The sequence below is a fragment of the Vulpes lagopus genome, chromosome 3 (assembly GCF_018345385.1).
Source record: "Vulpes lagopus strain Blue_001 chromosome 3, ASM1834538v1, whole genome shotgun sequence".
Classification (NCBI taxonomy): Eukaryota; Metazoa; Chordata; class Mammalia; order Carnivora; family Canidae; genus Vulpes; species Vulpes lagopus.
The window spans coordinates 103504169-103565533 of NC_054826.1; the positions used below are offsets into that span (position 1 = coordinate 103504169).

At 52.5% G+C, this 61365-nt stretch overlaps 1 protein-coding gene and 1 long non-coding RNA gene across 9 annotated transcripts; one reads left to right on the forward strand and one right to left on the reverse strand.

Moving 5' to 3' along the window:
• Nucleotides 1-2288: 2288 nt before the first annotated feature.
• IQCE (IQ motif containing E) lies at nt 2289-47525 on the forward strand. 8 transcript variants are annotated; one of them, XM_041749448.1, is made up of 24 exons: nt 2289-2431; nt 2558-2768; nt 8117-8164; nt 9521-9566; nt 12784-12912; nt 13448-13582; nt 14889-14959; nt 19130-19243; nt 19374-19424; nt 22311-22381; nt 23384-23456; nt 23688-23737; nt 25041-25204; nt 26566-26621; nt 27792-27991; nt 30198-30302; nt 31501-31591; nt 35658-35828; nt 39841-39864; nt 41945-42055; nt 42565-42689; nt 43595-43695; nt 44664-44777; nt 45555-47525. In XM_041749448.1, exons 5-24 carry the CDS (start codon nt 12849-12851, stop codon nt 45692-45694), a joined length of 2031 nt encoding a protein of 676 aa, XP_041605382.1. In that variant the 5' UTR covers nt 2289-2431; nt 2558-2768; nt 8117-8164; nt 9521-9566; nt 12784-12848; the 3' UTR covers nt 45695-47525. The 8 variants fall into 8 exon arrangements, with proteins under 8 accessions (XP_041605382.1, XP_041605383.1, XP_041605377.1 ...); XM_041749449.1 differs by having other exon boundaries at nt 2654-2768; XM_041749445.1 differs by lacking the exon at nt 2558-2768 and adding an exon at nt 4850-4910 and having other exon boundaries at nt 2303-2431.
• A 3683-nt stretch (nt 47526-51208) lies between these two features.
• Nucleotides 51209-55080, reverse strand: LOC121486411. Its single transcript, XR_005986628.1, has 3 exons — nt 54894-55080; nt 54244-54441; nt 51209-51651 (listed from the first exon to the last, which is right to left on the reverse strand). It is a non-coding gene; the product is annotated as an uncharacterized LOC121486411 (long non-coding RNA).
• Nucleotides 55081-61365: the final 6285 nt, after the last annotated feature.

Below are 61365 nucleotides of genomic sequence, written 5' to 3' on the forward strand. Positions count from 1 at the left end.
GGATACTAGATTATGCAGGTCCACCATTTCTCACCTGAAACTTTTTTTTTTTAAAGATTTTATTTATTTATTCATTAGAGACACAGAGAGATGCAGAGACACAGGCAGAGAGAGAAGCAGGCTCCGTGCAAGGAGCCCGATGCGGGACTCCATCCCGGATCCTGGGATCACAGGCTGAGCCGAAGGCAGATGCTCAACCTCTGAGCCATCCAGGTGTTCCTCACCTGAAACTTTTGAGGACATTTGGTTCAGGAACGTGTGAGCGGTTACGTGGTACACATACACTGTAATGTGAGGTTACATTCCTGCCAGGCTGTGATGGGCACACCATAATCAAATGCATTAAAAGTTCTGTGGTGAAACACATTAATATACAAGCCGAACGTGTGGACGCTATAAATAGCTTCAGCTCAGACTTTTGTTGACAAATGAGGTCAGGACAGCTTTTGCCAATACGTTTTGAAAGGCTTTTAGATGTTTTTAGGATTCAGAACAGCAGAGGGGATTCCTGGGTGGCTCAGCGGTTTGGCGCCTGCCTTTGGCCCAGGGCATGATCTTGGAGTCCTGGGATCAAGTCCCACGTCAGGTTCCCTGCATGGAGCCTGCTTCTGTCTCTGCCTCTCTCTCTCTCTCTCTCTCTCTCTGTGTGTCTCTCATGAATAAATAAATAAAATCTTAAAAAAAGGAAGAAAAAGTCATTAAAAAAAAAAAAGAACAGCAGAGGAAAAAGCTGTGGACACGGAGTGCCTGGGTGGCTCAGACAGTGAAGCGTCTGCCTTCATGTTGTGATCTCTGGGTTGTGATGGAGCCCCACATCTCAGCTCCCTGCTCAGTGGGGAGTCTGCTTTCCCTCTCCCTCTGCCCCTCCCTGCTTGTGCTTGCTCTCTCAATAATAATTTTTTTTAATCTAAAAAAAAAAAAAAAAAGTGGCCCTGTACTGTCCTGACAACTAAATGAGCGAAAGTAAGAGAAACAACACAAGCAGAAGAGCAAAGGGACTGCAGGAGCAAAAGGCACACCGGCATAGGTCGTTTAGGTGGTACAAGCTCTTGTCTACCTCGTGGGCAGTATCCCCAGGAAATAAATGGCAGTTGTTAAAATAAGCAGCTCAGTTTCTCCTACTGGTGGGGAGACGCCTGTGTGCCAGAACTAGGGCAGTAATAACCTGCCAGGCATTTCTGCTGCGCCGCACTGCGGCGGTGTGAGGAGTCAGTCATCCACCCCATCAAAGGACACTTAGGGGATCCCTGGGGGGCGCAGCGGTTTGGCGCCTGCCTTTGGCCCAGGGCGCGATCCTGGAGACCCGGGATCGAATCCCACGTTGGGCTCCCGGTGCATGGAGCCTGCTTCTCCCTCTGCCTCTCTCTCTCTCTCTGTGTGACTATCATGAATAAATAAAAATTGAAAAAAAATTAAAAAAAAAAAAAAAGGACACGTGTCGCATCGCACTCATTCTGGGGCGGACCACCAACTGTACTAAGCACCTTACAGCTATTGCCTCACTTGGTCCTCACGGCAACACTTTCCCCCACTAGATATTTGAGGAAACAGCGCCACAGGGAAGTCACATGACTCCCCGGACTCCAAATATTAATGGAGCACCTGCCTGGGCCAGACCCCGTTCCCAGGGATGAGGGGACGGCTGTGAATTAAACAAAGCCCCTGCCCCAAGAGCTTGCATTCCAGACACGCAACGCGTTAGCAGATAATGTCAGTGGCTGGAAAAAGAAAGCAGGGTGAGGGGACAGAGCAAGTGCCCTTGCACACCTGTGCCAAGGTGCAAGGGCAAATCATATTTGCTATTCATGATTTAAACAAACTCTGCAGCCCGATGCTCCTAACGATCTTCATGATGCACACCGAGTGCGTGCAAAGTCGTCACTTTTTATTGCCCTGGGCTGCATCAGAACCCCAGAGCCTGGGATAGAAAAGGAGGAGAGCTCTCGGAATGCCAGGTGTCCGGAGCGAGCAGCCTGGGACCCTGCACACCCCCTCATCCCTCTCAGCGTCAACCGAGCACGCACTTGCATCCCGTTGGGGTGACTGCCGCCCAGGCTTGTCGCAGAGCCTCGGCGAGAGAAGGCGGGGGGCGCCCTCTGGGAACCGTCGCGCTCCACCCCGCGGCTCCCGCACCGCTGCGCTCGCCGCCCCGCCCCTCCCAGCGCGCGGCGCGTCGGCCCGCGGCTTTCTCTGCGCACGCGCACGGTCGGCCCGGCTCGCCGGCGCCGGCCACATCCGGGGCCCCGCCGGCGGCGCGGTTACCATGGCAGCGGGGGCGCGGCCGGCGCGCGGGCTGGCAGGCCCGGAGGCTGCGGGCGGCCGGGGGGCCCGCGGAGCCGCGCAGCGGGACAGCCGCGCCCGCAGCGCCCCGGGCCGGCCGGGCAGCGCCGCCGCCATGTCGCAGGGCACCGCGGAGCCGGCCTCGGAGACGGTAAGCGCGGGCGGGCCTCCCCGTTCCCTCCGGCTCCCGGGCCCGCGGGGCCGGGCGCGGGCCGGAGGAAGGGGCGCACGGCTGGCGGCCGCCGGCTCACAGCCGCCCTTATTGTTACCGCACAAGAGCGGCCCTCGGGTCCCCGCCCGCGGGCGGCCGGCCGGGCGTCCCGCCCCGCACCCAGCCTCCAGCCGCCCCTCGACCCCGCCCGCCCTTGCACAGGCCGCCGCTTCCAGGAAGCCCTCCCGGACGCCGCGTCCTCGCCGCTCGGCGCCTGCGAGGCCCCGGCCTGTGCCGAGCCTGCGACCGCGGCCCGCGGGGCTACGGAGCTCACTGCGTAAGTGCCCGCCCCTCCCCGTGCCTCGGGGCGGGGGGGTGGGGGGCGCAGCGGCCGGGGCGCCCAGCCCGAGCCCTCCAGATGTGCGAGGCGTGGAGGTGGGGGGAAGGAAGCCCCAGCGCCGCCCTCCCCTCCGGGACCTGCGTCCGGCCCAGCGCCGGCGGAGGCTTCCCGGAGAAGGTGCCCCCAAGTTCCCTCCCTAGGGTGAGGGCAGGCGTGCTGACAGCTCGCGCCTTTGCCAAGTGTTGGGGGGGCGCCTGCCCTCCGCTGGAGGTGTCACGATGGGTGAATGAGTGGCACTGCGGTGCAGGTGCGGGGAGAACGAGGCCTGCAACCGCACTCAGGTGGCCCGAGCAGAACAGGGAACAGGCCCCTGGGGCCGCGGTGGGTTGCAGAGGGCTGCTTCAGGCCGGGTGCTGGAGCAGGTGCCCAGGACTCCCTGGATGCCCCTGCCCAAGGAGACCTGAGAGCGTGGGAGGTGGGACGGTGGGGACTGTTCCAGGGCCTGAGAGAGCTTGCTGCCCCCTGCCCCTCCAGAAGGAGAGCAGGGCCTGACCACAGGGAGCCTCGCAGGCCATGCAGGGAGTTTGCACCTTATTGTGGGCACCGTGAGAAGCCTCTGGAGGGCTCCAGGCAGAGACATTTTGGCCCCGTTGCTCCTTCTCAGAGGGCCGAGCCCCGCAGGGCTGCACAGAGCTTACCCAGTACCGGAGCATCCCTCAAGGCACCGAGTCCTGGCCCATCTCCAGCGCACCTACCTGGGCGCACTCCTTGCTCCTTCATCTTTAGAAAGTGACTTCCCAGGTCGTGATTACGAAAGCCATGACTGCTAGAGAAAACGTAGACAGCTTACCCATGATCTAACCACCTGTGCCAGACCACCTCAATATCGGGTGGACTTCCTCCCAGTCTTTCTTCAGTGCATCTCTTCCCACGTAGATTTTCTAAAAATTGAGATCATGTTTAAATTGTGTCGTGACCTTTACCATTTAATTTGTTGTTGACGTTTTCCCACAGCCACGTGTTTTCAAGAGCGTGATTTAAAGTCTAACCTGTGGCTACTCCTACTTTACCTGTTTCTCAGCTTTCCCTCTCTTGTTTTCACTTTTATGTGACTATACACATTCTTACACCCGCAAGCATTTGTTAAGCCCCCTATACATGGGAGTCTGAGGCACAAAACCAGTTATGCTCTGGTGCCTTGGTCTCAAGGAGTCCAGTCGTGGAGAAGCTGGCACAAAAGTTTCTTGGCGCTTAGGAGACTCTCAGCCCTCGGTCCAGGCTGACCTGTGGCTTTCTGCTGATCTCGGATCAGTCTGAGATTAGACAAAAACCTCTTGAGAGCAGGCACTGCTCTGTCTGTCCGTTCCCTAAGTGGAATGGAGCTGCCTCCAGGCTGGCCGGTGAAGTTCACAGAGCATGTGCAGTGTGCCGGGGGCTCACTGTGCAGGCTATAAGCAGCCCCGCTGACCACGGTACAGAGCCACAGGGGTGACATGGAGCCTGAGTGGGACCACCTGTGATGTAAGAGCCAGTGCTGGTAAAAGGGCTTGAACATATTTATGATGGCTGTTAGTCTATTACCTGAGCCTCTTCAAAAGACTCTATTTCTGCTTTTCTCCCTTATTCCACTCATGCTTTCCTGCTTCTGTGTATCATAGTTTCTCATCGAAAGCTAGACATTTAGGGGCAGCCCCGGTGGCTCAGCGGTTTAGCGCCGCCTGCAGCCCAGGGTGTGATCCTGGAGACCCAGGATCGAGTCCCACGTCGGGCTCCCTGCATGGAGCCTGCTTCTCCCTCTGCCTGTGTCTCTGCCTCTCTCTCTGTCTCTCTCACGAATAAATAAATAAAATCTTTAAAAAAATAAAAATAAAACTTAAAAAAAAAAGAAAGCTAGACATTTAGATAGAATGTTATAGCAACTTGGTATTGATCCCTCCTCCCCATGGGAGCAATGGGGTTTGCTTGGTGGTTCGTCTGTTTGCTGAGTGATTTGGCTGGACTCACTCTGCAGTTGGTCTTCCCACACCTGTGCGGCCTCTGATTCCCTGCTCACATTCTTTCTTGTTTGCATCTTTTAGCCTAACTACCTAGGGGTCACCCCTGGGTCAGCAGAAGCCACTTTCTGGTCAAAGGTTATGGGTAAGCTCCTTGGCCAGTCAAAACTTTGCTCTTTATCACTGTGTGTACATGTGTGCATGCATTTGCATGTGTATGCATGCATGTGTGCACATGTGTACCTGTGCTTTGTTACATGCATGTGCATGTGTGGTGTGTGTGTGTGCATGTGTGTTTGTGCACATGTGCATCTGTGGCATGTGTGTGTGCATCTGAGGTATGTGGCCTGGGGGCTGCTGCCACAGGATGGGGACTTACGGTTTTGCCCACCTGCAACCAGGGCCTAGCAGCTTGGACTGCTCCCCTCCTATGTCGCCTAAGAGGGCAGCCTTAGATGAGCACGTGCCCCCCGAGACTTCCAAGGATGTGTGATTTTACCTCTAAGCCTGGCTTCCTGGGAGCTGCTCTTGGGTCAGAGCTTCTTGTTCAACTAGTATTTAGTTTAGGGTCATGCTGAGGCCCCAAGTGCTGGTGGGCTTGTGCCCCTTTGTTGATCTAGGTGCGTGTGGGGGGTGTTTCCATGTCCACCTTGAGCCTGCTGCTGATTGGTGCAGTCCAGTGCTTGTAGGCAGCCTCCCTGAGCCTCAGGGTTGACCATGACCCTGGGAAGGCTCTCCTGGGCCTGTTGTAGTTCTGCTTGCTCTGCTGGTTAGTTTTCTGTTGGTATGATCACACCGTGAGGGGGCTTTGCAATTACTCTCCATTGTGTCACTGTGGTTTTTGACTTGGCAGTGGGATCAGGGAAGCATGAAGATGCTCCACTACCTGCCACAAATAAAGCTAGTCCCCTTGGGCACAAGTGTTGGCCTGCCTCTCCCCTGGGAAAGGACCTTTGTGCTACTGCACAGAACTGGCAGTGGGGACGGCCACATGCTTCTCCTGGAGTGACACCTCTGCTCCAGGAGGGGTGCTGTCCTTCTGGGCCTGACCTTCCCTGTGTGGAACCTCTGCCCTATAAGCAAACTGCCTTAGGGGTTTTGGGGACCCAGAATCCCTAGCCTGCCACACCTGGGGCAGAGCTTACACTCTGCTTCTGGAACACTCCCCCACCATTCCCCACCATCCTTCCTGCACCCACCTAGAGCAGGTCTCTCTGAAGTAGTTTCTATGGGATGGAGCTTGGGGGGCGAGGAGTGCCCCAGACTCTCACTCAGATTCTTCCTCAGATTTAGTAAATTTTCTTGAATGAGTCTTTCTCTATTGCTGTATGCCCTTAGGTCAATTTCCAGAAACCTCAACCGATTGTTTGTTTTATAATTTTCTTGTTTGTTGAGACAATCACCCAAGCCCCTCACCTCACCATTCTGGAAGACGTCTTCCTCTCTGTCACCATGTACTGAGTCCCTAGAGGCCCCTGCATCTCCTTCTGGACATGCCATATCTTCTGCCCCAGGGTTGAATTACTAGTGTATGTATACTTCCAGTGCTTTTAAACATCTGGTAGAGGAACGTGTCCTCCGTTGTCAAGGCAGCTGAGCTGCGGAGGGTTGGTGGCGTGGCCAACATCACAGCTGGCCCAGAGGCCTGCTGCTACTCCCGGCCTTGCAGGACCCCCCTGCCTGCCTGCCCAGTGCCCAGAGGCCCCTGTGTTCCTGGCGGGCCATGAATGGGTGCTGTCTAGTTCGCCAGCCTGCAGCAGCGCGGATCATGCTCAGGGAATCAACCATTAATGCTTTGGTTGTTTTTAACACTGTGTGTGGTCTCTCTCCTGGGGACTGAAGGGGCGGGTCTGAGGAGGCTCTGTGGTTCCAGATCTGACTGGTGGGGCGCAGGTGGTGACCCGTGGTGGGGGACAGGCTGGGGAGAAGGCGTGGTGGGTGAACAGACCTGTTGCAGAGAGAGGTAACACATATAACCTCAATCCCTCGTTGAGCCTTCAGGTCATTACACAGTTTTTAAGGTTTTATTCAGAACAAGTCATAATGATGAGTCTCCACAAGAGAAACTTTTTTTGGCTTCTCTATGTAGTTTTCCTGGGGGTTCACACGTGCGGTTGGCAGGTGTGTCCTTTGTGATGCCAGGGCACCAGGACATGGTTGCTGCTGTGGCTCCTCTGGTCTTGAACAGGATCTGCACATCAAATCCTCTGCCTTCCCTTCCTTAATGTTGCACATCATATTAATCCACTTTGCTCAAAGAAAACTCTATAATGGGCATGTGCTATTTACACCTGAAAACATCACCCGTTTAATGACATCGAAAATCTAAGTGGCTGATAAAAGGTTTTGTTTATTGGAGCACACTACCTTCCCCCTGGTCCCACGTCAAGTCCCGCTGCACCATTAGTCCAGACTGTGTCTCAGAGAGGCTGTGTAGCAACACCTGATCCATGTTCCGCCGCGGTCCTGTTTCCAGGGGTCCTTCAAGCTGCTAGCAGAATTATTGCTCAAAGTGCTGATGCTCAGCCTTGGATCATCTCTGTGCTTTTCAGAAGGCATCAGAGCCCCACTAGGATAGTAAGTGGGTTCCACCACACCACAGATGGCTCACTGAGACGTACTCACCCCAGCAGCTAGACACAGTGTCATTGGTTCACAAGAGGGGCGTGCAGTCCTCTCAGCAGCAGCTTCAATCAGCAACACAACAGTCTGAAGGATTTAAATTTTGTTCCTCCTTTCTCTCTCTCTCTCTTTTTTTAGGATTTAAACTTGGGTGAGTTAACATGGAAACACTCTTCTCTTGGGAAATGACATCCTAGTACTGAAATTAGGTGGTACAGATTTTATTTCCTAACTTACTGAAATTAGGTGGTACCGAAATATACCCCCAACCCCCAGGCCAGGGCAGGAAGCTTTATTAGTCCAAATAATAATGCATGTATTAATGAATGAATGTGTTTTTTAAAATGACTTTGACTTGCTCTTATAGGATCCAGTTACAGATTCCTCATGTTTTGATGTGAGGGTGATGCGAGCACATTTAAACAGTGCAGAAAACGAAATCCTTTTATCCTGAACTGTTTCTTTGTCAACAGTACCCAGCAGTTCCCTGAAAATGGTGTCTCTGGACCAACAGACACAGAGCAGCCCCTCAGGCAGGGTTTCTGTGCTGTGTCCCCCACCCATTCCTTCTGCTGGATGGAGCCATCTGGCCACCACCTGTTTTGTGTGTCCTGAATTTCTTGAGTCTCTGCCTCCATAGCTGTGGATGAGCTCTTTCTACCTTGTGTATATGACTGTAGGGAGCCAAGCAGTGCCCTAAAATTTCAATGTTTGCATCTCTTCTTCTAGGGAGATGACAGTCTATCTGCAATTACCTTTGACTCTGACTTTGAGACGGTGAGTGTGATTGAGGGGCAGCCACATATCCTAGCACCAGCTAGGCTATTTTGCCCCTTTTTCTTGTAACTCAAACACGTGCACCAGGTCATACCCCACAAATGTTGTGTTTGGAGCTGGAATACAAACTCCAAATGCTACTCAGCTCTTAGTTGGATGTAAACAACTGTGGTTATCATTTTAAAACTTGTATCCAGATGTTAGTCCTGAGCAGAGTATATTTGAGGCAGATTATAAACTCCTATTCTGCATCTGGTTTTGGCCTACAACCTGCACCACCCCCCTCCAGATCCCCAGTCAGGAGAGGGCTCCGGGTGAGAAAGAGACCCTTTGGCAGCCACAGCCCTGGCACTGCATGATGTCCTGGCCAGATGGCCCCTGGAGTCCCCAGGATGCAGGGAGCTAGGCTGAAGCGTCTCCAGGCAAACTAGCCCCCATCCTGGTCTCCCTGGGTTCTTCTGGGAGGCTGTGCTGGATAGAAAAGCCCACCAGCCTGGGAAAGAAGAGCACAAGGAGCATGTGTCCAAAAGGCAGGGTCACAGACAAACATCTGCACAGAGTTCTGAGGGCATGTGGCCCCAGCAGATCCCCATTCCACAAGAGCCTCATAGGCTCCTTGTCTGTCGTGAGGAACCTCTGCAGAGTTAGGGATGTTCCCTCCACACCACTGAGAATAGGAGCACAACATGTCCCCTGGAGAAGTAGGGATCCAGCCCGTCCACTGGGTAAAATTCAGAATGTAGAGTTCATTGTTTCTACCAGAAGGGAAGCAAAGGGGATCCTCTGTCTAGTGGGAAGCAGTTGAGGAAAACAAGGCGCCAAAGGTGTGTCATTTCCCAGGCGCGCAAGTAGTGGGTAGGAGAACCAAGTTGGTGCCCAGTTCTGCACTTGGCATCAGGGTTGGCCCGGGAGATGGTGAACCAACAGATCTGTCCTCTGCTGGACCTTCCCTCCCCAGGAGGATTCGCAGGTGCCTTATTCATAAGGCTTTCTTCTTGTTGAATCTGCCCTCATGGACAGTCACACCCTGGCGCTCCAGGCGCTGATATGAGGACAGTGGGGTGGTCCAGATACACCATTTGTGTGGTATCTCCTGTCTGCACTTAGGTGGTGTCACCAGAGCTCCTGGGGACCTGGCCCAGCTAGAGTGCTGTACTCATTACGTTTCCTGGGGTCGCCCTGCTTTGCAATGGGTTTCTTTCTTGGCCCAGACTATGCTAACATCTCTGCTGGGTGAATCTCGCTGCCCTTGCACCTGCCCTGACCCATCCTGATCACACCTGTGCTTCACACCTGAGGCTGCTGGGCTGCTCCAGAAGGCTGGGCATGCTTTACCTCATTTCTTCTTTCTTTCAGAAAGCAAAAAGGAAAAGTTTCCACAAACCTCCACCCACATCACCGAGTAAGTATGACCAGGCCCCTCATCCCTCAAATTTCTTTAGTTTAACCCAGAAAATGATTTTCAGAAACTGTCCTTCCCTGGCATCTTGGGAGAAAGATCATGAATATCTTCTTCAAACACTTAGGGTCATTGAGAAAAGACACTCCACTGCTTGGCTCTGTTTTGTGTTAGGGTGTTTGGAGCTGGCATTCTTGGGGTCCCTGCCTTCCCCCGTGGCCCCAGTGGTCCCCGTGGGAGGAGGCCTGATGAGGGGCTGAGGCTCCTGAGTGGTTGCTGTCCCTGGGGCCTCTGGCAGACGCAGTGCTTCTGGCCTCTTGTGCTCTTTCCTTTCTTTTGTGCTCTGCTGTGGCCAGAGGGCCTTGTGCCCTGGGGTTTGGCTCTAGAGTCAGAGCTGTTGTCAGCACACTGTGTTGAGCAGGTGTAGTGGCTTTCTTGTGGGCTCTCCCTGGCTGCGTTTGCTGGCAGGTTCTGTGTTCCCCATCCTCAGCAGGGGTGGCAGATCTGTCCGGGAGACACTGTCCTTGGCCGTGGGCAAGCAGGTGGCTGCCTGTCGGGGAACCAGGTTGTGGGGATGGGTCCTCCACCCAGGCGGCTGAGTGCCTTCTGAATAACAGGCATTTACTTCTTATGGTCCTGGAGGCCAGAGGCCCAAGACTAGGATCCCAGCATGGTTGGGTTCTAGTGAGGCCTCTTTTGGGCTGTAGACAGCCACTACCATTGTATCTCACACAGAGGAAGGGGTGAGGGAGCTCTGTGGGGTCCCTTCTATAGGGGCACCAATCCCATCACAAGGGTCTCATCTCATGACCCAACCATCTCCTGGAGGCCTTACCCCCTAATGTGATCACATTAGGGCTTTAGGTTTCAGAGTAAGGCTTATGGGAGGCACAGGCATTTAGTCCGAGGTCCATGGAATTAGTTCAGATGGCCAGCCCGGCCTCTCTCATTTTCAACTGTCTGACATTGCTCTAGAGCACAGTGAACCAATCACATGTGAATCTTATGCTTAGGAATGTTTTTATGACAAAGTTTAAATCCTGGATTGCCTTCCTTTTGCGACTCAAAAACCTGAGGCTGTCCCTGACTTTATTATATATATATGTTTTTTACATACATGTACATTTCAAACAGACGGTGTCATGTATGTGACACACTCAGAGAAATTAGCCCAAGAAAAACATAATTGGAACGATAAATTCCAACAAAGGAGAGAAGCATGTTTTATGTTACAAAGTAATATAAGCATTAGAAAGAAACTATCAGCTTGAATTTTTGATGTGGTCCTCTCCTTCCATGGAGGAAATTGACAGTGGATATGAAGTAGAAGTGTGGTATTTGTGTTTTAACCCTTCTTGTTTTATTTCACTTTTTTTTAAAGATTTTTAAAAAAAATTTATTCATGAGAGACACACAGAGAGAGAGAGAGAGAGAGAGAGAGAGAGAGAGAGGCAGAGACACAGGCAGAGGGAGAAGCAGGCTCCATGCAGGGAGCCTGATGTGAGACTTGATCCTGGGACTCCAGGATCACACCCTGGGCTGAAGGCGGTGCTAAACTGCTGAGCTACCCGGGCTGCCCCCTTCTGGTTTTAGAACCATTTTGTTTGAAGTCCTTTTTGGCTACAAGGTACCTAAGGTAAATGTCACAGCATCTTTCATGATTCTTACTGAAAGTCAGTGTTTCGAGTGTTTAAAATCGTAAAAATCAAATTGTTTTTAACTTGATTTCTGCAAATGTCAGAATTGCATTTCATGTAATACACAATGGTCAGAACCCCCAAATCACAACTCGAGAGGACTACTGAACCTCAGCGGCCCCACTTCTTCTCGCGCTTTCTCCTGGCAGCCTAGCAGGGCCTCTCATCCAGCACCAGTGCCGATTATCAGTGTCCTGTCCCCCTGCTCTGACGCCTCTTTCCCTGGGCCGGCGTGGCCTCACACTGGTTGGCCTGGTCTCCCTTCACGGCCTTCGGAACGCCCCTTCAGCAGGTGCACTTCTGTCTGGATTCCCCGGGCTATGACAGCAGCAACTGCGTGTCCTGTTCCCTTAGCTTGTTACTTCTCTGTAATGCCTAAGCCAGTTTCGCATGTTTGTAGCTTCCAAGGCGTGGGGGTTTGGTGCTTGCAGCCCTTCTCGCCAGCGTACTTCCCGCTTTGGTCTACGCGTATACATGTTCCTGAGGAATTCTTACTATTTGTCGATGAATCGCATACATTTAGGAGGGAAATGTTACTTGGGGAGCTGTTTTCCTAACCACTAATTTATTTTATAAGTGAGCACTTAAATGAACAAATTTGGAAGGCCTTCATCTTCCGGTGAGTGAAAATGCATCCAAGTCTAATGTATCTTTATTCTCCTGTTCTAAATCATAATGGAAAATTTCTCATAAATTTTGAAGCCATGAAAAAAACATGGAAGTTTTTTAAAAACTTAAAAAATGTTAACTTTTCAGGACCTGCTATAGACAGACATTTCTTTGCTAATTATAAACATGTTCTATGACGAACTAAGTTTTTCCATAAATTTGTCATATCTTCCAGAATTAAAGAGGTGAAATCCCAGATTAAAAAAAGAATTTTAAAACATTTACCTTGTTTTGATAAAACTAAAAATGCCGTAGAAAGGTCATTTTTTCTCATTTCTTCTAGATTTTTTATTTTTATTTTTTTAAGATTTTATTTTATTTATTCTTGAGACACACAAAGAGAGAGGCAGAGACATAGGCAGAGGGGGAAGTAGGCTCCCTGTAAGGAATCTGATGTGGGACTCAATCCCAGGACCTTGGGATCATGACCTGGACCAGGTCAAGGCAGACACTCTATCACTGAGCCACCCAGGCACCCCTCTTCTAGATTTTTTAATACATTAAGTTCTTGATATTATTGCTTATGTCACAAAATGGACCATTTTTTACAACGTTAAGTACAATAGACACAAAATTGTATGTTCATTATATCACAACTATGTAAAACTATACATGCATCTGAAAACGCCAAATATTGGTAAAATTAAGGATTTGTGTTTTTAGACAAATTTCCCATTATGTTGTCTTTATAATGGAATTTAAAAAGAAATATAAGTATATGTACATATATCATAGCTGTGTTTTTGACTTTTGTCAGAATGTTCTGGTGAGTATGCTGTTTTGCCTCTATGAAGCACATATGTTGAGGGGGCATTGATATCTTGCACTTCTGAAACCATATATTGGCTTTCCAGAGTCACCTTATCACTCTAAGCCACGAAAAGTGGCATCCTGGAGATCTCTGAGGACAGCAGCCAGCATGCCTCTTGGTAACAGAATGTCCTTAACCCCACAGAAGCTGTGGCTGGGAAGCTCAAAGCAAGGTATGTGGTTGCTCCGACAGAAACTTTTCCTGCTCCAGAGGAGAGTTTTAGGACTTGCAGGTGGTAATTTAGGATAGAGTTTCTGATATGACATATTTGAATGACATTGTTTTTAATCCTCTCAAAGACGTTGCATTAAGTGTGGTTTCTGATGGTTTGCGTGTGTGACACTGTATCCCTTTGAGTCTTAGGATGTCTCAGCAGTGCTGGCCGTGGCCTATTGGAACCAGCTCCTACTGGCTTGCAAGAGCCAATTGTTCAGTTTCTAGGAATTTTGTGAGGTGGTCGATGTCACACTGGCAGCTTGAAATTGGATGTGGTGGGAATATTTATACCATGGAAATAGGCAGATGCTATAAAACTGGGCTTTGTCTTTTGAGAGCTGCTGATTAAACATCTATCAGCCTACCAAGATTGTCAGTATCTGCTGGTTGACTTAAACTTTCCTCAACCCACGAAGATTGATTATTAGGGGCAAAACCTCCTGTTTCATTTATCTGTCCTGTCCTATTAAATCCATGCACATTCAAACCAGGAAGTCTGACCCAACCCCTGAAGTCAGACCTGACCTTGGAGCATGCATGGACCAACCCCCCGAGCAGCACTCCCGACTATCTGACAGAAGCTTTAAGAATGAAGAGGTCAAATCTCAGGCGTTCCGCCAGCAACGGTGAGCACGCTAATGGTGACGAGGCCACAAGGAGGGAAAGCCCGAGATTTGTGCTTTGACATAGTGAGATTTGGGGCTTCCTGTACTGGCTCCATCCCTATGAGATCATGGAGAGAGGACAGGGACCCTACAAGTCCACTCTGCTTTCCTAGAAAGTAGTTTCCCTAATGTGGACAGTGGTATCTTCCCGGGCTCCAATTGGGCCTGCCTCCCTAAGCTTAGAGTCTTATTGAAATCTATTGGGGGCAGCCCAGGTGGCTCAGCAGTTTAGTGTCACCTTCAGCCCAGGGCCTGATCCTGGAGACCTGGGATCGAGTCCCACATCGGGCTCCCTACGTGGAGCCTGCTTCTCCTTCTGCCTGTGTCTCTGCCTCTCTCTGTGTGTGTCTCTCATGAATAAATAAATAAAATCTTAAGGAAATCTATTGGATAGGGATGCCTGGGTGGCTCAGCAGTTGGGCAGCTACCTTTGGCTCAGACCATGATCCTGAGATCCGGGATCGAGTCCTGCATTGGGCTTCTGCTAAGAGCCTGCTTCTTCCTCTACCTGTGTCTATCTGTCTGTCTGTCTCTCTCTCTCTCTCTCTCTGTCTCTCATGAATAAATAAATACATCTAAAAAAAAAGGAAATCTATTGGATAAACAATATTAGAAATAACAATTGCAAATAATAAAAAGCCCAAATCTCACCAGAAAGGTTGGGTCTGTTGTCCTGTCTCTGCCTTTCTGTCTCGCCTTTATCCACGTTTCCTACCTGGCTCTCACTGCTCTCCTTGGAGACTTGTGCAGGGAGCATGGTGAGCCCATGTCACCTTGCCCCCTGAGTTGATCCCCTCCCTGCATTTGCTGGCTCTATGTTCTACTTTAGGCTTGAATGTTCTAGAGTCTTAATACATTAAGTATCCTACTGAAACCAGAGTATGCTTCATTCATTACACTTCATTCACTGGACATTGGAAGGGGTATTGTTCATTGCCTTTTTACTTGGTTTGCTATTTAAAAACTTGAACTTACCACTTCTTTTGACCCCTTCTTTCCTTTTCCTGCATGCGAGCCCTGTGTTCACACCTTTCCATTTCCTCCTGCTTTATCTTTCTGGATCACTCTCAGTTTTAGTCTCCTTACTTTTGTGGGGAGTATGGCGGTCAGGCTAAAAGCGTTGAAGTATTTTTACTCTTTTTTTTTTTTAAGCCTCCTTTTTTAAAAAAGGTAATTTTGTCAACTTCCAGGTTTTCCTTCAGGTACAGCCAAGAATTCTATCTACTGTTCAGATGATCTTATCCAACATTTGCTTGTCCCCCTCCAGGTCACGTTCCTGGAACCCTCATCTACAAAGAGAAGGAAGACATGTATGACGAGATCATTGAACTGAAGAAGGTAGTGTTTCTGTCTATCCCTTGCTGGTTTTCGACAGCAAGAGCCTTCTGCAAGGGCAGCGGGGAAGGTCAGGGTCAGTGCTGAAATGTCTGCCCGGGATGAACATGAGCTTTGAAGGGACACCCGAGTTCAAACCCCGGCCCCGTGTCATGAAAGCTGGGTGTCCCACCTAGCACCACTGTAGAAGAGGCCTCCCCAAGTATGTAGATTCCATCTGTGCTCTGCTCTCGCAGCCTGGCAGGGAGGCAGGGGAAACACAGACTTGACCTCACAGTCCCTCTACACAGAGATTTGGCATCGGTAAGGTCACTGGTGTCATTATTATCAGTAGCCTCCCATGTGTGTGACTGTTTCACATTTACCGGATGTTCCACATGCCCTCACTCAGTGGGTCTCTACAGGAGTCTGGGAGGGAGTGCATGGCTCTTAGCCAGTGCTGACCTTGAGACTCAGACAAGGTAGTCTGTCCAAGGTCGACCAGTAGCAGAATGAAGACTTCTACCAAGGCCATCTGCCTCCCAGGGCCAGGGCTGCTTTTACTTTCCCATGCTATCTCCCATCCTTAAAGTATAAATTGCACTGATAAATCACCGTCATCCTCGTCACCATCACCACCAGTGCCACACTGTTCTTTAGTGCTCATCCGCATTCCTGTGCCCCTGGAGAAGAGGCCAGGGTTCACTCCCTTACATAGCATTAATCTCTTTCAAGCCCTACCATCTCCGCCAGCTGAGCTGCATCCAGGGGCAGGATCCTCTGGGCACCCGAGGTTAAGCGGGGTGTGGGCAGCTAGCACGCCCAGGGCACAGCCGTGGAGAGGAGTCTGTGAGCCATCCTACCTGAGGAGCATGTGGTCTAGGCCGCTGTGGACAAGACGCAGCCCTTCTGTCTCGGTCCAAACAAGATGCTCAGATCTCAGATAGAACCAAGATACTCCTCACCCATGGGAGCTGCCTGGCGGTTAAAGTGCTATTCCATGCACCCGAAATCCCTTGTCCTTCGAAACTGTAAGCACATGTTGGACAACTGCTTCTCAGGCATACTGTGGGGAGAACCCTCATTTTGAACTCCGAATAATCACTGCAGCAACACTCGTGAATCTCCTTGGGGCTAGAATTGGGTCTCTGGGTAAAATTATACTGACTTTATTCAAACTTAACATTATGGGCTTCTGGAAAAAAAATCAGCCTAAGCTCCTAAATGCAGAGAGAAGAGAACGTCACTTCCATGACTGTTGCTCTGGGATCAGTTTTCTGTGGCAAGTGATGCCTCCCAATTCCTGTTGAAAAATGGCAATCATAAAGGGGCAGTCTTACAGGGTCACTGTGAGAGTTTAGCAAGGTACCCATGTGCGTGCCACCACTCCACACCTGGTACTCAGCTGGAATGTAGACCGCCCAGGCAGTGGCAGAGATGTCATGGAGAGTCCTCTGCACCCAGCACCAGTCTCCCCTACCCGCCAGCTTAGTATCAAAACCAGGACACAGACATGGGCACAGTGTGAGTGTTGGATTCCATGCCATGTTGCCACATGTGTATATTCACATACCCGCCACCACAGTCAACATACATGCTGCTCCAGACTGTCCCTTAAACTGTCCCTTTGTGGTCACACCCACCTCCCCTCCCCATTCATCACTCCTCACTCCTGGTGACCACTGACTTTTCTCCCCATCTCTATAATTTTTGCATCCTGATAATGTCCTATACATGGAATTAAAGAGCATGTGACCTCTTAAGATTGGTATTTTCTATCAGTGTCTTGCCCTGAGAGCCTTCCACAGCAGCCCATACAAGTGACTCCTTCCACTCGGCCCTGGTCCAGCTGTGTCTTTGTCTGAGTGTCTTCACACTCTCTTGCTGGGTGTGTATGCATTTAGGGTCCCTGTTGTATTTTTTTGATGTGTTAATTCCCCGAAGACCCTTTGGCCCGTGGATTATTTGGAATTGTGTTGTTAAATTTCTGAGAATTTAAAGATTTTCACGTTATTTTTGTTGCTGAAGTGAGTTTGACTCATTACGGCCACAGAACACATCCCGTGTAGTTTCATTTCTTTTGTGTGGCTCAGGGAGTGCCCCTTTGCAGCTTTGCCACGGGCCAGAGTAGAGAGCATGTACATTGCTGCCAGGCAGGGTGTCGTGTGCAGGCAGTCAAACCCTTTGGGGTGTCAGGGTGAGCTCCCCTGCACACCTGCCGGGTTTCTGTCCAGCTGCTTGCTCATCACTGAGAGAAGAGTGTTGAAGGCCCCGCTGTGCTCATAGGTTTCATTTCCCCTCCAGTTTTGTCACGTGTCTTCACACTCTCTTGCTGGGTGTGTATGCATTTAGGGTCCCTGTCTCTTCAGTGGACTGACCCTTAAAGTCACTATGTGACGTATCATCAACTTTGCCTGATGATAATATACTCACTCCGTCTCTTTCCATCCTATTACTGCCACCTTCTGTCTCGTTACGTTAAAGTCAGTTTCTTGTAGACAGCATATGCTTGGTCATGTTCTTTAATCTACTTTGCCAGTTTCTGTCTTCCAGGTGGTTTGTTTAGATCATTTATATTTAATACAATTTTTGGTATTCCGTGATATAATTCTTCCATTTTATTTTGTGTGTGTGGCCTCATTAAAGCCCTGACCCTCCCACGGGCCTCCTCTGACCACCCTTCTCCCTCAGCAAGAAAGGGGCTGGGAGCCTTGCTACAGCTCAGAGGGTGGGGGTAAGGGGTGGGGGCTGGGCTCCGCACTCAGCCCTGGCTGACAGGGGTGGGGCTATGCTCTGTTCTGCAGGATCTGTCCAAGGTGGAGCATTTGTTGTCTGTGAGTTTTCTGCCTAGGGAGGCTGCCCCTTTCCTGCTGGGGAGCAGAGGCTTTCCTGTCTGTGTCTGAGGACTCGTGTAGGCTGTTGGCATCCTCTGCACTCCACTGAGAGTGTGTAAGGCACAAGAGGGGGTTCTGTGGTCATCTCTTGGGTCCTGAGCCCCAGGCTAGTCTGCTTCTTCTCTCCCCCCTTCTGATGCTCCTTTTGTTTGTGCTACGTACTATGTCCAAGGTTTTTCACCGTACAGAGCAGGAGGAAAGAGAACAGTGAGTGTATCCCCATTTCCAAAGCAGAATTCCCACTATTTGATTTCTTCTTCCCAATGACTGTACATGAACTGACTTATTCATTAAGCCCTCACTGAGTGCCAGGAACTCTCATGCCCCAGAGCAATACTGGCCAATGGTGGGCATGCAGCCGACCTGCCAGGCCACCCTCCGTGGGTGCACTTTACGAGTCAGCTGGCCGGTTGTAGTTTTGTTCAGATGCTGTCTCTCTGCTACGCACCACAAGACTCCAGAAAGGAGAAGGGTGTTTCCAGGATGACTGGCTTATTGACATGCAGGCTGATGCTGGAAGCTGATTAAATGTACACTGGCTACTCGTATGGGCGCTGGCTGCAGCGGCTGATCACTGCTGTTGGAACCTCATGCTCTCTGTACTGTGGGGTTTCACCACCCGGGAGAGAGCTTTTTCAAGTGAGGACATGGAAAACAAAAATGAAAGATTCCTTGCCATCACTGTTTCATAAAAGGGTGAAGTCCAGAATAGAAGGAGGGAGAGATTTCCAAGTACAGGGCAGCTGTGGGATTGAACCAGCTTAGATTAGGGGAAAATTGACAGCATGGTCTTTTCTCCTCAGTTCACCACAGACTGGTAAAAACTTAGGAGCCATTGCTCTTGACCCCCTGAGCCTTAGCTGAGGACAAGGATTTTAAGTGGACATTAGTTAGCCTTTGATAAGTTTTAGTGACACCTGCTGTGACATATGTGGGCTGTCAGGTGGGTGTTGAAGGGAGTGTGATGGTAGAACTTTCAGAAGTGCTGTTGATGGTGTCGATGTGTAGAGCAGTGTTTCTCAGAGAGGGAGGGTGTGCCTTTTAGGGCAGGGGGCTCCTAGTCGCTTGGGATGGTCCTGCACCTAACGGCATCTCCCCAGTCCCCGTCCACCAAGTGCCGGGGGTGCCCACAGGACTCCTTCCTGTGACATCCAGCTCTCCGTCCCCCTGCGCCACACACAGTACCCTGACTGGGCACCAGGCCACTTTGCCAGACCTGCTCCAGCTGCTATTTCCCCTGGCATTTGTGTGCGCACATGTGTGCATGGGTGTGCGTGTGTGTGGTTATGTTTCCCTTCAGTCCCTGCACATGCAGAAAAGTGATGTGGATCTCATGAGAACAAAGCTTCGGCGCCTAGAAGAGGAAAATAGCAGGAAGGACCGGCAGATAGAACAGCTTTTGGATTCATCCCGAGTAAGTCGTGGTCCTGCAGTGGTGGCACCCGGCCATGGGCTGGGAAGGCACAGGCTCCACTCCTCAGGCTGCTGGGGGGAGAGGCCGTTCCCTCCGCCTGTGTCTTCATCTCTCCATCTGCTTACTGCAGGGCCCGGATTTTGTTCGGACTCTGACAGAGAAAAGGCCTGATACTGGCTGGGTGAGTACGATCTCCAGCAGGACGCATAACCTTCCCACTGAAATCTGAAAACAGCCCACGGTTGAGGGATGCCTTTCCTCTAACACAGTCGTGCAACAATGACAGAGATGAGGGCCCAAAGCTCCCTAAAGCCAGTCTCATGCAGCCAGAGGGCTTGCAAGAGGATGCCGCGGGCACTGTTAGGGGACGTGAGGGGGCTGAGCAGGCTCCGCACAGAGCAGGAGGTACACTGTAGGGAACGAGGTCACAGTGGAGATGTCCCCCGCCACACCCAATACACACATCGCGCTGAACTAATGACGCTAAGTGGAAACAGAAACAGCAGACACACACACGACACCTCTGCTGTGAGACTGCACAACATGTGGTGATGGTTAAGGGAGCCATTCTGCAGTGGGTGCAGTGGCAGGAACCATGATACACTTTTGTCCAAAAGTATATCATGATAAACCTGAGTCAAGGGAGCACAGTTTTATAGAAATGCAAAATTCAAAAAGAAAGTGGGAAGGGACACGGTTTTGAGATTATTGAACACAAGGAATTAAGAAACATTAGTGAGAGGATTGTTGGGTTTGGTGACACAAAATTTATAACAAAACCCTCTGAGACCACAGTGGGAACTGGCTCGATATAACGGGGAACGGGGGGATGTGAATCAGTTCAACAGAGTCCTCTACCCCGAGCACACGAAGAGTCTGTGCTGGCCTGTACAGAAGGCAAAACTCAGCCCTGCATAAATGGTTAAAGCCTGGCTCTGCTCCGAGGACAGCACAAAGGAAATGCTTTCAGAGCCTGAGAACAAATCCAAGTGTTTCCACAAGAAAATCGTTTTTAGATGAATAGTGACTCCTGGATCTTACGTGGTCGTACATAATCTCGTTGGATTTTTTGTGGTAGGGAGTCAATCTCCTTTTTTTAAAATCCAGAAACAGGTTAAGAGATTCTCCCCGCTTGGGTTCGTAGTGAATCCACAGGCCCCATGCAGGCTGGGTGACATCAGCCTTGGTCCCCGCCACTACCTCAGCTGTCAATACTTGAGTGAAGATGTTCACTTGAACCACCATGAGTAAAGCCCTCATGCCCTAAAACAGCAGAATAAACAGATGGTCAAAACCCGTGTCCGCAGGGCTGAGAAGACACAGGCATACTCGGAGCTGGATGCTGCATTTTAAGTTGGCACGACTGAGCCAAGGAATGGTCCGTGAAGTCATGCCTTCCATTTGTCCAGAACTGCTCTCTTTCGGGCTGTATCTCTGGGGAAAAAATCCAATATAAAAGGGCTTTCACATAAGGATATTTATAGCTGCCCAATCGAGAGGGGAATATTGAGGAGAAACCATTAAAATTAAAATAACACTACATTGAAATACATCTTAAGAAAAATGATTTTTAAAGATTATTAAAAATGATTTATTTTTTATTTTTTTAATTTTTAAAAAATGATTTATAAAGAATATACAACTATGTTCAGAATCATGTGATTAATTTAGGGGAGGATTTAGAATTATGTAAATAATGCATACTTGTAGAGGAAGGGCTTTTTGCATTTTTGTTCTGATGCTGTAGGGTTTTTGGTTGTTTTTTTTTCTTAGACTTTATTTTATTTAGAGAGAGAGTGCATGTGAGCAGGGGGCAGGGCAGAGGGAGTGAGAGAATCTCAAGGAGACTCTGCTGGGTGTGGAGTCTGATGTGGGGCTTGATCTCCCGACCCTGAGATCACAACCTGAGCCAAAACCAAGAGTCAGAGGCTCAACCGACTGAACCACCAGGCGCCCTGCTATGAATTTTTTTTTCAATTAAAGTTGATTACAAGTAGAAATTCTAGATCCTCAGGTATGTACCATTCCCGCTTTCACATCCGTTGCCGAATCACCCTTCAGAGTCACAGCGTCTTGTGACTAGACACTTGTGCTGGTCACCGTCTCCCCTCAAGAGACATTTGCACACATGCACAAGGAAGGCTGGATATCTACTGCAGGCTTGTTTGTATTCACAGCTTAGACATCTGTCAGTGGAGAAATGCTTGTCTACACCAAATGATCGTACTGTGCAAGAATAACCTAGATCTGTAGGCAGCACAGGGTTAGACCACCAAGACCATTTGTGCTGTGAAATGAACGACTTGCAGACTGCGTGGTGGGATGGCATTTCTGCAAACACAACAGTGCCATAATGCCAGTGGGGACACATCCGTATGACAAGGTCTAGAGAATACAGATTCAATTGGTAATGATATTTAGTTGAGAGGGATAAGGTCAAGGAACATAGTTTATAATGTTTTAATCCTTTTTGCAAGGAGATGTATTCATGTGTTACTAATATAATTTAAAATTAGCTTTTAAAAAAAGTCACTTGGCTATTCAAAAAGAAAGGAAGAGCTATTCTTCCAGGAACATAAGGGTGCCAGCTCCCAGAATGGTACGTTAGCAGAGAGAAGGAAGAAATGAGGTGGATGAGTGGTCTTTCCCCAGAGGGAAGCATGGGGCCATGGGGGGCTTTTCCAGGCCTCTACCGCTCTGCTCACTCCCAGGGGAATACTGTGGACGCAGTCACCCTGGGCAGGGTCACAGTTGTCAATCTTTGTATCTAGCACTGTGGTGGCTCCTGTCAGCCCTCAAGTGTGGAATGAGGCCAAGGGGAGGGCCCTGCACCTGCTGGCACATCTCTGGGGCCCGCCCCACCGTTGCCACCACATACTGAGCCAGGGGGACAGTTGGCCCTCTCTTTGCTGCACCTAGAGACCACAAAAGAAGCCAGCAACAAAGGGGGCAGGGTGTTTAGATGCTGCTGGGTCAACTGGCCGGGGACAGTCTTGAGTGTCCAGAGGGAGGAGGAGGTTGCGGACATGGAGGCAGTCAACTTGATTTGCTGGTGTTTGATTGGCAGGTCATTAACGGGCTAAAGCAGAGGATTCTCAAGCTAGAGCAGCAGTGCAAGGAGAAGGACAACACCATCAAGTATGGAGGCACTGGCCATGGGTGGGACGGGGGGAGGTGAGGGAGGACAGCAGCGGGGGCTCTTGAGGGTCACCACCTGACCTGGTCTCAAGTAGCAATGTCTGCTCTGTCTGCAGCTTCAGTCCCCCTACAACCCCATCCCATGTCCCTTATCCCAGCTTCCTCTTTGTACTAAAGAAATGAAAATGAGTATTAGCATCTCTCCCAAACATCACTGGGGGACAGTATCTTCCTTAATCTCTTTTCCTGTCCCCACTGCATTTAAGAAATGCTTCCTTTCCTTGGTCTTCTGTGGATTGCTTGAGTATGTGCCCATGGGTCTGTGGTCTTGATGCCAGCTGTCAGTGCTGGGACACCAGCTGCCTGCCTGGCCCCTGCCTCGTCCTGCTGCTGCTCAGGGCAGCAGGCAGCCTCACACACTCTCCCCTGGTGATGCGGTATAGAGGAGTGTCCATCCTGGCCCTGGTTCCCCTCCCTATGTTTCTTGCTGAAATTGTCACCTATAAAAATTTGAATTGTTTGCTGGTTACTCCTATGTTACAGATTCCTGAAGTCTGTAACTGTACTTTCATTTGTCTGCAAAAGCTTTTTGTCTGAAGTCTGCTGGATGCTGAGGGTGGGGGAATGGTACTGGTACTGCAGGAGGGAAGTGATGCTCCTTCCTTTTGAACTGCTCCTCCCACCACCCCCAGAGGCAGCTGTTCTCACCTATCGTGTACTTAGTAGTTACTCTGCTTCTTCCCAAACAGCCTTCTATTTAGTAAGAAATTGCTTTAGGGAATCTCTTTTGGCACCTGGAGGTGGCTGGTCCAACAGGGAGGGGTTCCTGAGGGTGTGAGGATCCTCCCATGGGCCTCAAGGGCAGTCCATGAGGCTCCCTGCCCAGTTTGCTTCTCTTGCAAAGCCGTTCTATCACTGTTGTTATGGGAGACACACTTCCCCTTGTTGGTCTGCCCTGGGGATACCAGCACTGCTGTGCTAACTCTGAACTTGGGTTTCTAGCAAACTGCAGACTGACATGAAGACCACCAACTTGGAAGAGATGAGGATTGCTATGGAGACATACTACGAGGAGGTGTGTGGCCTTCTCTGGGTGGGGCGGGTCAACTGCTGAGCTGGGCAGTCACCCCACAACGCCCTGGGGACCCTGCTCTCCCATTTCATCTTTGCTTGACTATGAATCCCAGAAACTCAGTGCTTACCTCCAGCCACTAGGCAGAAATCAAGAATCTGATTATGACTTTTTTCAGAGGAGGGCCTTCATGCTCATTTTGTATTGTAATGGACTTTAATTTGGTGTTTACAGATTCATCGTCTCCAGACTCTGCTGGCAAGCTCCGAGACTGTCGGAAAGAAGTATGATCATCTCCTTGGGAGCTGTGTTTTGTGTTTGGTCCTAAGAATAGCATAGGCATTACATGGGAAGTGCGGGCAGTACCCACACCTGCTTGGTTTGTTCATTGTTAGAGTGGACCTGTTTCCATTTGGCATGGTTACACAGGTGCCCTCGTGGTTGCCACACGCTGGCTACTAACAGCGTGCTCAACTCTCCACACGTTGCTTCCCTAATTCCTACTATGGAACACTTCCCTCATACAGTTAGAAAGCACTGTTGTTGAAAGCAGGCCTTCCTTGTCAAGAAGACATTTCATACCCAACAGTAAACACAAGTTCATTTTCCTGAAGGAGTTTATTAGGAGAGACATCAGGGTTTCCTTATCGCCAAGATTCCCTCACTGCAGATTTGGCCATGCCACTGGCCTCTGCACTGAGCTGCATATGTGTATCAGGCATTTACCTTGTGCCACGCACAGCCTTCTCTTTGCCCCCTTTGGCTTGGCAAGCTTTTTCCATAAAGGACAACTGATTCTTGCTGTTTGAGGTAGGTATGTTTTGTGCAGCGTCCACAAACAAATACAAAGCCATTCCCCTGGGGGACATACAGAGTAGGTTCCTGCGAGCCTCAGGTCACAACATCACCACCCATCCTGTTTCTGTGTGTATTTCTGCTGAAAAACCACTTATTTAGTACATACTGCTGATTCCCAACATCAAGTGGCATCACACACACGTGCTTTCTGGTGATTAGGTCCATGGGGCAGACCCGAGCATTGTGCTGAAGAGCCCGTTTTAAACCGTGAGACCACCAACGAAAGACACAGGGAAATACACACTCAATATAGTGGAGGTGCTGCTTGAGGAGCACATGGGGCCTCCACCCACCCTCCCACCAGGAACTCGCCCTGAAGCTTCCCGCCACCCTACCCATGTCCCTGAGTGACCGTGAAGCCACCCCAAGTATCAATTCAGGGGTTACAAATAAATTTTAGCAAGTAGGCAAATTTGCAGGTACAGAAACTGAACAGGCTGTATGTTAGACTTTCTGGGATAAGGGGCAAAATCAGAACCGTTAGACAAGTGTTTATGTAACAAGACAAAGTAAATTCACACAAACTTTAGTGATGCAATTTAGAATATGTTACTGTATGTTCCTTGGAGTTCAAAGTCTGTGTTTCCTATTCAATTGCAAATATCTGCGGAAATCTCTCTGAGCCAGGGCCAGACACCCACAGGCTGTTGTGTGCCCACCCCTCTTTTAAGGCATTTTATAAAGTCAGTTTAGGAGTTCAAACCTAGCTGTTGGTCTTGTTGTTCCCAGGCCTCCAGGGGAGAAGAAAATGGGCCTCAGAAGACAGAAAAAAGTGAGCAGTGCCCTCCTGAGCTTGTCCCGGAGCGTCCAGGAGCTCACGGAAGAAAACCAGAGCCTGAAGGAAGATCTGGACCGTGTGCTGAGCAACTCTCCCACCGTCTCCACCATGAAGGGTACCATCCCTGGAGCCGCCCACGGAGGGACGCTCGAGGAGAGGCCACGTCTCATGTTCTTTGAGGGAAGATGCAGGCAGAGGCTGTGGGAGAGTCCTGGCCCTCCTGCCCAGCCCCTGAGGCCTGATTTCAGTTGCCACAAATGCAGACACATCCTGCTAGGCTACACTAAAATGTATCCCAAAATCTAATGGGTACCTGCTGTGTGCCAAGCACCCATCTAGGGAGTGGAGTAGAGTGGTGAACAAAGCAGACATCCCTTGTAGGGGGCGATGTCATGCTGGGAGGGGAACAAGAAGTCAACCCATCAGCTGTGGGTCAGGTGGTAGTGTCGTGGAGCAAAATAAAGTGGAAAGTCAGCAGGGGTCGGGGCAGGGTGTGCACCTGTGAATAGGGTCTTCAGGGACAGTGACAGCTAACAGACCTGGGACAGCTGAGGGACAGCCAGGCCCATAGCCAATGCGTACAGCATGTGTCGGCAATGGCAGGGTGGAGCAATGAGACAGGAGCTGGGTCAGGTGGAGGGCAGGGTTGTGCCAGCCATGCCCAGGCCCTGGGGGTTTGGGCCTGGGGAGAAGACCAGCTACTATGCTGAGCAGACTGTAGAAAAGCAGATGGGGAGACGGCTTCTACAATGTCCTCATACAGGCTGCTGACCACTTGGAGCAGGGCAGCACCATAGGGCTGAAAGATAGCCAGGTTCCAGATACCTTTGGGAGATCAGGTGCAGCCTCTGATGCAGGAGGAGCTCGGTTCCAGGGCTTTTATCTGAGCAACTGAAAGGATGAGTGTCCTTTACTGGGGTGGAGGTGACAGGAGCAGGTCTGGGGGAAGGGAACAGGTCTAGTCTGTGCTGTGTACTAAGTATCCAAGTGGAAACAATGTATCCATGAGTTCAGGGCAGAGGCTCAGCAGGTGATCACCAGCAGAGGACTTGGGTGAGATTCAGAGCACCCACGAGTGAGTGGTGCAGAGGAGGGCCCAAGTGCAGACCCTGATATGACATGGCAGTGTTCAGAGGGTGACCGGCGAGGTGAGCCAGCAGCGCTGCTGCCAATAGCTGGTGAGACAGCTGGAAGAGCTAGGAGGGCCAGGGAAGGAAGTGCCCGCAGGAGGGAAGGGGCAAAGGATACAGCAAAGTGGACTCGTGTGACCTTGAGAAGGACCATCTTTGACCGGGGGCGCCATTGGGTTGTAAGAACCTGCCGGGTGGGGTTTCCCGGCTTTGCTTCTGGCTGTACGAGCTGTGCCAGCTTGTGGAAGGGGAAACTCACAGGCTGTTCTTGAGACAGTTGGGTTGGGCTGAAGGGGCCATCGGATGGTTGTATGAAGTACATCTTTAAAACCATTGCTTCCGTCAGGTTACATGGAGTGGAGTAAGCCCCGGCTGCTGAGACGGATCACAGAGCTGGAAAAAGTGAGTGGTGTGCCTCTTAGCCCACCTCCTGTCCTTTAGGATCAGCCTGTGCTCAAAGAGAAGCCAGACAGCTTATAAAGTGGGAACATAGACAAGTCCTCTGCTCATAGGATACTCAGAGAGGACATGTTAATGAATAGTCGCTGTCTACTGGATGGCACTCAGGGCAGACTCCTTGCAGGTCTGGATGAGACCAAGGCTTATGTCCTTCCTGTCTCTGATATTACAGGTGGTCACACAGCACATGGTTTTGGACTCTCTGTGTGTGACTAGGGATGGATGCAGGTGATCCTAGAGCCTTTTAGAAACTCAGCCTGACGTGTGCATGTGAGCTTTCTACAGGCCGGTCCCTCACCATCCTGTATATCTGAGTCATCAGAAAACTCTATGTATCCCCCAGAAAATCGGGAAGATGAATATTTCCTCAAATCTGCCATGTGAATTTGTAAATTTAGTATCATTCCTCTGGTCAGTAATCAATCAGATTCTACTGGAGTTAGTCAGAAGTGTCAGCATCTTCTGAGTAGCCTGGTAAAGTGGGAGCTGCCCCCTTATTTGGCTGAGCAGAGTAAACCTAGAGGGGAGCATTAAAAAAAGAACTTTACATATTTACACAGCAGAAAAACCTAATAAGTTTTATATATTGTGGGTATTTTGAAAATAAAGTTTGTTAGGAAAGGAAGTCAGCCAGAGGTGGCTCTGAAGTGCACGAGGGCAGTACTTTGTCTGCTGATGCAGGCTGGCATCAGGCAAGCCACAAGTCCTCAGGAGTTCTTAGTGGGCACAACTGGGTTATCACTTAAGATTAAAATCATAGAGTTTGAAAATTCTAGAAATCCTAAGGAAATACTAGAGTAAATGAGCACAAAGAAAAGAAGCTTATGAATTTCCCTTTCATAGGCCCTGTGTTCTATTTTGTTAATGGTGCCTTGCCCCCACTTGTCCCAGGCTGGGCTCTGCTGGCAGGGGTGCTCTTCACTTCCCCAATGGGCTCCCATCCCAAAAGGCTCCCGTGAGGTGGAGCTGTCCCACGATTTAAGGTCACACCCAGAGCTTGTCCCAAACCTGGGCTTGGGACGAGTTTTGCTTGGTCACTATCTCTTCCTTGGGTTTCATAACCGCAACATAAAATGAGAAAGAACATCTGAAAAATGCCTGTGTTGCCTCTAGAAAATAAGTTCAATGGAAAGCCCCAAATTACATGCTTCAGAAGTGGTCAAGGCAAACGCTGTGGTGCACTCTGCGTCCAGCTCCACTATGTCCAGGCAGCCACGAGGTGACCAACACGAGGACAGCGAGCATCTGCGGGGGACTGTGCGGAGCCTGAAAGGCGAGCGGAATGCCCTACAGATGCAGCTGCAGGAGAAAGAGTAGGTCTCGGGGCACAACTGGCACTCTGGCCCCCCGGGAGGGCTTGTGGCTAGAGACTGGCATTCTGGTGAATACAGGGGAGATGCTCAACTCCTGGTAGTAATTCCTGGGGTAGTTTTGTAGGATTCAGAGACTTACTGTATTTTTTTTTTTAAGATTTTATTTATTTCTTCATGAGAGACACAGAAGGCAGAGACATAGGCAGAGGGAGAAGCGGGCTCCTCGCAGGGACTCGATCCCTGGACCCTGGGATCATGCCTTGAGCCGAAGGCAGACGCTCAACCACTGAGCTACCCAAGAGTCCCAAACTCCTACCCTTTTTGAATGTTTATTTAGTGGCAACATTCAGAGGGGACAAAGACTAAATAATAAACATAACAAATAAATTATGTTTTTAAAGATTTTATTTATTCATGAGAGACAGAGAGAGAGGCAGAGACGTAAGCAGAGGGAGAAGCGGGCTCCCTGCAGGGAGCCCGTTGTAGGACTCCCTCCCAGAACTCTGGGATCACAACCTCAGCCGAAGGCAGAAGGCAGATGCTCAACCGCTGAACCACCCAGGCGTCCCAACTTCCTGTATCTTATTTGTGAAGTAAAAGTCACTTAGTGGTGAAAAGAAGGCCTTAACTGACCATATTACATCATTGAAAGAAGGGGAGGTATTTAAATCTCTTCATGCAGAATTCCAGAGTGATTTCCAAATTCTTTTTTTGGGAAGAATTGACTTTCGTTGACTTTTGTAAAGTAGATAAGCCAGTTAAATCTTCTTCAGTGGTTCAGAGAGCAGTTATATGTTTATGACATCCAGTCTAAATGCCAAATAAGACACAAATTCTGTGAAGGGTTCAGTGTGACCCTCAGAGTTTGAAAGGCGAAATCTCCAGATTTTGCTTGTTCACTGTTTTTTTCTCTAGTGTCTTGATCTGTAGTTTACTGAAGATGTTTCCTCTGCTGTTTACTTGTGGCTTCTCTGGTCGCAGTTCTGTCATAAGTAAGCTAAACCCATGCATCTTCTGAGATGGGGTTTATCTCTCAGAGTGGCCTAGGGAAGCCACCAGCCTCAGCATCACGTGGGTGCTGGTTAGAGATGCAAAACCTAGGTCCTGCCCACCCAGGAGCTGGTTAGATATGTAGAACCTAGGCCCTGTCCACCCAAAAGCTGGTTAGAGATGCAGAACCTAGGTGTGGCACACCTGGAAGCTGGTTGGAGATCTAGAACCTTGTCAGACCCAGATCTCCTGAATCTGACTCTGTCTGATGAGGCCCCCTGATGATTCATGTGCACATTTAAGTCTGAGAAGGACTCCCTAGCTGACTCCTCACCTACTAAGTTCTCTGCTGCCTTCTGTTTACAGCAGAGGAAAATCCCTTCACACTCCACCTGTTCTTAGTCCTCCAATCCAAGTACATCTATGTGAATTGGTAGGTTCTTTGTAAAAATTAGTATTTATCAAAAAAACTGGGCTAGTCATTTTGAAAGGTAAATAATGCTAGTCATTTTGAGAGGTAAGTAACGTCTCTGATAATCTCTTCAGCTGTCACCTGGCATGATAAGAGCTTCCACCTATTCAGCCCTTACTCTTTGAAATAGTCAAGGTTTTTCCTCTGATTCATAGAAGACTAAGGGACCTAGAAAAGTTAGGTCACATGACAGTGAGCAGTGGAGCTGAGTTCAGACTTGGAACGGTGCTCTTAGCCACATGCCACCTGTAGGACCAGGAAAGCCTATCAGGGAGCAAGCAGTTTAGTTGGAGGTCCCAGGTCACCCCCTTGTCCTCGATGGCTCAGCTCAAGTAGCAGCCCCGTGTGGTGCAGGCAGGACCCTCCTAGCACTCATCTGAGATACGGTTTACATACCAATTGTGGGACTGTTGTGATAAAGCCTCTCTCCATGAGAGCAGGGCCACAGCTCATCTGAGTCTCCTCGCCACTGTATCCTGGGTACCTAATAGCTGCACATAGCAGGTACTCAGTGAATATCTGGAGGAACAGCCCCCCAGGGTGGCAGGCCTTTCGGGTCTTCTGGCTGCGTGGTTATAAACAAGTGCCTCTATCCATTTGCCCCCACATCCATCCACTGTCATGAGGAAGGAAGTTGGGTGACGTGATGTTTTTGGAAAGCTCTTCCTGCTTTGGTGATAATTCATGTAACTGTGGTCCTTCATTTTCACGAACTCTGAAATGTTTCTGGTTCTGTATGTTCAGTTTGGAAATGAAGCAGCTGCTCCAGACAAATGCTGACCTGCAGAAGGAGCTGGAGGACATGAAGGGAGGTGAGGAGGAGAGAAGAGGAAGAGAGGAGGCTCTGAGGTGAGCATGCCAGGAGTCAGAGGCTGTCAAGAGATCCCACAATTCCAGGCATTTCCAGTCTTCCCTCCGTACAGCTTCTGGAGCATTTTCTTGCAGCCCCAGCCTGAATCCGTCACTCACTTCCTGACATCCTGCAGGAGCTCTTTGTGTCCCTTAGAGTAAAAATCCCAATTCTGGGAAAGAGCTCTTCACAATCAGGCAGTTTTTGCCTCTGTGGTGTGATGCCAGGTCCTCCACACACACCCTCCACTGCAGCCACAGCCACCAGGGGCGGCCATCCAGGGCCAGAATCCTGCTCCTTCACAATTGTTCATAGACCCCAAAGGGGAGACAGCCCCAAGCCCATCAGCTGAGGCACAGATAAGAAATTCAAGTATGTCCACATGAAGGAAGAAAAAGAAATAGGTTCTGGCACACATGATGGCGTGGATGAGCCTCCGGCACAGGGTGCCACGTGAAGGAAGTAGACAGGAAGAGTCACAGACTGGATGCGCACGGGCAGATTCTCAGGGAGGGGTGGGGGGCAGGGAAATAAGCAGGGGCTGCTCCACGCGAGGCTCCCTTGGGTGGGAGGAGTGTTCTGAATTGGTGGTGATGGTCGCACCATGTTCTATGAATTTTACCTCAATGAGAAGTGCCCCCCCAAAGTAGGCTAGAACCCTAGATGGAAATATATACCACTCAGAATAATGAGGAAGACACAGATTGCTAGAATGAATAGTACTTGTTTTCAGGAGAACTGTGACGACGTTTTGTCGGAAGGCAGGGCCGGAAGAGACCAGAAAGGGCAGGTGTGCAGGGAAGAGCTATTTTTCTATTGCCATTAAAACCTATAGCAAGGACACAAGTCCTGGTTGCTTCCACTCACATTGTGCACTGAAAACCCCAAATGCTGCTGGCCCATGCATCACTCCAGCCACCAGGATTTTTCCCACACATCAGAGGCAGTGCTGGCCCTGGGGATCCTCCGGCCCTGCCCTCCTGGGGCTGCCAGCCTGGCTGCAGACACAGGCCACAGAGCATGGTCCTGCAGTAGGGACCCCATGCTGGCCAAGGTGCAGGGAGGTGGTACTGGGGGCCTCAAATGGCTGCAGGAGAGGTACCCCCGCAGGCGGCCCTTGCAGTCACATACAGACATGGAGACATGGGCCACTGCATGATGACCAGTTAAGATGTCATCCTCTCCCTCCTACTTTAGAGAGGAAATTCAAACGCTTGTGAAGAAGTGTCAAGAACTGGAAGAGATTAGGAGAGCAGAGAGAGACAACCCCGTGGAAATGAGTCCTGAGGTATGGCTCAGCTGGGCTTCAGACTTCCTGTGCAAGTGCCGTGGGGCTCTCGGCCTGAGCGGGACATTCTGCTGGGTTGGTCCCCTGGTTCTCCTGACTCTGGCACTGACAGGCCGTTCCCCTTACCGTTCCCCTTGATCTCCACAAATTGTGTATGTTGAACCCAGGATCTGAACTGATCAATTGTCAGTTAAGTGACTTTTTTGAACAGTGTTTGAGTCTTAGATACTGAAGTTGGGTGAAGATCTTCCCCGGATTTCACCTATTCAGAAAGTCTAATTGTCCAACAAGGGGTGTCTGTTAGTGGGTGAGGAGTTTGAGAAGGCCTTCTGGGGAAGGGGCAACGCTTGGGGAGGACCTCCTGTCCCCCGTCCTGCGTGTTTAATGTAAGCTTCAGGCCATGACATGGACACAGCCTGGCCAGGAGAGTGCTCACTGTGGCAGAGCATCTTCCGAGACCCCCGTGCCTGCCACTGAGCTTTGCACATGTCCAGGTGTTGAATGAGTGTGTGGCAAATGGCAGGTTCAAGGTGAGAGGTAAGTTGCAGGCACCGCCCTCCTGTCCCTGTCCCCTCATGGAGGCAGCTACAGCTGAGCTGGTCTTTGTGGCCACAAGGGGCTGGCTCCCCTGACACCACCTTTGAGCCAGAGCAGCCCTCTGGTATCCACTGGCCCTATGCCACCTGCACTTGGACTTCTGGTGGCTGCACTGTGCCTCCTTGCTAATCCTTTTTTCCAATTGATGGATTTTTTTCAGGTGGCAGGTATAATCTATTAACACAAATAACATTGGTATTAAAATTCTGTGGTAGCAGTGTGCTCCAAGAGGACTCCACCATGTAAACGTGTGGTAGATAAAGCCAGGCTGGTGGGGAAGCGTCCACAACGAGCACACGTCAGAAATGGTAGATAACACCTGGCGGCCCCTTTACGATCCCTTTTCCATGAGCCCCCGTCTGCTTGCTACAGACATGGTAACACCCAGGGGATCCACCAGGATAGTGGGCCTTTACGGGGTACACATCATAGCCAAGAAGTTCTGTTGCTTCAGAAGGCAACTTACTGTTTTATAACAAGTGACCTGACAGAGATGGTCACCGGCCGCCGGGAAAAGAGAATGTCCCCGGGCTCTAGGGCTGCATTACCTGCTGAGGGTGAAACAGACACATTCTGATGTTTGAATCTGGGCTGGCTGGTGTCTTCTGAGGCTGGCTTCCTGAGCTGGAGTCTCCGTGGGGAGGGCTCTTACACTACATGACATGGTGTGTACTTCAAAAACAGAGAAGTGCTGACAGTCGGGAATCTGCAGAAGCTGATGGGTGCAGCTCTGGTGGCAAATGGAGATGAGCCGCAGCTTACCAGGGAGGCAAGGAAAGGCAGTCTCGTGGTGCACACGCGCTGGAGTTCCCGAAGGTTGCGTGACAGCCTTGGTGCCGGCATATCCTGCTGGCCAAGTGTGAGGGTCGGACTATGTGAGTCCTTCCTGAGCCTTTCCGGAAACTATTTTTGTGGTTCAGTAAAGTATATTTTTTGTGTTATCTGTGGGATGCATTTCTGTGCTGGTTTCTCCAAAGTGCTTTGGTTAATGTCCTGAGTCCTGTAGAGTCACGGTCCCAGTGTCCAGGAAGCCAGCCGCTCTGCATGACCGTCACCTTCCAGGGGACCCCTTGCCCCCCTGCATACCATGCCCGCTGTCTGCTCTGGGTGGATAGATGTGAGGCCAGGGCTGCTGGGGTGGGGGCATGTGGGCGGTGGAGCTATGTTTGTGTGTCTCCGGGGACCACCTCACTGGCAGGGGCCCCTTTTCTTCCTGAGCGGGTGCTCACAGAGCTCTGAGCCGACAGGGCTCCCCCATCTGTGACTTGTCCACTCTGGGTGATCCTGACCCCTCGGAGGCACCCAACAGAAGCAAACGTCAACTCTTCTGCTTGTTTTAATTCATCTGGTTCTTGGAGACCCCTCCCTCTACAGAGAGACCTGCTCAGGGTTCCTGTAGACACTCATGTGGGAAGCAAAGCAAGTTTCTCCTATTGTCTCCTCAGAGTGTTGACGCGGAGACAGAGGAGAGTCACTGTAGCGCCAGGCTCCGCCCGTGCGCTGATGTTCCCCCACGGTCAGGAAGGTGGGTCTGGTGCGGGCTCCTTGTCCCCCAGGCCTTGCGCTGACCTCCAGGAGGATCCGGCACCAAGGGCACAGGCCCACTTCTCTGCACACCTTACCACAAGAATGCCGCTTTTCCTGTGAGTCCCAGCAATTCGGGATTTCGATCCTCCACTAACTCAGTGTGAGACACAGTGGCTGCACTGGTAGGGAGCCCTGATGAACGTTCTTTTTCTCAAGGGTTGACATCCTTAATCACCATCTCTACGTCCCCTGAGAGGGGCTTCTCGAGGTTTGCCCAGTGTCAAAGTTATACTCAGGACTTACTGAGGCATCTTATTCAACCTGGAGGTTTTATGTCCCTACTATCGGCAGGAGCCTACCTTGGGCCCCAGGTTTCACACTGTTCGTGCCAAGAGTGGGCCAAGGGAATAGCCGTACCCTCTGCAAAGCCACAGGGACAAGGATGTTAGGTAGCCTGGTAGTAGTGGTGCAGACGCCATGGACGGGAGACCGACGGGTGAGCCGTGCATCTGCCAGCGGGATAGCAGGACCCTGTCCAGCCACTGCTGGTGGGGAACAGGTCTCCACTGGCTGACTCAGAAAGCCACCTGTGACCTACTGTTTGGTGGAAACAAATCTGTCTCTTCCAGAGAAGGTCACAGCAGCGATCCCCTGAGATTAGGAAAAAAAAAAAAAAACTCACACTGGAAAAAAATCCGAACAAATTACCGAAGTATGGCTTGCTTCTGTATGTGGGACCACGAGCAGTTTTATTTACCTCTAGCATAGTCTGAATTTTTTATAACAGGCATGTATATTCTTATAACAGGCTTTGGGGTTTTCCTGCTGGAAATGCATTTCCAAATGGACTTGGCTCTCCACGTTTGGACATGGGTGATGAATTGTAGGTTTAATCAGGGTGGCAGGGGGTCAGTTTCTAACAGTTGCCTCAAGGAATTTCTCTATTGAAATTTAAAATCCTTTCAGCTATTTGCCAAGAGTTTTGGAGTGAGTATTCCTTTATCTCTAGGTGACTGATGGGACTCTCTTACTCCCATTGGGACAGGCCACATAGTGACAGAGGTCATGTTGCCACAGAGGAACAGTGATGTGGGGGGCATATTGGTACCGAGGGAGAAGATAAGCCCCTCTCCGGCTGGATGTTGGGGGTCTCGGTGGGTAGTAACTGGGCGCGCCAGGAGGGCCTGGTGATAGTGACTGATCCACTAGGGGCCCCGGGGTGTGGGTGGTGGGCCTGGCTCCTTGGACCTGGGACAGTGTCAGTTTTTACCAGTTGCCATCTTCACAAAGGGGTCCTCCAGCAACATAGGCCCCCAGCGTGAGGACGATAGTCCAGGGTGTGGATTTTTATTGAGAGATGTCATTGCAGATAATAAATTTAGACTCTTTTTTTTTTTAAGATTTTATTTATTTATTCATGAGAAACACAGAGAGGAGAGAGAGAGGCAGAGACACAGGCAGAGGGAGAAGCAGGCTCCATGCAGGGAGCTTCTTTTCACCGTGAAAACTGAACTAGAAATCTATTGCCCTCAATTGCAAAGGTCTTTAGAGTAAAAGAAAGACCAAAAACAAGATGCCTGAGAAGCAGGTAAACCTTGCAATAACACACACGTGTCATTGAGCTCAGGAAGTACATTGTAGCTTCGGAAGGGCCACGTGTCAGACTTACAGGGGTGTCACCCCGTCATCCTCTCATGGGAGTACCATCACACCGGGTTTAGGGAGGTGGATGAAAACCACCTTAAAGCCATTTATTAGCTGTACCTTGTTTCTGCAGAGATTTTTTTTTTTTTGTAGTACGGCATACTGAACGTGTAGGGTACAGATTTTTCCTCCACATTAAAAAATCTAGTCTGATGAGCTCAGCCTGTATCATGCCAGCATCCTGCCACCTCACCCATCCTCCCTGCCCGGCTTAATCGTCCTTTGCACCTTTCTGCAGACCCCAGAAGAACCCCGACCTTCCCTTCCCACCAGCAGGCTCTCTCAGCAGGACCATGAGCCAGATCCAAGTGAGGAGGGCTTCTCTCGGCCCCCCTCCACCTGCTCCAAGGGGCAAAGAGACACGGCAGCCAGGATCCTGCAGGCCCGCTGGAAGAGATACTGCCAGCAGGTGAGAGCCCGGGCGGCCTCACTGTGGTCCGCTCTCTCTGCCACACAGGCTCTGTGCATCGGTGCCGCTGGCGTGCATGGAAATGTGGGGCAGAATGTCGTGGGGGGTGAGGGGTAGACCAGCACCTGGACCCAAAGTAGCTCCTACAGGGACCCTTACAGGGTCATCTGGAGGTGGAGAGGGGCAGTGGCTTGTCCGGAAGCCTTTGTTAGCTCACTGACTACACAGCGGCGGGTGGCTGATTCCAAGGGAGACCCGCTCTGGGTGCAGCCCCTGACCACACTCTGAAATCTCTGCCCTGTCCCCCTAAACATGGCTGAGCATGGGCTCCACAGTGAGGTGGATCCAGTCTAGAAACAACTGGAAATTCAAACCCCCAGAGAAGCCCCTCTTCTGGGGTTGCCTGGGGGAAAGCAGCTCAGGCTGTGGTCTGTTTTCCTGGGACTCTGAAAAACCTGCCTTGAGTGGCTGCTCCTCAGGGGACACCACCTATAAGTTAGGGTACAGGAAGGCCACCCATGAAAGCTGAGAATGTATGTCTCAGACCCAGGAGACAAGGAGCTATGAGTCTGTGCTGAATGCCTTCATGCTTAGGGAGAGGTGGAGCGAGGAGCCCAGGGCAGGGGAAATAGGGTGACAGGAGGAGCCCAGGGCAAGGGAAGTGGGGTGACAGGGGGAGGAGCCTGGGGCAGAGGAAGCAGGGGAGATGACGGGGGGCGGGGGGAGGGAGAAGGGGAGCCTGAGGTGGGGGAAGTGGGGTGACTGGCAAGGAGTCCAGGGTAGGGGAAGCAGGGTGACAGGGGAGGAGCCCGGGAGACCGCATGCTATCTTGTGGAGGGAGGAATGGGGCTCCATTCCTGAGCTTCTGGGGTAAGAGTGGCCGTCTCCTTGGACGAGCTCTGCGCTCTGAAAGAGCTCCTGGCTGTAGAACATGGCAGGGCCCTTTCTCCCCAGCTGAATCAACAGAGACTGTGCAGCTCTCTGGCTGTCTGAATATCATAAGATCTTAGTTCCAGAAGGTTGTCCATAGAGTTTCTTAAGCTACTGTTTCTTCGCAACTTCTGTTATGAGAATGTATAGAACATTTAGAATATTTGGAAGAACTCCATGTATTCAGGAAGGTACCACGCAAATTCTTGCCCCTACCTCAAGAGCAGTTAACACTCAGCATTATTTCTTTTCTATGTGGATCGTTTCTTGGTACAACCTTATGAGAGTAAGTTTTAAACGTGAATTCTTGGCATCTTCTGAGCACGAGGGCACCCAGCTCACCACAGCAGGCACCCTCAGACACCCCGAAGTGAGGCAGAGGGTGTCTCATGGCCTCTGGCATACCTTCATAGCCACATCTCCCCACGTGCCCCAGGATCCCTTCTCAAGGATCAACGTTGTCAGCCCCAATCCAGTCAAGGTTGAGCGTTGACCCACATCCAGTGAGAACTCTGCAGTGTTCTTGCACGTCCTTATGGAGAGTGAGGGCCAGTCCCCTGCAGGGTGCCCACGTACAGGATCTGTCCCATTGTGTTCCTGTGGTGGCCCTTGTCTCCTCCCTGTAAGCAGCAAGTCAGGGGTGCAAGCTTGATGCCGCTCAGGTTAGGCCTTTTGCGCCAGAGCATCATCTCCTTTCAGGCACAGGTGAGACCAGGGAGTCCTGTTCCTGTGTCTGACCGCAGGCACAGGGTAATGTCACGGCTGCCAGCTTCTGCCATTGTCAGGCAACACCTTTCTCATGACAATGACCCCGTAAATCTGTGGGAAGAATGACCTCTTTGCACTCTGGTCCCCACCTTCCACCAATGGCTCTGCACCCTTGACACACCTTTACTCAGCCCATCACGTCACACAGTTATGGGGGGACTTTGGGGCTGGCACTCTTCTGTAAAGCAGCTTTGCTTATCGGCTGGTCAGCAGGGCATCACTCCATGGTCTCCCAAAAAGGCAGGCTCAAAACTTCCCTGTTTCCCATCAAGCACTAAGTAAACCCTAACTTCAGAGCAGGGGATTGTTCCTGGGGATTGGGGTGGTCATTCTACAGGAAGCCAGCAAGCTTCTTCCCCCACTCTATCTGAGGGCTGGGACATTTCTGGCTTTTAGATTAATTAGTCATTTTTTTCTTTTCTCGTTCAGTTTGTCCCACATCTGGTCAGTGGGAGCGCTCAGGTCTGGCTCCTGGGCCTTTGTTCTTGTCAGCACACTCTCATCTTCTGGCTCAGGAAGGCATTGCAAGCTCCCCGTCCTCCTCACCCCAGACCTGGAGGGAGCTCACCATTACTGAGCCACTATGTCTGTCTGGGTGCTGCTTTTCCCTTCACCTTTGTCTTCATCAGACCTTTCCTTAATTAAAAAGACCAAATGCGGGTGCCTGGGCCGCTCAGTTGGTTGAGCATCTGACTTATGATTTCGGCTCAGGTAATGATCTTGGGTTCTGGGATCAAGCTCCACATCAGGCTCCACGCTCAGTGGGGTACCTGTTTGACTTCTCTCTCTGCCTCTCTCTTTGCCCCTCCCTCTCCTTTTGCCCCCTTCCCTCTCAAATTAATTAAAAAACTCAAATTTAATTAATGAATTAATTTAAAAAGACAAAATGTAAGGTGCTCTCAGAGCAGTGCCCTAGCTCACTGCTCCCCACCAACTTGGCAGGACCTGTCACCTACATTGGCTTCCACTGCCTGCCCCTCCAGGAGCTGGGGCACAGCTCACTTCTTGACTCGTGAGCAGAGTCATTTCTTCAGGATTCTGTGTTAAAAGAACTCAGAAACATCAGATGCACATGCCTACATCTGAGAATATAGCATTCAAAAGGCTACTTGACTGGAAATTGGGGTCCTGGGACCTCAGCCCCAGGTCCTCTTGGTCTGCACGTTTCAGACTCATGTCAGGGTGTGATGGTGTCTGAAGCCATGAGGAGGAAGGCCTTGGGACTTCCTGGAGTCCCCTGGCAGTGCAACTGCACCCCACACCCAGCTACGCTTTCTGCCATCAACAGGCCTACAGCTGGCCACACTCCACCATGCCTCCTTGACTCAGAGTCCACTTCCACAAGCAATGTGGTTCCATCTTTTCTGCCTGTCTCGAGTCATGGCACATTTCCACTCCCCCACTTTTGCACTTTTCAGGCTCACCATTAGACTTCCTCACTCTGCAGCTCGCCCCACATCCTTGCTGGTGCTATCCTTATCTGCTGCTTGGTGGTTTCTTGGCCAGTCCTGATTGTTACTATTATTCATTCACTCATTCATCTTACATCCTGCTGGTCCTCATACTCCATTTTTCCTTAACCCGTCAAGGGTCAAATCCTCTTCTATAATGGCCGTGGGCCATGCACTCTGATTAATATCAAAAAGGATCTGGCAAGTATGTTTTGTTGGCTGTGGTCATTGACCACTATAGCTCGTGTATCATCCCGGGCTTTCCACACCAGAAGGACTCGGGCTTCCCTGACATCTATAAAAATACACATTCCTAGGGCCTCTGTGCTGGTTCTGGCTCAGCCTTGGGTGTAGCTCAATCTTTGTTCCTCCAGTCCCTGGGTGCTTCTGACAATGGGTTGGGAGTCAGTATGGGGGTCCTCTTTGTAGTTTCTTCAGCAGACATGACCATCCAGAGAGGACACCTGTGTCAGGACCGCTCTGGCTGTGGGAAGGGGCTTCCTCACTTGGGGCTGAAGACAAGTGTGCACGGTGGTGCCTGTGAGTCATGTCTCACAGAGAGCTCCCATGGGCTGACCCAGAGCCACAGGTGACACCGACTGCAGCTGACTCATCCTAAGAAAGCTGGCCATCTGGATATGGCTGCTGGCTCCCTCAGCACTGCCAGCTGAGGACAGGGATGCACCCAGCTTCCTGGGCTGCAGGTGGTGAGGAGGGCGCTCTCGATGAGAGGAGTGCCCTGGTACCCCAGTTCTGCTTTTCTCCATCTGTGGTGACTGTGGCAGAGACAGGATCAGGAAATGAACACTGTATTGTGAAAAATTCATCCTCGTGTTAATTCATAATGTATCTCTTTATTTCAGAAAAAAGAGGCTGTTCTGGCTGAGGTAAGCAAGATTTATTTCATCTGTTTCAAAATATATAGTCTTGCACTAGAGCAAAGTCACAGTGGGATGTCTCACACACTGGTTTCCATGAAATCAGACCAGACCCGGTGATACCAACGTCAGATGAATATTGGGATAACTTCACATGTTCAGATATATTCAATCAATCGTTCTTTCAACATACTTTTCTTGATCATCACTTCAGGTCTGGTAACCTGGTGGGCCCTCAGGACTCAGAAAGCTGTTGAGACAAGTCATTGCAGGTCAGGGTGTCAGGTGTGCCTTAGGGCTCTTGTGAAGGCCAGGCACATGGCCTGGGGAGTGTGGGGGCTCCCAGGCGTAGGGAGAAGACAGGCGTGCACAGGAGCATGGCTTGCTGGGGAGAGAGCAGGTCTGTGTGATCAGTTGGAAGCAGAGGTTGGAGGCAGCAGCAGAACTGATGGGAGCCTCCAGCTACCCAGACCACCCTGGAGACCCACACGGCCCCGTGCTGCTGCTGTTGTCCGCCCTCAGCCTATTCCCTGTGCAGCCTCCAGGGTGACATGTTTTAAATGATAAATAACACCATCACTGTACATGACTTGCTCTCAAACTTAGAAGCAAATCTAAAGTTATTGCCTGAAGACTCTCCATGTCACACTCTCTGGCTACCCCTCCAGCCCTGCTCATTCTTCTCTGGCCAATCTGGAGGCTTCTTCAGCACTCCTTGGAAATACGAACCTTATTCCTGACACCAGGCCTTTGCACTTGCTGCTCCCTCTGCCTAGAAGGCTCTTCCTCTAGACACTTGCATGCCTTGCCCCCTTGCTTTACACAGGAAATGTTACCTCTTCAGAGACCCGGTCTCTGAATACCCCACATCGGCCATCACTCCAGCCCCATGTCCTGCTTTATTTCTCTTCATAGCTTTCATCCCCACTTGATATTTTGATATTTTACTTTTTTTAAAATTGCTTGTCTCCCATTGCAATGTAAGTTTCTCGGAGGCAGGGACCACCTCTGTCCTCACACCACTGTATCCACAGTTCCTAGGATGTTGCCCACCACGTGGTAGGCATTCAGCAGATTGTGTGGAATGAATGGGTGAGTGAATGGGTGAATCTGGGATTCCTCAAAGGACTGTATAGAGTGTTTCCCAGCCAGCTAGCTGGCTAGCATGTGCTATCGTGTTCTCCTGCTTGTCTTCAGGGGTCTCCCCAGGCCTGGTTGTCCTCACCTCCCCAGGCAAGGGATGATGACAAGACCCCTGCAGGATGCTGCTGAGCAGGGCTTCTGTAGTGCTTTGGTGGCTGTCATGTCACCCCAGCCTGTGTCGCTCATTACAAGCCCTCGCTGTGGGTCATCTGCATGCAGCAAGCCCCCCCCCCCCGCCCCAGGTCGGTCTATACATGCACCTGCTTATTCTCACCACGCTTTTTGGGCCTTGTCTCTGAACCCTGAGTTCAGGACATCTCCTTCACTGCCTCCAATAACAACAAAGCAAAGCTGTTTCTTTTAGTTACCGTGATGCTGGAAGCATCTTGACCTCGAAACACGCGACATATCAGGCCCCAGTGTGCTCACGTGGCGCTTGCCTAATATGCGATGAGAGCTCAACCCTTTTGTCATGCTGTGATGTTTCCAGCCAGGGCTGCCCCTGGAATCCAGAACAGTGATCTCAGACTTAACAGAGCATCCATATGTGTGTCTGAGGAGATCATTTAAGATTAAGGTCAGAGGATAAATAATCCCTTTGCTACCTTTTGAGATCATGCTCTGGCCCACTTGGTTTTGAAAGAGGTGTATAGAAAGCAGGTTGCATGGGCTTAACTACCCAATATGGAAACATAACTGTGTTTAGAATATGGACGAATATGAGCAGCTAAATGTGATAGCATTGAACAGATGCCTGGGTTCAGATGCTGGGTATGCCTCTTCCTGCACGAGGCAGTAGGCAGGAGACACAGAGGCTGTGGCTATGCAGCAGTGAGAGAGAAAGTTTTCTCTGCTGATAGAGCTTTCCCCTCCATCACCCCATTCTCTGCACCTGCCACCTTCCAGGGAGATTAACACCCATTTCCCTCTCCTCGTTCCCCACCAGGCGGCTACGGTGCTTCAGTCAGTTTTCAGGGGACACCTAGCACGGGTGAAGCTGCTATCAAGCCAGGCGTGTGCTTCAGAATCCCCCGGGCCTCCCAGCCCGCCAGGCCAGGTAACCCTGGGAGTGGGACACAGCAGGGTGCTAACTGCCCTCTCTCCAGATCGCCATCTCATGCCCCATCACCCAGGGCAGCACGGCATCTCTATGTCCGTGTCCTACCTGGCACCTTACTCTGTGTGTAGAGGGCCACACTGGGCCAGGCACCAGGACCTGTAGTGCAGGCTCAGCTGGATTTAATTCAGGGGCCACATGGCTTTGAGGTGCTCACATATTAGGTAGTGTGCCTGTCTCGCAATTAAGGCAGAAGTTTAAAAACACAATAAAGATAAGCATTTTCTGTATCTGTCCCTCCTCTGCAAAAATGACAAGACATTCATTTTAAGAATCTCTAGGATCTGAGGGTCAGGAGCCTGCTGAGCACATGGTTAGTGACGAGATAAGCCACCTGGAATGGGGCTGCACACCCACACGACTTTCTGGGGGCCTGGTAGGGGCCCTGCCACACCTGGAAGGTGGGCAGAAGCTTCTAAATGGCTCTTTTCTCCACTGTGGTATCATAGCAGGACCCCCCACCACCACGTGTTCCAAGCCGTGCCATCCAGGCCCAGGATGACCCCGGGGAGGAAGAGGCCATCACCACCATCCAGTCCGTCCTCCGGGCACACTTGGCACGGGTCAGACACAGGTAAATCCAACTGGCAGGCCTCCCTCTGTTGCATGTCACTGGGAGACACCAGCCACGGCCATGGTGCAGGAAGCTGCCTATCCACCAGGCCACCCATGCACAGGCACAGGGCACGGGAGCCAGGACGTGTCACGTGATCACAAACACGCCGTGCAGAGCTCCTCCTGCAGATGCAGGTGGGGTAGCCCACCAGGTCTGCCCCTCAGGAGGGTGCCTTCCTGGAATGGCTCCCTTGTGCTGGGGAAAGCCAACAGAAAGGCATAGGCACCGTGTGATTCTGGTTCCCACCAGTTTGTAGCCGGCTCTCTTGTCCTAACGCATTACCCTTTTAAAAAAAAATTCGACATGACCTCAGTGCTCAGGAGGGCGCGAGTGTTGTCAGGCCCTTCCCATAGCAGCTCACACTCGTTCTCAATAGCCACGATCCTGCCAGACCTGCTGGAGCCCTGAATGCGGAAACTCAGACCCCATCTAGGTCAACTCGGGCAGAGCAGGATCTGCAGCAGGCAAGGGAGTGTCTGTTGGGGTGCAGGGGCAAGAGGCTTGGGTTCCCATTTCCCAGTCTACACAACAGGAAAGGCAGCCGCCCATCACTTTTCAGGCTATGCTTCCTCTCTGCCGAAGGAGAGCCAGGTGGAGCCAGGATCTCACAGTCTGGTTCCCAATGAGCTGGGGCGGCTGGGGATGCCACGCAGGTTGGGGTCTCACCAGTGCCACCAGGCACGGCAGCAAGCACTAGAGACCATGGGAGAGAAGGCGTCAACGCCTGACCTTGGCATGTGCCCAGGAGGCCAATGGCAGACACGCTGTGCCCTGTGCCACCCACCCGTGCTGGTTCTGCCGAGGCCTTGGTGGTAGGGGCATCTGTAAAGTCCAAGCGGCCAGCCTCTCTCTCTCTTCCCCAGTGCCGCCAGTCAGAGAGCCGCCCCTGCAGCTTCCAGGAGGAGGAGACCCGCTCTGGCACCCGCCCGCCAGCCGCCCGCGCCACCCTGCCCTGCTTCTCCTGGTAATTTCATTTCATCTTGGATTTCCATGCAAGGGGCAGCTGGCCCTCTGGGCTCTAAGAACAGTGCGGCCGCTGCCCCGGAAGCTCGGGGTGTGCAGGCACGTGCGGGGGCTTGTCCCAGGGCGACCACTCAGGCACAGAGTATGACTGTCAGCAGGGAGGTGCCCCCAGCTTCGGCCCTCATCCCCCAGGCTGCTGGGAAAGGCGAGCCCACAGGAGGCAGCCCTGGTGCCAGTTGTAGCAGCTTCCAGGAACCAACGGGCCACACAGTTGGAGCTTCATGGCTCATGTGTCTTTGGTTTTTATTCTTGGCTCTAACTGGAGCTGTGTGGTTTCCCTGCCTTAGGCCAGCGCTTTTCCTATTTGTTAGTTTTGAGCAAAGCTTTGCTTGTATTTGCTTCTCTGCCTCATTACGGTCCAAAAGCTGCAGAAATCCCTGGACCTGGCAGGACTGCTGTACCCCAACTGCGAGGCCCAGTCCCTGCTCTGCCTAGTGGCTGACGTGGGGTCCTGGGCTAGGGCCTGCGGCCTCATGTGTGAGATAGAGCCCAATGTGAGCGGCCTGAGCATTTTCTTCAGGTCTTGGGATTCTGATGGCCCCTCACACTGGTTGGGGAGCCTCTCTTGCTGCCAGCTCCTGCTCCCAGTGATGCTGGAGATGAGCGGGAGTGCATGAGATCTGATGCTGTCTTTAGACCAAGAAACACAGTCTTGAGGTCTCATTTGTGAGGGCAGCATGCTGTCACCACGTGGCGCTCGTGTGGAGCATGTGCACTGGAGGATTTTTCCGTGCTGAGCCTTGGGTCGCACAGATGGAATCCGATTAGGACAGGGCAAATTGCAAAAGGAAGCAGTTTTTCCAAACCAAAGCCCTCGGGGTAGAAAGACAGGTGGAGGTGATGAGCCCTGCCTGTGTTGGCTGTTGGCTTTGTGCACCGCAGGTGATTTGAGTGTGCGTGTTGTTTCAGGCCAGGAGGACAGTGACGTGAGCAGTGGGGAGACTGTGGAGGGGCCGGCAGCAGAGGATGAAGTGCTGGGGCCGTGGGGGCCAGGGAAGCCAGCCTCCCTGCAGCCCTGCTCTGGTGAGTGTGGGAGGCTGGGTCTGGGCCCTGGAGGATCTCCTGCATGAGCTGAGGGTTTCACGCCATATCTGACCCAAAGATCCCCACTCAACTTTCACCCTATCAGAGCTTGTGAACTGTGGTATTTGGCCGCCATATGACTGCATGGCCCTGTGTGGGGCCAGTTGCCCACCCACCCCTTGCCCTCGCCTCCCCCGCCCTCCACCAAGCTGGCACTCCGGGTGCAGGCAGTCATCAGGGGTGCCCCTTCCAGCGCGGACTGAGGATTTGGGAAATCGGCTGTATGTGTAGAAAGCAGGGGAGGGTAAGCTGGAAGCCTCACAGGACTCACTGGGCACCTCCTGGTCCTGCCTGCCTCCCCTGCCCAAGGGCCCATGTCATAAGGAAGGTGGCTGTTACCCATGCAGGTGGTCCCCAGCCCCACCTGCACTCAGGTCGCAGCCCCACCCAGGCCCCAGATTCAGGGTGCCAACATGAAGTGGTCCTCAGAAACCCCCGCCCACGCTCAAACTTCCTCACTGCTGGCCAGCCATCACCTTTTACAGGAGTTGGCCTTTTGGAAATGGCCAGAATGTTCCGAGCTGAGCTTGGAGGCTGAGGTGGCTTTGTGGATGCTGTGACACTGATTCTGAAGGCCTGTCCCACCTTCACTGCTTTGGGTGTGACCTTGGGCGTCCCGGCAGGAGCAGGTCCGATGCAAGGTGTTGGAGAGCAGCAGCCCAAGGCACACTCCAGCCCTGAGCAGCTTGGGTGACAACCCCCTCTGGTTCCTTGCAGGGCCGTCCTCTCCCTTAGGACTGCAACAGCAACCACAGCCCATGGGGCCTCCACAAGTGGATGACAGCAGCTCAGAGGATTCAGACGAGATTGTTGTTGCTCCAGCTCTGCCCACAAGGAAGATGGCCTCCCTGCCCTAGGCCCTGGCCCTGGGCCCTCACACGGTGCCGGCTCTGCCGGGGAGCTCAGGGTTCATAGGACGAGGCATGTTCCGGGGGACATAGTGACCAGAATTGGAAAGTAATTTATCTCGTTAAGAAAGAACTACCTACTCCACAGCTCAGCGCTCTCTTCTTTGGCTTTTCTCTTTGGTTTGGTTTTGTCACTTGTCTGGTTGTCTGTGTAGGAATCCTGAAGCCTCTACTTAATCTCTGGGAAGGGCCAGCTGGGCTGGTTTTCAGGGTCAGATGGACAATGCCTGTGCCTGAGGGTCCACCAGGAGCCCTGCAAACACATGCTCTGGGGAGCAGCTTCCTGGCCACCTTTGGCCTTGAGCTGGGAAGAGCTGCTCTGTCTGGAGTTGCTCTGTCTGGAGCTGGGCCGCCAGCACCTCCTTCTCCCCACCAACATCTCCCGGCACCATGTGCTCCCACCTCTGCCCAGTAAGTAGGCTAAGCTGGACACGCCAGGGCCACACCTTCTGGAAGAGAGAGATGTGACAGGCTTGTTTGGGGCAGGCTCTCCCCAATCCATGACAGGACACGAAGACGTCAAGGCCCCAAGATGGGCTCGGGCTCCTCAGGCTGCTCCTTCCTGCGCCTCTCCAAGCAGACCTCTCCTCTTCAGGCTCCTCAGGCTGCTCCTTCCTGCGCCTCTCCAAGCAGACCTCTCCTCTTCATTGTCCCCCACCCACGGGATGTGCCCAGGAAGGAGTCTGGAGGGATCTTTGTCACTGTGTAGATTGAGCCTTAAAAGATACCAAACTGTAATCAAGAAGTAGCATCGACCTGCATGGTCAAGCTGCCCCCGGCCCCAAGGAAAGAGTAGTGGGGAGCCCGCAGCCCAGCCTCTACTGCACAGAGCTCCACTCAGAAGCCCAGTCTCACCCTTCATGAGATTAGCCCTTGCTGATGGTAACATGGAGACCTTCAGGCCTGGGTGGGATTCCGAGGGCCTCTAGAGCCCCATGTCTCCGGGTCCCAGAGCTGATGCTAGAAAGCTCACCCTGGCTGGGACAGAGTGCCTACTGGAGCCCTTCTGAGGTCACTCTTGAGGAGCACGAGGTTCTGCTTGGGGAAAATAGTGGGCCCTCCTCCCTGTGGTCAGGAAGCTTCTGCTCCAGCACCAACAAGACACGTAGCAGGAGGCACTCTGCATCCCCCGCCCCTGGGCAGTGAGGTCCCCCAGCCCAGCATGTCCATCCCAAGTCACCTGGACCCGCCCTGTTAGGTTCTGCTCATACAGTGGGTTGAGAAGAATTCAGCCAGGAGGCTTGGCTAGTTTAGTCTCTTCTCTTTGCCTGGTCTGTGGGCTGTCAGGTCAATTCTCTTTTCTCTTTATTTTCCCACTGGACTGATTGGTAACTTGACTGAATTCCTTGCTGGCCCTGACTTGGGTCATCCATGGGGTCTGTTCCACGGTGACCAGACCACCCTTCTCTGGGCGCCGGGTTCAGAGCTCAGGGTCTGTAGGGGCCGAGTGCGCATCCGAGGGCGAGGAAGGCTGGGCCCATAGGCCTGTGAGCTCAGATGTGGTTCCTCCCGCCCCTCCCACAAAACACGGGCATTTCTGCCAACTCTTCACTCTGAGGAGCGAGTGGCACTGGGGGCTCAGGTCGTAGGGATGTCCCTGCCTCGGGCCTGGACAAGGCCTGCCCGGGAGAAAGGGGCAATTCCGCACAGTATCCGGGTTGGCTTGTGCGCCGCGACCAGAGGGCAGGATCATCCCCTGGGAACTGTAAATATGTACACTGGTCTGTCCGTGCACCTCTGGTGTAGCATTGTTGATCTATTAAAAGCAAACGGTCTGGAAGCTGCCTCTGTCACTGATGCACCTCCAGGCTGTGATTTCAGCCAACATCCATCACGCACACCCTCTGAGGGACAGCCCACCCTGCAGCTCTGTGACCTTGCAGGCCCTGTGGAGAACCCCAGGTGCCCACGTGCTTACAGCGCCCGAGCATGGCGGCTGGGGTGGGGGTAGGGTTCCCAGGGCTTCAGAGCAGCCCAAGGCAGGGTGGGAGAGGGGCCTCACCTAGGGGCCAGTCCCAGCATGGGGCCTTAGGGCAGCTAGGCTGATGCCTGGGAGACAGAGAAAGGAAAGGAACTCAGCAGGAAGGCATAGAGCACCCCAAAGGCCCAGGTGCCTGCCCTCCAGAGGGGAAGTCCAGGAGCATGTACAACTCACTTTGCCCTAGCTATCACCACAGCTCCTGTGCACCTGCTGGAGCCCGCCCTCTCGAAGCACTGCTGTCCAGGGGCCCCAGGGATGCCCCCCAGGATGCATGCAGGCTGACCTGGGCTGGCCATCCAGATGCTGTTCCTGTCTCTCAGGAAAGACTGTTCTGTAGCTTTTCTGAAGGAGCCAAGTGATGACAAACGAGTTCAGGCCATGCCATGGCCTCTGCAGCCCTTGGTTCTCTCCCAGCAGGCGAGAGCTCAGGAGAAAGGACAGCGGGGGCAGGAGCTGGTGGGAAAACCATGGGGCAGGACCAGAAGCTACTCAGACACCCGCTGGGCCAAGTGGTGGGTCACTTTCCTGGGCCTCCAGCCCTTTGCCTGGGTGGCTGCACTGGCTCAGGCACTGAGGACCAGCAGGAAGGAGGGGGCCTCCGCTGCCAACCCACCCCCTTCTCTCTCCTGGCCCACTGTATTCCCCCAAATTCTTCTTTAGGAGCAGGGAAGGAATGATTGTCAGGAATCCCACTATCCAGTGACATAAGGGAGCCCATCTCTGGGGAATACACTTCCCAGGAGTTTGCTGCACAGAGCAAGGTATCCCATGACTTGGTTCACATGTGGCTGTTTGCCAGGCCCTCGGGTCCCTTGGGATCTGCCTGAAGTCCTCTGGGGACTTGTTGGCTGGCTCTAGCGCTTGCCCAAGCCCACCTCGTGCCCCATCACCATGCGTCTCTTTAACCAATAGCTCATTGGGAAGGCTTCTTGCTTTGTCGGGAAGCTGCTTGGGCCTGATGGAGTCTGTGGCAGTGGAGGGCAGGGCCCCTCAGACACCCTCCCAAGCCTTGAGCCACCCCCATGGGTCCTTCCAAGAGCCTGAGGTCCACCAGCACAGGCGCAGCCTCCAGGGTTGGGGGGATAGCTCCAGCCTCAGCCCCGGCCAGCAGGTGTAGACAAACACATGGTACGCAAGTATGCATACAGATACACACCTCACCAACACACATAACCTCCCCGTTCCTGCCACTGGCTCTGGGCTCCTGGGAGTCACTGGTCTGGTGCCCAGTCTGGCCCGCAAGGACCGTGTGGCCTCTTTACCACTCATGACTGCAAGTTACCCCCAGGCCCTTGGCCAAGATGACTTTAAAAGTGAGATTCTTCAAAAGTCACCAGGGAATAGGAAAAAAAAAATGTCAGACTCCAAATCCCTGGCTCCTTCCAGCGCTGCTACTGGGCTGGGAACATGAATGAGGAGGAGGAACGGGCCCAGGTTGCTGGCGTGGGTGCCAGAGGATGGCCTTTGGCCAGCACCTTCCATTAACATGCTGGGAACCCAGCCGGGCCGTTACAGCCCCGAGGAGCGGCCCCATTAACCAGAGCCTGCCTAAGAGCCTGTGGGACGTTTCCATGGAGTCCTTTCTGAAGAGAGAGAGGGGTGCCCCGAGCTATTCGTTAATTAAGCCCCAGAACTGCCAGGGATTCAAAGGAGAGGGTCCAATGTGTGCCAAGGCCCCAGGGCTTTCATTCAGGAGCCCAGCCTGGCCGCTTCTTCCTCAGCCCTCCCCTTCCTGGTTGCAAGGGGTGGGGAGGGAGGGGGTTGCTGGGGTTGGGGCCCTAGAGTGGCTGTCCCTGCTGACGGCCTGCCATCCGCCTGGACTGCCTTTCCCCAGCTCAGCTCCAGGGCCGGCCCCCTTAGCAGCACTGACACGGTGGCTGCTGCCCCATGTCTCATCTCAGTTTCCACCCTGCCCAGCCCCCGAGCTCTACCAGCCCTGTCCCCTGCCTGCCTGCCGGGCACGGCAACTCCAGGGCCCTGTCCCTAACACCCGGACTCCCCGGAGATTGAGATGAATGTCTGCACCTACGTGTCTCAGATGCCTCAAACTCAGCTTGGCCCAGCTTTGACCTTCACTCCGTAACCTGCACCCTGCCCCTCGATGCTGTCTCCATGACAACATCACAGGCCTCTGGGTTTCCTGAGCCAGAAACCTGGCCATCACCCCTGTCTCCCTCCATGCTCCTCACACTACACTCGGTCACCAGGCCCCGGGCTCCTGCCCAGAGCCCCACTCTGCTGCCACATCTGAGCAAGGCCACCAGCCATCCCCATGGAATGGGCCACACCGCCCCTCACACAAACACCTGTGGACAGACACATGCCGATGGACATGGGCATGCGCACACACGTATGCACACGCAAACATGCATACAAACACGCACCACAAACACACACATGAATATGCAAAAACTCACAAACACATACACACGCTATAAACTCTGGCAGTGCTGAACTATATGGGGCACCTCTGTTGTTCCAAGAAGACCACACAAAAGGGGAATGTGTGACCAATGTGCAAACAGGCACTTTTGAAAGATGTAGATGAAGTTGTCCAACGCCAGCTTGTCTGTAAGTAGTGTGTTCTTGGGTCCTACGGACATATTTACAACCACTTATGAAATAAGCCACTCGTGGGTTTGGCCAGCTCACACCGGCATCTACACCACCCCATGTGAGTCACGGGACAGTTTCCAATGCACGTCGTCCTCACTTTGCCCATGCTGTCCGATCATCAGCCATGTAAAGATCCGTAAGGAAACCTTGGCCTCTGGAAACACTTCTACCCAAGCATTGAGGACAGGCGTGAGGACGTGAGGACGTCTGTGTCCCGGTGTGCTGGCTCCTGCCCGGCCGCGGGCACTCGTCTCTCACAGTGTAATCACAGCTGTGTGCGCCAAGAGATTTTCCAAAGGCCAGTGCCACAGGGGACACCCAGCATTTGAGACATGAGGCTCTCCTGCTACGATGGTGACAGTTTTAGCTGGCTCTGTCGGAAGGGCCCCCCGGCTCTGGCTCTCAGGAGCCTGCGTGTTGAGAGCCCCGCAGGATGAGATGCTGGGTAAGCACTTAAGCCCAAGGCAGGGTCCTCATTCCCCAAGGATGTGTTTCAGGGGGAAATCCTCCTCTTATATTTGGACCATCCTGGAAAGAACCCGCCCACTGTCCCCGTGCCCTGACACCCCCAACCTCTGCCTTGTACACCTCTGCCTCCTGCCCGCTGGCTCTCAGACCACTTCCCTCACATCTAACACATTATTGCAAAAGCTAGAAAAGCCTCGAGCTGCCACACAGGGTCCACGGTCCTTCTGCGCAGAGATAACCGCCGTTGGCGTTGGGTAAATATCACTGCATCCATGCCTCCCTGCATTTGTATACGGAGGGCAGGGTAGATGGACCGGACGGAAGGAAGGAAGGCAGGTAGGTAAATGCCACGTAGACATAAGTTTACAATAGGCTAGAAAGAGACGGATATGTGCTGGTTTGGTTTTTAAATACCACCTTTAATGTTACTTGAATTCAACAGAGGAAAGGAGCCTGAGGGACCGTCTGATCACCGGGCTCACGCTGGGCATTGGGTCCCGTGCTCCAGGCACCAGAGCCAGGATCTCCCAGTCTCTCCTGACGCTTGCTGACGACCTGGGTCGCCGTCCTCCACGGGCTGTGTGGGCTGTATCCTCCGTCCCTTCTGCCGCGCTGCGGAGTGGCTTCTGCTTCCAGGGATGCTCCTTGTCCTACTCGCTGGGACGAAGGGCGTGGTGCAGCCGTGGTTGCTCTGGGCGGCCCCCTGAGAGGCAGCGCAGGGCCGAGGCTGCCCTCAGGCTCACCCCACATCCCAGGCAGCTTCTCTGCCCAGAGGCACTTGGTCGGCTTCCGACTGCCCCCCAGCAGGACACGTGGCGCTCCGAAAAAGCGCATCCTGCAGCTGGGGGGTGGAGAGGTGTCTCAGGGCATTCTGGAACATTCTGAACCATGTCTCTTGCCCACCCATCCACCCCTGCAGTGAGTTCTTTGGAAATCAGGAGAGGTCCTGACAAAAATCTCTCAGAATTCTGTGGACTCTGCTGCGTTCGTTCTTTGCTTCTGGAGGCCTGAGGTAGAGGTATGATCTGCATGTATGCTTCTGGAATCTTCTACATTTCTGTTTGCTACTCGATTGCATCCCCATCCTTATGTGGTTACTACTGATGGCATCTTGACTTCTCTCTCCTGTGTCGACTCTTTCCTCTTCCTGCTGGGGACTGAGAGGAGGCTCTCTGCTCCAGCCTCAGACGCCCACCTTCACCCCGAAGCCCATGGAAGTTTAGACCTCCCAGCGACAGGTGACACCGCTGACCACCCCTTCCCTCAGTTGCCACAAAACCCACACCCCTGTGCCACAGACCACTGCCACCCACCGGTGTCCTCCGCTCCTGCGAGCTCACAGGTGCCATAGCCTCCGTCGTCTGTGCTGCGTGGATGATGGCACATGTGCCTCTGCAGCCGGGGATGGTCTGCTCACCCCAGTCCTGGCTGCCCAGCCATCCCCTCCTCATTGCCTTGGGGATGTTCCAAGACCTCCACCTCAACTTGTCCAAAATTACACTCAGCAACCTCATGCCCACCAGGATGGCTATGGCAGTAAAATCACACACAAAGTCATGAGATAGACTCGCATAATGTAACATAAAATCACACAATGTCACAGGTGCTGGGGAGGATGCAGAGGAGTCAGCACCCTTGCCCACTCACTGTCGGTGGGAATGGAAGACGGGTCAGCCACTCTGGGAAACAGTCTGGCAGCTCCTCAGAAAAGGAAACAGAGGGATCCCTGGTTGGCGCAGCGGTTTGATGCCTGCCTTTGGCCCAGGGCGCGATCCTGGAGACCCCGGATCGAATCCCACGTCGGGTTCCCGGTGCATGGAGCCTGCTTCTCCCTCTGCCTGTGTCTCTGCCTCTCTCTCTCTCTCTCTCTCTCTCTCTCTCTCTGTGTGTGTGTGTGTGTGTGTGTGTGTGTGACTATCATAAAATAAATAAAAATTAAAAAAAAAAAGAAAAGGAAACAGAATCAGCACGGGCCCCAGCCAGCAATATGGCCCCAAAGAACTCCAATCGGGGACTCAAAGAGGGATTCGCACACCCACGTCCACAGCAGCAGTGCTCCCTGGAGTCAGACGGTAACTGTCCATTGTCAGAGGAACAAACAAGATGCCGTCCACACACACAGGGGATCATTCCACAGCCTTGAAGAGGAAGGAAGCACGGACCCTTGCTACCCAGTGCTGAACTGGAGGACAGGACCTGGGGCTCATTGAAATGAGGTGGTCATGGGGCGCCTGGGTGGCTCAGTGTTTGAGCATCTGCCTTCGACCCAGGGCATGACCCCAGGGTCCTGGGATCAAGTCCCACATCGGGATCCCCATGGGGAGCCTGCTTCTCCCTCTGCCTATGTCTCTGCCTCTCTCTCTATGTATCTCTCATGAATAAATAAGTAAAATCTTAGAAAAAAAGAAAGAAAGAAGGAAGAAAGAAAGAAGAAAGAAAGAAAGAAAGAAAGAAAGAAAGAAAGAAAGAAGAAAGAAAGAAAGAAAGAAAGAAAGAAAGAAAGAAAGAAAGAAAGAAAGAAAGAAAGAAAGAAAAGGAAACGAGGCTGTCACAAAAAGACTAACACTGCTTGAGTCCACTTGTACAAGGTCCATGGACCTGTGAAACCCACAGAGACAGCAAGATGGTGGTGCCCAGGCTGAGGCGGGCATGGGGGTCCATGCATGATGAGGTCGGCATCTCAGTGTGAGTGGTTGGAACATTCTGGATCCAGATGGGGCAGGTGTGCAATAGTGTGAGTGTACCCCTGAACTGGATGCTGGGAATTGGTGAAAATGGTAAATGCTATGTTATATATACTTTACCCCAATTAAAAAATCCCTCTAAGTGACTTGATTCTCTCCTCCCATCAGGCACAGCCTCAGAGGACCCCTCCTCCACCCGTCACCAAGCACACAGGCCAGAAGCCTGGAGGGGGTGCTACGTGGGCCTCTCCCTCTCCTTCATCACTGTCCCCAATGTGTCGACACAATCTCCCATCGCCTTCACCTCCTAAAGCTGGCCCCCATGTGTCCACTCCTCTTCGTGTCCATCCCTGCCCATGACAGCCCAAACCAGCACCCCAGCCTTGCCTGCATGGCCCTGCCCCTTCATCCTGTGGGCCTGGACTCGCTTTGGCCAGGCCCCATCTGCTGTCAACCACAGCCAAGTCGGGGCCGCCAGGAACAAGTGGGAGGGAGAAGCACTGGGCAAGTGGCTTTGGTCTAGGAGAGCCCTGGAGACACCCACCCCACAGGGCAGAGTGTCACAAAGCCCCTGGGAGCCTCCCATGCCCTGACACCACCACCACCCCCTCGGCCCCTCCTCCCCAGTCTCAGGCAGTCACTCACGCTGAGGGCCTGGGATTCCCCCTGTAGCACTTGGCGAGTTCTACTCTGTCATTTAATGACAAGATCATTTGATGCTTGTCTGACATTCCCATCAGACTCCCTACCTTCCATACTGGGTTTGTGATGCCTGTTGCTGGTCCCAAGACCTAGCACAGCACCTGGTACAGAGTAGGTGCTCAATAACTGCAGAACAAACGCACGAAGGGCTTCACGGCTGCTTCTTCCAGCAGAGCTCTTCAAGTGTCTGTCTGTCCCATTGAGGACCACAAGCTCCCTGAAGAAAGCAGGCATTCACCTGTATACTGAGCAGACACAGAAGGTGCCTAATGCATGCTGAACAAACCATTCTACCTCCCAATAGGACCTCAAAGGCAGCCTTGGCTCTCTCTTCTTGCTCCCCACACCCCATCAAGTTTCCATAGAGCCCTCAGAATCTGAGCCCTCCCCTCCACCCTTGCATTTGTTAGGTTTAGATCTGGCTGGAGAATCACAGTAAACCTAAAATCACAGTAACCCCAAACACATTAGAAGTTTCCAAAGGCCCCAGAGAAACAGTGCAGGTAAGATAGGGTGGCTGCACAATTTTCAAAGACCCATACTCTTGTTGCTTCACTCTCCGGAACACAAGGCTTCATGGCCCAAAGTGGCTGCTTGGACACCAGCCTTGACACACACTCTTGCCAACAGAAAGGAAGGAGAAAGGAGGTGTCCCCTCACACTTCTATTGATGTCCCCTTGGTCAGAAGATAGTTACCTGCATATCCAGCTGCCCAGGAGCTTGGAAAATGTTGTCTTTATTCTAACTGGCCATAGACACAATAAAAACAGGAGGTTCTGTTACTAAGGAAGAAGGGGAGGTAAGATCCAGCGAGGTGCCTGGCACTCTCCTCCCTGTTCCTCATCTCCCTCCTGGCACCGTGATTCTAGAGTCAGGCCCTTGGGTCCACCCTCCCCACACTGCCCTGTGCTCCTTTGTTGAAAACCAGTGTAAACGCACACCTTCTCTCCCCAACAGACTCATTGAGGTTCCACGTGGCAGCTTGGACTCCCTCCATGTCCCAGCTTGGCACAGCTCCCTGCTCCTGGCCCTGACCCCTGTCCTCCCTTTCAGGCACACACAGCAACACCCCCTCCAACTGACCCTCTTGCACAAGCTGTTTCCTGCCAGCAGCCTCCTGTCCCCCAGGCCAGCCCAAGTGGCCTGCCGGGAAGGTCTCTGGATCAGCCCCTCCTCTCATACTTCCTTTGCCCACTCTACTATTTGCTACATGTTTTGCTGTGTGCCTGGCACAGAGGGGGTAAGCTCTGTGCCCCTTCAAGTACCAGGGTGTATTTCATCTGTTTGCAAGCCTGTCAACTGGGCGGAGCGCCATGCAGACTGCAGTGAATTTCTGCATCCAGCAAATATGTACCTGCCAGGGTGCCAGGCCCCCAGTGGGCAGAACTCTGGTGGGGCCTTCCCTACCAGGGTGGCGAGGGTCCAGGCGCCAGAGGCCTAGGGGCACAGAGTACAGAGCAAGCAGTGGCCAGGGAGCCCAGGGGAGGGAATGAGGGGTAGAGCTGTGTGGGTGGGGGTCCTCACCCTGGAACTGGAATTGGCTCCAATGTGCCTGGGGCTGGTGGGCCAGGGCGGAAGCAGAGGCTGCAGGGGGGCTTCAGCCCTGGGAACCTTGGGAGCAGGGAAGGGCTGCTGGCAGCAGAATGACAAGCTCTGATTTGTATTTCAGGAGGTGAAGGACCCGCTGGCAGCTGGGAGGGCACACAATGGCTCAGGGGCTGGTGAGGAAGCCTGTCAATGCTGCTTGCCGCCCCCCTCCAGTGCCCACTGGAGCCCAGTGAAGCCAGCCCCTCCCAGCCACCTGTGCAGAGAGAGGAGAGCACTCAGAGCATCCTGGGGTGGGGGATATGGGGATACCCCGCCAGACAGGCAGCACATTTCCAGCACACTCCATCCTCAGTGATCTCGATGCATTCCCGGGGCCCTGATGGAGATAGTAGAGACAGGCAGGACGGTGAGCCCTGTGGTGCCTCCCACTTGCCCACCTCTCCCCACCCATGCTGCAGAGCCAGCTGGGGTATCTGAGGAGGAAAGGGGTCCTATGCCTGCAGACAAAAGAATCCAGGCCAAGAGTTCCAGCCAGACCACCCTGACCAGTGACCTGGGGTGACACAAACCTCAGCTTCCCCATCTGTAAACGAGGGAGTGACAGGGGCCACATTGTCTGTGGGTGGCTGTGAGCAGGTGGCTGGAGCGGGCCTATGCCAGCCAGGGCACCTCCCGGAGATCATGAGGGTGTCCATTCCAGGACATGCACGGAGCACCCATCAAGGGCCATGGTGACATCATCATCATAGCCTTGGTTCCGGAAGCCTCTGCCTTGCCCCTGTCCTGACCCTTGCCGCCCTGCACCTCCGGGAGAGATAGGGAGGATGAGGGCGGCAGGGGAGTGGCACAGTCAGCGTCCCTCATGCAGACAAGGGTGGTGAGGACAAGCTCAGGCAGGGAGCATGGCCCTGTCTGCCCCATGTGCCCAGTGACCCAGTGGGGGAGGTGCTTCCTCTAACAGCCCTGGGTGGGCTGATATTTCCTTCTGGACCAAGGGGAGCAGGAGGTCTCCATAGCGTCCCAGAAGAGGCAGCCCACCCTGGGGAGGGAAACCTGGCTCACCCCGTCTCCCTGGGCCCCACCCTGACCAGCAAAGCCATGTGTGAGGGAACGAGGCCAGTCTAAGCCCCTGTGGACTCTGTCCCCAAGGTGACGACGTGGGCAGGGCCATAGCAGTGGTGGGGTGAATGACAGGCCCCCAAGGGCACTTGGGTGCATCATGTGGGACAACAGCTTACAATGATGGAAGGAAGCTGGGTTTCGGCTGTGAACATCCCCTTTCTAGTGTAATCCTGGCACCCACCCAGGGAGGGAGGCAAGATTGTCCTCCTTTTACAGACGGGGGGACTGCTATTGGAAGGCTGCCCGACCCAGGGGGCTCAGCTCTTGGAAGGGGAACAGTGTCAGCAGACAGCCCAAGCCTGGGAGCAGCTGGCAGGGCTCCGGAGGAGGGGAGAGCCTATCTCTCCCACGGCCCCAGGCCAGGGGCCCCGATCCCTCCCCACGCTGCTGGCCTGCTTCCGAGGTCCCAGGAAGACATCTTCTCTCCCCGCCAGCAAGGGGACCGTGTGATTGGCAGCCCATCCTTCCAATGGCTGCCTGGCCAGCCTTTGTTACCAGCTAGAAGCCAGAGTCCCCTTCCCACTGCTCCTGGAGATGGAGGCCAGGGTCATGAGCCGCCAGGAGGAGACGACGAGTCCTTCAGCTTCAAAGACCCTCTTGTGCCTCCTCTGTGCCTGCCAGGGAGGAAGAGGACGTACTCTCATGGCCATTGAGAGCACCAGAACTTTAAGAAATCCATTCCCCTTTTGGAAGTCCACACAGTCAAGATTGCTATAGCCACAACCCTGAGTCTATACTTCCCTGTGTCCATGTCTTGTTCTGTCCTGCCTGTTGTCTCTGGGCTTGGCTATGACTGGCTTTGGCCAATGGAGCATTATTAACCAGGACATGAGCAGACAAGCGCTCATGCTTCAGGGCTTGTGCTCTCCAGCCTCCCGAGACACCAAGGAAGAAGCCCGACGTGGCTGGCAGGAACCACATGGCCCACAGGGTCAGCACCAACCACCAGCCACCAGTGAGAGCATCTGAGACCATCCAGCACCGGCGGAGCTGCCCCATGACCACAGGGTGACAGCAGCCCAAGAGTCACCCAGCTGCACCAAGCAGCTGACCCCCGGAATCATGAACGAATAAGGCAGCGGTTGTTTTAAACCAGCAAGTTCGGGGATCCCTGGGTGGCGCAGTGGTTTGGCGCTTGCCTTTGGCCCAGGGCGCGATCCTGGAGACCCGGGATCAAATCCCACATCAGGCTCCCGGTGTATGGAGCCTGCTTCTCCCTCTGCCTGTGTCTCTGCCTCTCTCTCTCTCTCTCTGTGACTATCATAAATAAATAAAAATTAAAAAAAAAGGATCCCTGGGTGGCGCAGCGGTTTGGCGCCTGCCTTTGGCCCAGGGTGTGATCCTGGAGACCCGGGATCGAATCCCACGTCGGGCTCCCGGTGCATGGAGCCTGCTTCTCCCTCTGCCTGTGTCTCTGCCTCTCTCTCTCTCTCTGTGACTATCATAAATAAAAAAAATTAAAAAAAAAATTTAAAAAAAATTAAAAAAAAAAAACCCAGCAAGTTCTGAGGTGGTTCATTATGCAGCAATAAATAAGTCCTACACTGGCCTTTTCAAAATACATGGCTTGGTGGTCTACACTGCAGAGAGGTTTAGATTAAAATTTGAAAGACAGAGGTTTACATCTTGTATGTGTAATTAATTCTCTGAGCCCTTTTTTCTCCTCCTAACAGGGGGATGGTGGTCACCCATCTTGTGCACGGTTGAGCAAGATCCAAGTGTGACAGGGAAGTTGCCTGAGAGTCTGAGGGTATTGTCCCTGAGATTGTCTCATTGCTCACTCCACCTGCCACAAGTCTGGAGAGCTCTCCAAACCACACTGAGATTCAAGAATTCACTAGAAGGACTCATGGACATCATGAAAGCAAGATAAACTCCCCAAAACAGTTCATTACCACGAAGGCTTAAAACCAGCCAAAGTTAGTGCTGCAAGACGGCAGCCCAGGAGGTGTTCACAGGAGACATTTCTGTTGCCCTCAGGGTGGGTGACCCTCCGGCAGTGACATATGAGCAAATGCATAGAGCGTAGCCAGCCAGGGGGCCCCACCCCAGCCCCGCCCTGCTGTCCAGGGTTTGTGTTTGGGTTCTGTGACACAGGCACGACTAATTGATTCATTCATTCATTCATTGCCCACGTGGTTACCAAGTCGGCTGATGCCGTGGGACCCCGAAGCCCCCATCCTAAATCATCTGGCTGGTCTTGTCTTCTCTTTTTTTTTTTTTTTTAGATTTTATTTATTTATTCATGAGAGACACACAGAGAGAGAGGCAGAGACACAGGCAGAGAGAGAAGCAGGCTCCATGCAGGGAGCCCAATGTGAGACTCGATCCCATAACCCTGGGATCACACCCTGAGCTGAAGGCAGATGCTGAACCACTGAGCCAGCCACCCAAGCATCCTGCATCCCATGCAGCTGGTCTTCTAATGGGGCCAGTCCCTGCCCTAAATGAAGACACAGTTACAGTCTTGACGTAGATCTTCCCAAAGCTGAAGGCAAAGGCTGGACCTCAGTTTGGACCAGGACAAGGTGTGCACTACCCAGTGGCCCCAAGGCGTCTCCAGCTTCCTGGCTTGGGACTCGGGGCGAGCAGCTTCAAGTCCTGGGCCTTAGTATCCTTGTCTGTAAAATGAGGGAGCAATGGTTCTCTTGCAGGCTGTAAAGATGAGCCATCCGGCTCGGGGCTGGTGTCCGTGCTATCTGTGCAGTGCACAGATTCTCATCTTCTGGCGTGAGATGAACCACTGGACACAGCTTCCTGCTTTGTTGATGAGCCAGGCTTGTGGTTTGGAAGCTCAGTTTTCTCAGCTGTAAAATGGGGAGGCTGTGCTTTGTGAGCATAAAGCCCTGGAAGGTGACATGGGGTTTCCAATGGGCTCAGAGTTGGTGGACAAAGCCTGAGATGAGCCCGAGTCCCTCCGGTGACTCTTGACGTGATGCTCCTCACAGCGAGACCTGGCAGCCCTGCTGGGCCAGGCAGACAGGCAGGGTGGAGGGGCCATGGGGAAATCGCCCCACCCCGGAGGTGGGGGTCTCTGTGAATGCTCTTCTCCTGTCATTTCAGCCCAGGGTCCCAGAGACCAGCCCTGTCTGTGCTGCGTGTTGGGCCAGCAGGAAGGAGGCTCTGAGCAAGATGAAGCTTGCAGGCTGGGACTTGGGGCGGGATCCCTGACTGCCAGCGGCCATCCCCGTTGATTTACTGTTCCAGGGGCTCTCTGGATAGGCAAGGCTGCTGGGGAGGTGGTTCCAGACAAGTGAGGGGTGCTCACATCCTCACTCTGGCTGGGTCTGTGTTCGCCTTGCCCTGTGGACCTCTCGGGGACCAGGCAGGCTGGCATCTCTCCACCAGGTCACCTGGTAGAGTGAAAGCAGTGCTCCCACGGCTTCCCCATGACCAGGACCCACGAGCCAGGTATCCACAGGGAGCATGCAGCAGAGCATCACCCAGCCACATTGGGCGCAGCAGGCGCCAGGGAAACCTGGCCCCTGGCTTTCTTTTCTCCCTGCCAGTTCTCATGAGTGCTATCTCCATGGAAAATGTGAACCTCTCTGGAAGGGGTCCAAATGCAGGGGATGCCATTGTTCTGGCTTCCGCCCCAGCATCTGGGGACCTGGCCCTGCCAGGCCTTTCTCCTGGCGCCCACAGGTCTTGGGACAACCATTCAGGAGCCTCAACTCAGCCACCTTCCTGGCCTGGGACTCGGACCCTGGGGAGTTCCTGGTCTGGCCTGTCCCTCCCACTGCATTCCAGATGCTTCTACCAGATGCGTCTAAGCAGCTTTCTCATCTCTGTCCTTTGCTCACAAACTCTACTTCACCGGAAGGAAGGAAGGGAGGGGGGTATGTAATCATATTTTGTGTGTGCAGTAAGATATAACTATTCTGACTGTTTTTAAGTGAACAGTTCAATGGCATTCAGTGCATTCACAATATTGTGCAAGCACTACCTCTGTTCCCAAAGTTTTCCCCAGAGTACAGTACAAAGAGAAACCCCAATACCCATTCATCAGTGACTCCCTGTTCTTCCTCCTACCCCTAAAGCCCCAGTCTCTTGCATCCACTCAGCCACTTTCTGTTTCTCTAGGTTCACTTACGCCAAACACTTCTTAGAAATGGAATCACATAAGATGTGGCACCTTGTGTCTCGCTTCTGTCATGTTTTTTGAGGTTCATCCACGTGACAGCGTGAGTCAGCGCTTCATTCCTGAGTGAAGGATGACTCTACCCATTTCAGCCATGAGAAGGCAAAGGCTCACAGAGGATCTGAGGTCGTCATGTGGAAAAGTTAATTCAGAGATAGAGGTTTGGAGGTGGAGAAGTCATGGGAGCACCAGAATGGTGCCCATACACGGAATGTGCATGGGAACCTGGTCCCTGCTGCCGTTTCCAGGCATGGCCTCCACCACACAAACTTCCCAGGACATGGAACTTTTTTTTGTTTTGTTTTGTTTTTTTGTTTTTTATTTTTAAGATTTCATTTATTTAATTGATTGAGAGCC

What these genes read in the sequence shown, in the direction of transcription:
- IQCE (XM_041749443.1), top strand. Translation starts at nt 2,396, where the DNA reads ATGTCGCAGGGCACCGCGGAGCCGGCCTCGGAGACG. An exon ending in CCGTGGAAATGAGTCCTGAG is followed by an intron (nt 31,592 to 35,657) that starts GTATGGCTCAGC and finishes ACCTTTCTGCAG; the next exon opens with ACCCCAGAAGAACCCCGACC. An exon ending in TTGGCACGGGTCAGACACAG is followed by an intron (nt 42,690 to 43,594) that starts GTAAATCCAACT and finishes TCTCTTCCCCAG; the next exon opens with TGCCGCCAGTCAGAGAGCCG.